Raw genomic sequence first — 68,358 nt, 5'->3', positions numbered from 1 at the left:
TACCTATTATTTATTTATAAAGAGTTTTGCAAGGGTACTCAAGGAGACATAAGAAAAAATAGAGATTGTTTGATCCCCTCAAAATTCATTTCAGGAAACCTTTTTAATAGCTGTGACTGAGGCTATTGGTTTTGGTTTTGCGTTTTAACTTACTGAAGTTTAGACTTCCCAAATTGTAGAATTTCAGAGCTTGAAGGGACTTTGGAGATCATTTATTTAGCTTGGTGGTTCTTAAACTTGATTGGGCATCAGAATCCCCTGCAGGACTTGTTTTAAACACAGGTGGCCAGCCCCCACTCCTCAGTTTCTGATTCTGTAGGTACGAGGTGGGGCCTGAGGATTTGCATTTTTAATGAGTCCCTAAGTGATGCTGATGCTGCTGGTTTTATGAACCCATGGAGAACCATTGCGATGCAGCTCAATCCCTTTTTCTCTTGCCTGTATTTTTGCAAATAAAATTTACACTAAATGGAACGTGACTTCTTTGCCCAAACTGGTTAGTGACATGGCCAAATCAGAATCCATACCTTGAGGTGCCTTATTCACACTGGAAAAGTGGAGTGCTTTTCCTATTGTGCATTTGTTTTCTTTATAGTAGTTGCCTCCAAATGATTCCTTCCAAGTTTTTTCTTAACATTTGGATTTTCTTGATACTGGTCAATCTTTATCTCCCTAGATTGGGAGTTCCTAAATTGGAGTCGGGATTAAAATTGCTGGCAATTCTGGGGCGCCTGGGTGGCTCAGTCGGTTAAGCATCCAACTTCAGCTCAGGTCATGATCTCCCAGTTTGTGAGTTTGAGCCCCACGTCGAGCTCTTTGCTGACAGCCAATGTATTTTTCTGAGGAGGGCTCCATATCTTTTATTAAGTTCTCAGATGACTTTTCTTCCCTTTAATGGCTAAGATTCTGTCCTTTTAGGGCAATTTTGGTTTTTGGCAATAACCAAGGGTCATTTGGGAAGCTGTCTGGTGGTTAATGTGCATGAGAAACCTGGAAATTGCTACATTTGGTCAATGAAGTATGATTTTAAAAGTAATAAGACTGGTTTTCTCATGTGGTAAAAACTGGCTTTAATGTATATTAAAGAAAAGAGTTCTAGAAATATTTTGGGCAGTGACAGCATTATTGGATTAGGTGTATGGTGATGACTTGGAATGGGGATGTTACTAATTTGGATGTAAAATAGTCATTTCTTTATAATCATAACTTTTATTCTAGAGCAAAATTCTCCAGTAATGTTTTAGAAATGTTGGGTTAGACTTCATAGATTTGTTCATCAGATCTGAGATAACAGAACTAGATGGTAATCTGAAAACTTGAAACAGATACAGACTTTCTGATATAATGGTCATTAAAACAGTCTATTTTTCAAGTGAGAGAAATGAAGTGATTCATTCAGGTCCTATATGATGACATATTAAGGACTAGAATCCAAGGCTCTTGAGTGCTTTTCCCACTTTATCACACTGCTTTATATCATGCTACTACTTTTCACAGTGTTTTGGGGAAAACACCTTAGGATTTTGGTATAGAGCAGTGGTTAAAGTGTGGACCCCACTTTGCTGGACACCAGCAAAATAAGTATCACCTGAGAACTTGTAAGAGGTGCAAATCTTTAGGCCCTACCCCAGAACTAGGGAATCAGAAACTGGGGGGAGGGAGGGTAAAGCCCAGTAATCTGTGTTTTAGCAAGCCTCCCAGAGGATTCTGATGCACACTCAAATTTGAGAACCACTAGTATAGAGTAATGATTCTCTACTCTGGCCAAACATCACAATTATCTGTGGGAAACTTAAAAAACACCATACCACCTTCCCTACTCACCCAGACAAATCAATCTCAGAGGTGACACCTGGGCATCTATTGTTTTGTAATAAACATTATATTTTGGAATAATTTTATGTTTATAGAAAAATTGTGAAGACAGTATAGAGAGTTCTTGTGTACCTGTTGCTCAATCCTCTAGTGTTAAAATTAGTTTTAAAAACTAAGAAATTAACATTGGCACATTACTGTTAACTACAGGTTTATTCAGATTTCCTTATTTATTCTTAATTCAGATTTCACTAATTTTACCATTAATGTTCTTTTTCTATTCCAAAATCCAATCCAGGATTCCTCATTGTGTTTAATCATCATGTGTCCTTATTAGCCTCCTCTGGTTTGTGACAATTTCTCAGTCTCTCCTTGTTTTTCATGATCTTGACAAATATAAGGAGAATTGGTCCTTTATTTTGTGGAATGTCATCCTCAATTTGGGCTTGCCCAATGTTTTTCTCACAGTTAGACTGGGGTTTGGGGATGACTCACGATCAACATGACTCAACCCTAGTTACATTAACTTTGATCACCTGGCTAGTGTTCACCAGGCTCTTCACTGCAAAGCTACTATTTTTCCCTTTCAATACTCTGTTTTTTGGGAGTAAGTCATGCAGTCCAGCTCACACTCAAGGAGGAGAGAGAAAATAGGCTCTGCCTCCTGGAGAGAGAAGGATCTATACATATGTTTTGGGGATTTCTCTTTGGGAGATTTGCCTCTTCTCTGTATTTATCTACTTGATCACTGATATCAGTATGGATTCATGGATATTTATTTTATACGCTGGCCTATAACCTAATAGTAAGTTATTTTATAGCTCAAAAATTTCCAGATTTGGACATTGGGAACTCTTAAAGGTTGCTTCTAGTGCCCCTTCAACCTACCCATATCCTTTTGTACTTTGAGTGCTTTATTTTCTGGCACTACACAATGCTTTAGCCCTAGAATCAGCATTTAATCAAGGAACTAGACACCTTTTTTTCCTTCAAATTTTAATTTAAATTACAGTGTAATTTTTGGAAGTGTTTTGGACACTTCTTTTTTAAAAGCTTCTCAGGTGTGGGGCACCTGGGTGGCTCATTCGGTTGAACATCCAACTTTGGCTCAGGTCATAATCTCATGGTCATAAGTTCAAGCCCAGCTTTCTGGCTGACTGGGATCCTCTGCCCCCACCCTCTCTTTGCCCCTCCCCCACTCACGCTCTCTCTCAAAAATAAATAAACGTTTTAAAAACTCTTCAGGTGATTCTAGTGCAAAATAAGTGTGGGAACCACTGATATTGAGGGTGAACCACATTCTTCTGTAAATCTAATGCTATGATCAGTACAGATCCTATCTTCCATCCTCATAAAGCATAGTCATCTTTGATTCATTCCTCCTCCTTTTCTTTTCATGTCCACTGTTCACTAAAGCTGTTTTCTCCTCAGCAACCAGAACAGCACTATTTAAACTTTATATAAGATCTTGTTAAAATGCAGATTCTTGGGGGCGCTTGGGTAGTTCAGTCGGTTAAGCATCCGACTTTGGCTCAGGTCATGCTCTCATGGTTCAGGAGTTCGAGCCCTGTTTCAGGCTCTGAGAGCCTGGAGCCTACTTCAGATTCTGTATCTCCATCTCTCTCTGCCCCTCCCCCACGTGTGCTCTGTCTCTCTGTCTCCCTCAAAAATAAATAAACATTAAAAACAATTTTTAATGCAGATTCTGATTCAATTGGTCTGGGGTAGAGGCTCGAATTTTTGTATTTCTAGTAGGTATCTAGGTGATATAAATCCTTCTCATCCATGAACTACATTTTGAGTAGTGAATGTCAGAACAAAATCCAGATAACTTAGAACATTTCGAGAGCCTCCATGGTTTGCCTGACCCCAGTGTGCTTTTCAGCTTGATCTTCCGTGCATTTTTACACTCAAACCAACCAGTCTACTCAGTATTTGTAGTATTCACCTTCTGACATGGCCCCAAAGATTGTGGCGATTCATTTCTTTGTTTAATTCCTTTTCCTTGGGTGTAGGCTGGACCTAGTGACTTAGTTCTGATAGCATACAGCAAAACTGATGGGATGTCACTTCTGTGCTTAGGTTACAAAAGATTGTGACTTCTGTCTCACTTGTACTCTTGTTGGTTGCTTACTCTGGTGAAGCAAGCTGCCAGGCTGTGACATGCTTTGTGAAGAGGCCCACATGGCAAGGAACAGAGGGACTGAGTCCTTAGTATGTAACAGCCCATGAGGAACTGAATTCTGCCAGCAATTGTGAGTTAGTTGGGAAGTGTATCTTTTCCAGTGGAGCCTTGAGATGACTGCAACCTTGTGACAGACCCAAGGCTGAGCTTAAGTATCCATCTAAGTCATGTCCAGGTTCCTGCCCACAGAAACTGTGAAATAATAGACGTGTTGTTTTAAGCTGATAATTTTTGGGATAATTTGTTGAGCAGCAATAGATAACTAATACATTATGTATATAATATGGAATGAAATGACTTCCTGTTGCACCCTTCTTATCCTCAGATGCTCCTGCCTCCATTTATTCAGCAATATTTGCCGGATGCTATTATATGCTAGGCACTGTGTTAAGCACTAGGGGATAAGTGGTAAATAAGCAGACACAGTGTCTGCCCTTACATTGCTTGTATTCTTTTGTATTGATTTTTGGAGTCTCACAAAAGAGGAAACCAAGATACATTTTGTTAAAGCAACGCTATTTTTAATGCCAAGAAAGTAGGAAGGAAATAACCTAAAGGAGCTTCATGAAAAACTTTCTTACAGTGTCATTTTTGTCATTTTGCTATAGAACAGTTAATACTTCATTATGGAATAGTATGGGCTGCATTTAGGCGAAGTCCTGGTTCTAGTGCATTTTAAGTCAACCCTAATTCCTCCCAAGTTGGGTGTATTACTTTTTCTAAGCATCATTAAATATTTATTGTACCCTTATTTTGCTTGTATGCTATTCTGCCTTACAATTAGGTTTATTTGTTTTCTCTACTAGTCCTCATTTTCATTTGTACAACTCCATGGTTGTTTGCACATGTGCAAAGAGCTTTGTTAATTTAATATTAATAATAGCTTTGTTAACCTGAGATTAATGGAGTTTTCAATTCAAACAGTTATTTTAAAATTCCAAGCGCCATTTTTCTTCATTTTCTTCTTTTTAAAAAAATGTTTATTTTCGAGAGAGAGAACAAATGGGGCAGGGGCAGAGAGAGAGGGAGACACAGAATCCAAAGCAGGCTCCAGGCTCTGAGCTGTCAGCACAGAGCCTGACGTAGGGCTCGAACTCACAAGCTGTGAGATCATGACCTGAGCCAAAGTTGGATTGCTTAACCAACTGAGCCACCCAGGCGCCTCTCTTTTTCTCCTGTTTTAAGAGAGTATTTATTGAAAGCACAAATATATCATCACTTGTAGCAAAAGAGTTTGACACCTAATTTTTCCCAAATTTTTGAAAGAAATATGTTTTTCAGTTAAAAATTCCAAATTCCCCTTCTATCCTTCCCCATGTTAATGCATATATTTGTTTAAAAATTTGATGTTATACTTTTAGAATTATCTACCAGTTTTATCTGATATCTGATCTTTTGTTTAAATTTTGTTGGCTTTTTCCAAAAGCAAAACATATCGGTAAATCTAAAATATTAACAATATAAGATTAGACTGATATAGTCTACTTTGGGGTTAAAAATAGCAAAAACTCAAATAGATTAAAAATAGCATATATGCAATGGTGGGTGAGACAGTGGAAGAGCCAGAACTCTGTAAAACTGTTTGGTAGTATCTAATACAGCTGAAGGTATACATTCCTTAAACCTCAGCAATTTCATTCTCAGATATGTATTCTATGGAAGATGTATATTTGCCAAAAGATGTACTGGAATATTTACAGCAACACTATAATATCCCCAAACTGGAAACTACCCAAATGACCAATAGGTGAGTGCATAAATAAAATGAGGTATATTCACGCAATGAAATACTATGCAATCTTAATCATGAATATGGTTGAATATTGGATGAATATGGATGAATCTCACAAACATAATGCTAAGCAAAATAAACCAAATACAAAGGAATATGTATTTTAAAAAATACAGGGGAAACTAATCTATGTTACTAGGATTAGGATAGTCTGGGGTGCCTGTAATGACTAGAAAGGTATTTGAGGGGGCCATCTGAGGCACTGGTAATATTCTATTTCTTGACATGGCTAGTGGTTGGTTAAATAATGTGTTCAGTTTATAGAAATTCAGTGAGCTGTTCACTAATGTGCAATGTTTTAGGTATGTTAAATTTCAACAAAATGCTTTAAAATTAGCACTTAAGCCATCAGGAGATGAATGGAGTCAAAATATTCTAAGAAAGCTTTATAGAATATAAATTTGAACTTCAAGGATAAATCCTAAAAACATAGAGGCTGTAACTTACAAGTCTGTAAAGGGAGAAATGGTGTAAGAACAAAGAATCTTTCATTCAAAACAAGGCAAGGAGAAAGAAACAGGACAATTGGAAAGCACAGAATGGCTGAAAGAAATCTAAATATATTTTTAAAAATTAAAACAAATGTAAAACAACTACGGTTAAAAGATGAACAAATGTATGACTAGGTGTTTTGGGTTTTTTTTTTTTTGAGTCAAATGCCCTGTACCAAAAACACCTCTATGACATGAAGACCCAACACTAACCAAAAGAAAGATGGCATAGATGTATTAATATTAAACAAAATATAATGGAGGGCAAATGTCATTATTACAAATAAAGAATGTTGTCACTATGTAAATGATACAAGTTTCAAGCTACCAGAAGAATAATACAATTCTAAACTTGAATATGTCTAACATAGCTTCAAAGTGTATAAGGCAGCGGCGCCTGGGTGGCTCAGTTGGTTAAGCATCCAACTTCAGCTCACATCATTTTCTCACGGCTCGTGAGTTCCAGCCCCATGTTGGGCTCTGTGCTGACAGCTCAAGCCCGAGGCCTGCTTCAGATTCTGTGTGTGTCTCTCTGCCCCTCCCCTGCTCACACTCTGTATCTCTCTCTCAAAAATAGACATTAAAAAAATTACAAAACAAAGATAATGAAAATTCTATGTATTGAAACTATGGCATGCAGCTAAATATTGCTCATTGGAAATTTATATCTTTACAAGCTTATATTAAAAAGGAAGAGGGGCAAAGATGGTGGCGCAGGAGAAAACTGGGCTCACCTTGTCCTGCTGATTGCTTAGATTCCACCCACATCAGCCTAAATAACCCAGAAAACTGCCAGAAGACTGGCAGAATGGACTCTGGAGCCAAACAGACAAAAGGCCCACGGAAGAGGGTAGGAATGGTGGGGAGGTGGTGCGAGCTACAAGGACTGGCGGACTGGTGGGAGGGAGCCAGGGTGGTGGATGGGCAGCCCGCCAGGCAAGGCAGAGCCCCCGAAGTCTGGCTTGAAAAAGCTGGACTGTGAAAGTTCTGACAGCCAGTGGGCCTTAACATCTGGAATGTTAAAAGTCAACAGCTTTGCTCTTGGAGAACGGGGAGGGCCAGAAGATGCTGGGAGGGAGAGTTGTTGAGTCCAGGAATGACAGAGCTCGGTGGGGGAAACAAAGGCGCAGGCAAGTGCCATTTCCCTCTCCCATCCCCCAGCTGAAATTCCAAAGGGAACCAGTTCCCCTCACCAAACTTGCTTGCACTGTGGAAATGCCCAATGCTGTGTTTCTGTGGATCCATCCCTCCAAGGGGCCTGCCTCCCTCCTGGTGCTGCAGGGCCCCTCCCACAGGGGACCACCCACTGCAAAGCCAGCTGAGCCTGCCCCTCCCACCCCTGTGCACCTTGTGGATCCACCCCAGCTAATATGCCAGATCCCGTCAAAGCAGCACCACAAGCCTGGCAGTGTGCAAGTAGCCCAGACAGGGACCACGAAAGTTGGCAGGCCAGAAAAGAATGGCAGGAAATCTTCAATGTGATGAACAGAAAAAATATGCAGCTGAGAAACCTTTATCCAGCAAGTCTGTCATTCAGAATAGAAGGGGAGATAAAGGTTTTCCCAAACAAAAACTAGAGGAATTCATCACCACTAAACCAGCCCTACAAGAGATCCTAAGGGGGATTCTGTGAGTGAAATTTTGCAAGGACCACAAGTCCCAGAGACATCACTACAAGCATGAAACCTACAGACATCACAATGACTCTAAACCCATATCTTTCCATAATAACACTGAATGTAAATGGACTAAATGCTCCAACCAAAAAACATAAGGTATCAGAATGGATAAAAAAACAAGACCCATCTATTTGCTGTCTACAAAAGACTCATCTTAGACCTGAGAACACCTTCAGATTGAAAGTGAGGGGATGGAGAACTATCTATCATGCTACTGGAAGTCGCAAGAAAGCTGGAGTAGCCACACTTATATCAGACAAACTAGACTTTACCTTATTGATAAGAATTTGGTAACTGCAGGGGACTTTAATACCCTACTTACAGTGATGAATAGATCATCTAGACACAGTATCAATAAAGAAACAGGGGCCCTGAATGATACATTGGATCAGATATATTTAGAACTCTGCATCCAAGTGACAACATATACGTTCTTCTCAAGTGCACACGGAACATTCTCCAAGATAGATCACATACTGGGTCACCAAACAACCCTTCATAAGTATAAAAGAATTTAGTTCATGCCATGCACACTTTCAGGCCACAATGCTATGAAACTTTAAATCAACCACAGGAAAAAGTCTAGAAAACCTCCAAAAGCATGGAGGTTAAAGAACACCCAACTAAAGAATGAATGGGTCAACCAGGCAATTAGACAAGAAATTAAGAAATATATGGAAACAAGTGAAAATGAAAATGCCAGAATCCAAATGCTTTGGAATGCAGCAAAGGCAGTCTTGAGAGGAAAATGCATTGTGATCCAGGCCTATCTCAAGAAACAAGAAAAATCCCAAATACAAAATCTAACAGCACACGTAAAGGGAATAGAAACAGAACAGCAAAGACACCCCAAACCCAGAAGAAGAAGATAAATAATAAAGATCAGAGCAGAAATAAACAATATAGAATCTAAAAAAACTGTAGAGCAGATCAACGAAACCAAGAGTTGGTTTTTTGAAAAAAATAAACAAACTTGATAAAACTCTAGCCAGGCTTCTCAAAAGGAAAAAGATGACCCAAATAGATAAAATCATGAATGAAATTGGAATTATTACAACCAATCCCTCAGAAATACAAGCAGTTATCAGGGAATGCTATGAAAAATTATGTGCCAACAAACTGGACACTGGAAGAAATGGACAAATTCCTAAACATTCACACACTTCCAAAACTCAAACAGGAAGAAATAGAAAATTTGAACAGATCCATAACCAGCGAAGAAATTGAACCAGTTGTCAAAAATCTCCCAACAAATAAGACTCCAGGAGCAGATGGCTTCCCAAGAGAATTCTACCAGACGTTTAAAGCAGAGATAATACCTATCCTTCTCAAGCTGTTCCAAAAAATGGAAAGGGAAGGAGAACTTCCAGACTCATTCTATGAAGCCAGCATTACTTTGATTCCCAAACCAGACAGAGACGCAGAAAAAAGAGAGAGAGAGAGAGAGAGAGAGAGAGAGAGAGAGATAACTACAGGCCAATATCCCTGATGAATATGGATGCAAAAATTCTCAACAAGATACTAGCAAACCTAATTTGGCAGCATATAAAAAGAATTATTCACCAAGATCAAGTGGGATTCATTCCTGGTTCAATGCAGGGCTGGTTCAACATTCACAAATCAATCAATGTGATATATCACATTAATAAAAGAAAAGAAAAGAACCATATGATCCTGTAATGGATGCAGAAAAAGCATTTGACAAAATTCAGCATTCTTTCTTAAAAAAAATCCTCGAGAAAGTTGGGATAGAAGGAACATACTTAAACATCATAAAAGCCATTTATGAAAAGCCCACAGCTAATATCATCCTCAAAGGGGAAAAACTGAGAGCTTTCCCCTGAGATCAGGAACACGACAGGGATGCCCACTCTGACCACTATTGTTTAACATAGTGTTGGAAGTTCTAGCATCAGCAATCAGACAACAAAAGGAAATCAAAGGCATCAAAATTGGCAAAGATGAAGTCAAGCTTTCACTTTTTGCAGATGACATGATTCTATACATGGAAAACCATGTATCATTGTACATGTACAATTTCATTGTAGTCATTTCAAGGTCAAAATTATCTGAACATAATTACCCATGGCTATCTACAAAGAGGGGACAAGGAACAACCAACGGAATGGGAAAAGATATTTGCAAATGACATATGGGACAAAGGGCTAGTATCCAAAATCTATAAAGAGCTCACCAAACTCCACACCCGAAAAACAATCCAGTAAAGAAATGGGCAGGAGAGGTTCCGGAAGATGGCGGCGTAGGAGGACGCGGGGCTCACAACGCGTCCTGCCGATCACTTAGATTCCACCTACACCTGCCTAAAGAACCCAGAAAACCACCAGAGGATTAGCAGAAGGGAGTCTCTGGAGTCAAGCGCAGACTAGAGGCCCACGGAAGAGGGTAGGAAGGGCGGCGAGGCGGTGCGCGCTCCACGGACTGGCGGGAGGGAGCCGGGGCGGAGGGGCGGCTCGCCGGCCAAGCAGAGCCCCCGAGTCTGGCTGGCAAAAGCGGAGGGGCCGGACAGACTGTGTTCCGACAGCAAGCGCGACTTAGCGTCTGGGAGGTCATAAGTTAACAGCTCTGCTCGGAAAGCGGGAAGGCTGGAGGACAAAGGGAGGGAGAGCTGCTGAGCCCCCGGACGGCAGAGCTCAGCTTGGCGGGGAACAAAGGCGCCAGCGCCATCTCCCCCGCCCATCCCCCAGCCAAAATCCCAAAGGGAACCAGTTCCTGCCAGGGAACTTGCTCGCTCCGCGCAAACACCCAACTCTGTGCTTCTGCGGAGCCAAACCTCCGGCAGCGGATCTGACTCCCTCCCGCTGCCACAGGGCTCCTCCTGAAGTGGATCACCTAAGGAGAAGTGAGCTAAGCCTGCCCCTCCACCCCCCGTGCACCTTGCCTACCCACCCCAGCTAATACGCCAGATCCCCAGCAACACAAGCCTGGCAGTGTGCAAGTAGCCCAGACGGGACACGCCACCCCACAGTGAATCCCGCCCCTAGGAGAGGGGAAGAGAAGGCACACACCAGTCTGACTGTGGCCCCAGCAGTGGGCTGGGGGCAGACATCGGGTCGGACTGCGGCCCCGCCCACCAACTCCAGTTATACACCACAGCACAGGGGAAGTGCCCTGCAGGTCCTCACCACGCAAGGGACTCTCCAAAATGACCAAACGGAAGGATTCCCCTCAGAAGAATCTCCAGGAAATAACAACAGCTAATGAACTGATCAAAAAGGATTTAAATAATATAACAGAAAGTGAATTTAGAATAATAGTCATAAAATTAATCGCTGGGCTTGAAAACAGTATACAGGACAGCAGAGAATCTCTTGCCATAAAGATCGAGGGACTAAGGAACAGTCACGAGGAGTTGAAAAACGCTTTAAACGAAATGCAAAACAAAATGGAATCCACGATGGCTCGGCTTGAAGAGGCAGAGGAGAGAATAGGTGAACTAGAAGATAAAGTTATGGAGAAAGAGGAAGCTGAAAGAAAGAGAGATAAAAAAATCCAGGAGTATGAGGGGAAAATTAGAGAACTAAGTGATACACTAAAAAAAAAATAATATACGCATAATTGGTATCCCAGAGGAGGAAGAGAGAGGGAAGGGTGCTGAAGGGGTACTTGAAGAAATTATAGCTGAGAACTTCCCTGAACTGGGGAAGGAAAAAGGCATTGAAATCCAAGAGGCACAGAGAACTCCCTTCAGACGTAACTTGAATCGATCTTCTGCACGACATATCATAGTGAAACTGGCAAAATACAAGGATAAAGAGAAAATTCTGAAAGCAGCAAGGGATAAATGTGCCCTCACATATAAAGGGAGACCTATAAGACTCGTGACTGATCTCTCCTTTGAAACTTGGCAGGCCAGAAAGGCTTGGCACGATATCTACAGTGTGCTAAACAGGAAAAATATGCAGCCGAGAATCCTTTATCCAGCAAGTCTGTCATTTAGAATAGAAGGAGAGATAAAGGTCTTCCCAAACAAACAAAAACTGAAGGAATTTGTCACCACGAAACCAGCCCTACAAGAGATCCTAAGGGGGATCCTGTGAGACAAAGTACCAGAGACATCACTACAAGCATAAAACATACAGACATCACAATGACTCTAAACCCATATCTTTCTATAATAACACTGAATGTAAATGGATTAAATGCACCAACTAAAAGACATAGGGTATCAGAATGGATAAAAAAACAAGACCCATCTATTTGCTGTCTACAAGAGACTCATTTTAGATCTGAGGACACCTTTAGATTGAGAGTGAGGGGATGGAGAACTATTTATCATGCTCCTGGAAGCCAAAAGAAAGCTGGAGTAGCCATACTTATATCAGACAAACTAGACTTTAAATTAAAGGCTGTAACAAGAGATGAAGAAGGGCATTATATAATAATCACAGGGTCTATCCACCAGGAAGAGCTAACTATTATAAATGTCTATGCGCCAAATACCCGAGCCCCCAGATATATAAAACAATTACTCATAAACATAAGCAACCTTATTGATAAGAATGTGGTCATTGCAGGGGACTTTAACACCCCACTTACAGAAATGGATAGATCATCTAGACACACAGTCAATAAAGAAACAAGGGCCCTGAATGATACATTGGATCAGATGGGCTTGACAGATATATTTAGAACTCCGCATCCCAAAGCAACAGAATATACTTTCTTCTCGAGTGCACATGGAACATTCTCCAAGATAGATCATATACTGGGTCACAAAACAGCCCTTCATAAGTTTACAAGAATTGAAATTATACCATGCATACTTTCAGACCACAATGCTATGAAGCTTGAAATCAACCACAGGAAAAAGTCTGGAAAACCTCCAAAACCATGGAGGTTAAAGAACACCCTACTAACGAATGAGTGGGTCAACCAGGCAATTAGAGAAGAAATTAAAATATACATGGAAACAAACGAAAATGAAAATACAACAATCCAAACGCTTTGGGATGCAGCGAAGGCAGTCCTGAGAGGAAAATACATTGCAATCCAGGCCTATCTCAAGAAACAAGAAAAATCCCAAATACAAAATCTAACAGCACACCTAAAGGAAATAGAAGCAGAACAGCAAAGGCAGCCTAAACCCAGCAGAAGAAGAGAAATAATAAAGATCAGAGCAGAAATAAACAATATAGAATCTAAAAAAACTGTAGAGCAGATCAACGAAACCAAGAGTTGGTTTTTTGAAAAAATAAACAAAATTGACAAACCTCTAGCCAGGCTTCTCAAAAAGAAAAGGGAGATGACCCAAATAGATAAAATCATGAATGAAAATGGAATGATTACAACCAATCCCTCAGAGATACAAACAATTATCAGGGAATACTATGAAAAATTATATGCCAGCAAATTGGACAACCTGGAAGAAATGGACAAATTTCTAAACACCCACACTCTTCCAAAACTCAATCAGGAGGAAATAGAAAGCTTGAACAGACCCATAACCAGCGAAGAAATTGAATCGGTTATCAAAAATCTCCCAACAAATAAGAGTCCAGGACCAGATGGCTTCCCAGGGGAGTTCTACCAGACATTTAAAGCAGAGATAATACCTATCCTTCTCAAGCTATTCCAAGAAATAGAAAGGGAAGGAAAACTTCCAGACTCATTCTATGAAGCCAGTATTACTTTGATTCCTAAACCAGACAGAGACCCAGTAAAAAAAGAGAACTACAGGACAATATCCCTGATGAATATGGATGCAAAAATTCTTAATAAGATACTAGCAAATCGAATTCAACAGCATATAAAAAGAATTATTCACCATGATCAAGTGGGATTCATTCCTGGGATGCAGGGCTGGTTCAACATTCGCAAATCGATCAACGTGATACATCACATTAACAAAAAAAAAGAGAAGAACCATATGATCCTGTCAATCGATGCAGAAAAGGCCTTTGACAAAATCCAGCACCCTTTCTTAATAAAAACCCTTGAGAAAGTCGGGATAGAAGGAACATACTTAAAGATCATAAAAGCCATTTATGAAAAGCCCACAGCTAACATCATCCTCAACGGGGAAAAACTGAGAGCTTTTTCCCTGAGATCAGGAACACGACAGGGATGCCCACTGTCACCGCTGTTGTTTAATATAGTGCTGGAAGTTCTAGCATCAGCAATCAGACAACAAAAGGAAATCAAAGGCATCAAAATTGGCAAAGATGAAGTCAAGCTTTCGCTTTTTGCAGATGACATGATATTATACATGGAAAATCCGATAGACTCCACCAAAAGTCTGCTAGAACTGATACATGAATTCAGCAAAGTTGCAGGATACAAAATCAATGTGCAGAAATCAGTTGCATTCTTATACACTAACAATGAAGCAACAGAAAGACAAATGAAGAAACTGATCCCATTCAAAATTGCACCAAGAAGCATAAAATACCTAGGAATAAATCTAACCAAAGATGTAAAAGATCTGTATGCTGAAAACTATAGAAAGCTTATGCAGATAATTGAAGAAGATATAAAGAAATGGAAAGACATTCCCTGCTCATGGATTGGAAGAATAAATATTGTCAAAATGTCAATACTACCCAAAGCTATCTACACATTCAATGCAATCCCAATCAAAATTGCACCAGCATTCTTCTGGAAACTAGAACAAGCAATCCTAAAATTCATATGGAACCACAAAAGGCCCCGAATAGCCAAAGTAATTTTGAAGAAGAAGACCAAAGCAGGAGGCATCACAATCCCAGACTTTAGCCTCTACTACAAAGCTGTCATCATCAAGACAGCATGGTATTGGCATAAAAACAGACACATAGACCAATGGAATAGAATAGAAACCCCAGAACTAGACCCACAAACGTATGGCCAACTCATCTTTGACAAAGCAGGAAAGAACATCCAATGGAAAAAAGACAGTCTCTTTAACAAATGGTGCTGGGAGAACTGGACAGCAACATGCAGAAGGTTGAAACTAGACCACTTTCTCACACCATTCACAAAAATAAACTCAAAATGGATAAAGGACCTGAATGTGAGACAGGAAACCATCAAAACCTTAGAGGAGAAAGCAGGAAAAGACCTCTCTGACCTCAGCCGTAGCAATCTCTTACTCAGCACATCCCCAAAGGCAAGGGAATTAAAAGCAAAAGTGAATTACTGGGACCTTATGAAGATAAAAAGCTTCTGTACAGCAAAGGAAACAACCAACAAAACTAAAAGGCAACCAACGGAATGGGAAAAGATATTTGCAAATGACACTTCGGACAAAGGGCTAGTATCCAAAATCTATAAAGAGCTCATCAAACTCCACACCCGAAAAACAAATAACCCAGTGAAGAAATGGGCAGAAAACATGAATAGACACTTCTCTAAAGAAGACATCCGGATGGCCAACAAGCACATGAAAAGATGTTCAACGTCGCTCCTTATCAGGGAAATACAAATCAAAACCACACTCAGATATCACCTCACGCCAGTCAGAGTGGCCAAAATGAAGAAATCAGGAGACTATAGATGCTGGAGAGGATGTGGAGAAACAGGAACCCTCTTACACTGTTGGTGGGAATGCAAATTGGTGCAGCCACTCTGGAAAGCAGTGTGGAGGTTCCTCAGAAAATTAAAAATAGACCTACCCTATGACCCAGCAATAGCACTGCTAGGAATTTATCCAAGGGATACAGGAGTACTGATGCATAGGAGCACCTGTACCCCAATGTTTATAGCGGCACTCTCAACAATAGCCAAATTATGGAAAGAGCCTAAATGTCCATCAACTGATGAATGGATAAAGAAATTGTGGTTTATATACACAATGGAATACTACGTGGCAATGAGAAAAAATGAAATATGGCCTTTTGTAGCAACATGGATGGAACTGGAGAGTGTGATGCTAAGTGAAATAAGCCATACAGAGAAAGACAGATACCATATGGTTTCACTCTTATGTGGATCCTGAGAAACATAACAGAAACCCATGGGGGAGGGGAAGGGAAAAAAAAAAAAAAAAGAGGTTAGAGTGGGAGAGAGCCAAAGCATAAGAGACTGTTAAAAACTGAGAACAAACTGAGGGTTGATGGGGGGTGGGAGGGAGGGCAGGGTGGGTGATGGGTATTGAGGAGGGCACCTTTTGGGATGAGCACTGGGTGTTGTATGGAAACCAATTAGACAGTAAATTTCATATATTAAAAAATAAAAAAAAAATAAATGGGCAGAAAACATGAATAGACAGTTCTCTAAAGAAGGCATCCAGATGACCAACAGGCACATGAAAAGATGCCCAATGTCACTCCTCATCAGGGAAATACAAATCAAAACCAAACTGTGATATCACCTCACACCAGTCAGAGTGGCTAAAATGAACAAATCAGGAGACTATAGATGCTGGAGAGGATGTGGAGAAATGGGAACCCTCTTGCACTGTTGGTGGGAATGCAAACTGGTGCAGACGCTCTAGAAGACAGTGTGGAGGTTCCTCAAAAAACTAAAAATAGATCTACCCTATGACCCAGCAATAGCACTGCTAGGAATTTACCCAAGGGATACAGGAGTACTGATGCATAGGGGCACTTGTACCTCAATGATTATAGCAGCACTTTCAACAATAGCTAAATTATGGAATGAGCCTAAATGTCCATCAACTGATGAATGGATAAAGTTGTGGTTTATATACACAATGGAATACTATGTGGCAATGACAAACAATGAAATATGGCCTTCTGTAGCCATGTGGGTGCAACTGAAGAGTGCTATGCTAAGTGAAATAAATCATGCAGAGAAAGACAGATACCATATGTTTTCACTCTTATGTGGATCCTGAGAAACTTAACAGAAGACCATAGGGGAGGGGAAGGGGAAAAAAAAAGTTAGAGAGGGAAGGAGGCAAAACATAAGAGACTCTTAAAAACTGAGAATAAACTGAGGATTGATGGGGGTGGGAGGGAGGGGAAAGTGAGTGATGGGCATTGAGGAGGGCACCTGCTGGGATGAGCACTGGGTATTGTATGGAAACCAATTTGACAATAAATTTCATATTAAAAAAATAAAAAATAAAAATAAACAAAATAAAAATGAAGAAATGCTTAAAAATTAATTCATTAAGGGTATAAGTTAAGAATTCAGAAACATAACTTTTTGTCTTTTTTTCCGCTGTTTTGTTTCTTAAATTCCACATATGAGTGAAATCATATGGTATTTGCCTTTCTCTGACTTATTTCACTTAGCATTATAACCTGTAGGTCCATCCATGTTGTTGCAAATGGCAAGATTTCATTCTTACTTATGGTGGAGTAATATTCCATTGTGTGTGTGTATGTATATATATATCCATTCACCCATAAATGGATACTTGGGTTGCTTCAATATCTTGGCTATTGTAAATAATAGTGTAAGAAACATAGGGGTACATGTATCTTTTTGAATTAGTGTATTTGTTTCCTTTGGGTAAATACCCAGTAGTGGAATTACTGGGTCATATGGTAATTCTATTTTTAATTTTTCAAAGAATTTCCATACTGTTTTCCATAGTGGCTGTACCATTTGCAATCCTACCAACAGCGCATAGAGTTCCTTTTTCTCCACATCCTTGCCAACACCTGTTATTTCTTGTTTTTATTTTAGCCATTCTGACAGGTGTTAAGGTGATATCTCATTGTGGTTTAGATTTGCATTTACTTGATGGTTAGTGATGTTGAGCATCTTTTATGTGTCGTTAGGCCATCTGTTATGTCTTCATTGGAAAAACATCTATTCAGTTTCTCTGCCCATTTTAATTACATTAGTTTTTGGTGTTGAGTTGTATAAATTCTTTATATATTTTTGATATTAACTCCTTATTGGATATATAATTTGCAAACATCTTCTCCCATTCAGTAGTTGCCTTTTTGTTTTGTTGATGGTTTCCATCACTGTGTAAAAGTTTTGAGGGAGGTGAGTGGGGGGATGGGTGAAATACATAAAGGGGATCAAGAGTACACTTATCTTAATGAGCACTGAGTAATGTACAGAATTGTTGAATAATTATATTGTACACCTGAAACTATTATAACACTGTATATTTTACTTAAATAAAAAAAGAGAATAAAAAAGAATTCATAGCCAGAACAACAGAATAAAGCTAAAGAGAATAGAAGGCAAGTAATAAAAATAGCAGAAGTGGATGAACTAGAAAACAAAGATATACTAGACAGAATTATCTACGGTATCATACCTGAAACCTTTCTTTAGCTCACAACTTATACTCAATCTATGCATGAACCCTGTTGTCTCTACCTGCAAAATATTTTCAGAAACTGACCACTTCTCACCACCACCATTACTACTACTGAGGCCAACGCTGCCATCACATCACTTGTCTTTAAACTATCATGCAGGTCTGACACCTGTGGAAGAAAAGAGGGAAGGAAAGAAGATTGGGGAGGAAGAGTTTCAGATTGCAGTGCAGCTTTGAAAAAAATCTTGGCCAGCTGGATGTGCAGTTCTGCAAAGATTATCCTGTGCTGGCCGTAACATGCTCAGTCATAGGCTGAAAGCTGCCTGGGAAGCACATGGCCTCAACTCAGAAACAGCAGGTCCTATAGGAGCCTGCAACTGGAAGCTGTCAGATAATTGCACTCCTTGAGGCAGGTTCTCTGGAATCTGGAAGTGGAATCTGGAATCTCTGGAAGTGAGATCTGAATGGTGTCCTTTCATGTCTACCACAGTATCCATTTCTCTTTGATGTTGTCAGGATGAGATTTAGGACACAGTACAGGGCTCAGCAAACTATGACCCAGGGGCCAAACTGAGCCTGCCACCTGGTTTTGTAAATAAAGTTTTATCGGTCCTTAACCACACACATTTATTTCTTGTTCATGGCTGCTTTTAGGCTACAATGGCAGAGATGAGTAGTTATGATAAGACTATATTGCTTATAAAGCCTAACAAATAGCCCTTTACAGGAAAAGTTTGCAAACCCCTGACTTAGTATATATTTAGTAAGATGCAAGGCACAATGGAGTCTTTGAAGTTTTTTTTTTTTAAATGTTGATTTATTTATATATTTTGATCAAGAGAGAGTATGCACACAGGGAGGGGAAAGAGAGAGGAGAGAGTCTTTGAAGTTTTATATGTTGGCCATCTTTTAGGAAGAGTAAGACATGCACAAATACTTGTGATGTCTCACAATTTCTATTCCTCATACTACATGTAAAATCTTTGGGCGTATAAAAGAAGGAGGGATTTAAGAAAAGCAGTTCTGTGTTCTTATTTAGGCTTTTAAAGGCTTATTCTGGCTGCTCTGTGTGGACTGTATTATAGAAACACAAAGATAAAAGCAGGGATACCTGTCAGGAAGCAACTGGTCTAGTCTAGGCAAGAAACAATAGTAGTTTGGGTTAAGATGATGGTTATAGAAAGGGAAAGAACATTTTCTGAGATGAAAACTGTAGAGGGATTGAGTAGTATGACAATCAACGTTTTGTTTTTGGCATGTTGAATTTGAGGTATCTAAGTGGAAATATCAAATAAAATGTTAAGATATATGAAGCTAAAGTTCAGAAATGGTCAGGTTGATGATGTAAATTTGGGAAATAGTATATAAGTGGTACTCCAAGCTAGGACTAGATGGAATCATATAGGGAAAGAATATAGATAAAGAGGTGTTTCTTACAATGAATATTTGAGACGCCAACTTTCAGATATTGGGGAGGGGGAAAGAAGCCAGAAGAGGAGTCTAGTATAGTGTCTCCACAAACAGGCAGTGGACAACAATGTGGAATGCTGCTGAGACGAAGATGAGGTAGGAAAATGGTCCATTGAATTTGGCAACATGGAGATACTGGTGACCTAAAAACTAAGCGGGATTTTTTTTTTTAATGTTCAGGAGCAGAAGCTAGAGCGAAATGGGTATAAGAGAATGGGAAGTAAGGAAATGAAGATAAGGTAGAGGTAACTGTTTTGAGACACTTTACTGTGAAAGGGAGCAGAGAAACTGGGGTTAGTTGGAGGAGCTGTGGGGTCTAAAAAAAATACCAGAGCCTGTCTGAAGGTTTTAAAGCAGGGTAGTGACCCCATTAGTGCTTTAGGAAGACTGATCCTCCTTATCTTCCGTTGCAGAGTAGAAATTACAGGGAGAGATCCAGATGAGAGACAATTAGTCTCAACTAAGGTAACGGTAATGAGAATGGAAAGTGGGAGGCAAATGCATTCCTCACTGTGTAGAATTTTTACCTCAGCTTATTTCTTCAGAAGTTTATATGTATTAGCCACCCTTATCTTGATATATTTCTTTCTGAAATGTATAACTCAAAGAGATTTTTGTCTTTTCCTATAATACTTGAATTAGCACTAAATGTTTAGAGATGGAATGATTAATAAAAATAATTAGCTCTAATCCCGTGCCATGCAGGCTGCTATATTGCCCTTTGTCTTGTTACTTATAGGTTGGAATCAGAGAGACTGGGCTACCATTGTTCTCTCTCCTAATTTTTAGCTGTGTGATGCTGAGAAAACCATCTGGATTATTGTGAGGAATATTTGAGGTAATATTTAAAAAAAATGTTTCAAGCAGGATTTCCACTCTGGCAATGGTGAATTAGAACAATCCTCCCATTGAGGAAAATTATGAAAAGTGTGTGTGTGTGTGTGTGTGTGTGTGTGTGTGTGTGTGTAATTATTCATTGCTTCAAAGCAATCAAGAGTTTTGGAAGTCAAGATCCAAAGGGCCAAGAAAGGCAGAAACTCAGAAAGGTAAGTAGGGCATTTGGGGGCAACTTTTCCTATAAGGCTTTTGTTGATTCCAGAATATACTGCTGAATGACTGAGAAGCCAAGCAGTGCTTTAATAGCTTCAAGGGACAAGGGGGTACAAAATCTGCAGACTAGAGATCGCCAAGGAGAAGAGGGCCTGGAAAGTCCACCCAAAACTCTTAGGTGGCACTTCAAAAAGGCTACATCATAGTAATAATGGAAAACTGGAAATAGACTGATGTTTACAAGATTTGAAGCCCAGCTTCCAAAAATCTCAGTCTCTGAAGTTGGATTAAGATAATACTATATGGCTAGGGACTCTAGCCACTTGCAAGAAGGCTCTCTTGGCTGAGCAACTTCATTCTAGGCCTCAAATTATGTTTTGTAGTTGTTCATGTACAGTGTTTACCATTCAAAAATAACCATGTATAAGAGAAAATGAAATGTGAACAAAAACCAAGAAAAACAACAGACAAGAGAAACAGAAACATTTCATATATGTATATTTCATATAATGGAGTTAACAAGCAAAGATTTTGCAATAACTATCCTTGGGGCACCTGGCTAGCTCAATTGGTGGAGCATGTGACTCTTGATCTAGGAGTTGTAAGTTCAAGCCCTATGTTGGCTATGGAGATTACATAAAAATAAAATCTTTAAAAAATAACTATCCTTAGTATGTTAAAGAAGATACATGGCAAGATTCAGAATTTAGAAAAAAGACTTGGAATTGAAGAAGATTCTTGAACAGGTGCTCCACAAGATCTCCACATGGCCAGTGAGCATATAAAAAGGTGTTCTACATCATTTGTAAATAGGAAAATGTAAATTAAAATGATGAGATACTACTATGTACTCTTCCAAATAGGTAAAATTAAAAAGACTGACAGAGGCACCTGGGTGGCTCAGTGGCTTAAGCATCTGATTCTTTTTTAGTTTTTATTTATTTTTTTTAATTTACATTCAAGTCAGTGAATGTAACATTCAAGAATGATTTCGGGGGTAGATTCCTTGATGGCCCTTACCCATTTAGCCCATCCCCCCTCCCACAACCCCTCCAGTAACCCTCAGTTTGTTCTCCATATTTAAAAGTCTCTTATGTTTTGTCCCCCCATATGTCCTCATATGAGTGAAGTCATATATTTGCGTTTCTCTGACTGACTAATTTTGGTTAGCACAACACCCTCTAGTTCCATCCACATAGTTGCAAATGGCAAGATTTCATTCTTTTTGATTGCCAAGTAATACTCCATTGTATATATGTACCACATCTTCTTTATTCATTCATCCACTGATGGACATTTGGGCTCTTACCATACTTTGGAAAGCTGATAGTGCTGCTATAAACGTTGGGGTGCATGTGCCCCTTCAAAAGAGGATACCTGTATCCCTTGGATAAATACCTAGGGCCAGATGGCTTTCCAGGGGAATTTTCCCAAACATTTAAGGAAGAGTTAACACCTATTCTTTTGAAGGTGTTCCAAAAATAGAAATGGAAGGAAAACTTCCAAACTCTTTCTATGAAGCCAGCATTACTTTGATTCCAAAACCGTACAAAGACCCCACTAAAAAGGAGAACTATAGACCAATTTCCCTGATGAACATGGATGCAAAAATCCTCAACAAGATATTAGCCAACCGGATCCAACAATACATTAAAAAAATTATTCACCACAAACAAGTGGGATTTATACCTGGGATGCAGGACTGGTTCAATATCCGCAAAACAATCAATGTGATTCATCACATCAATAAAAGAAAGAACAAGAACCATATGATCCTGTCAATAGATGCAGAGAAAGCATTTGACAAAATACAGCATCCTTTCTTGATAAAAAGCCCTCAAGAAAGTAGGGATAGAAGGATCATACCTCAAGATCATAAAAGTCATATATGAAAGACCCAATGTTAATATCATCCTCAATGGGGAAAAACTAACAGCTTTCCCCCTAAGGTCAAGAACAAGACAGGGACGTCCACTCCCGCCACTGTTATTCAACATAGCATTGGAAGTCTTAGCCTCAGCAATCAGACAACACAAAGAAATAAAAGGCATCCAGATCAGCCGGGAGGAGGTCAAACTTTCACTCTTCGCAGATGACATGATACTCTATATGGAAAACCCAAAAGACTCCACCAAAAAACTGCTAGAACTTATCCATGAATTCAGCAAAGTCGCAGGATATAAAATCAATGCACAGAAATCGGTTGCATTCCTATACACCAACAATGAAGCAACAGAAAGAGAAATCAAGGAATCAATCTCATTTACAATTGCATCACAAACCATAAAATACCTAGGAATAAACCTAAACAAAGAGGTGAAAAATCTATACACTGAAAACTATACAAAGCTTATGAAAGAAATTGAAGAAGACACAAAATATGGAAAAAGATTCCATGCTCTTGGATAAGAAGAACAAATATTGTTAAAATGTCAATACTACCCAAAGCAATCTACATATTCAATGCAATCTCTATCAACATAACACCAGCATTCTTCACAGAGCTAGAACAAACAATCCTAAAATTTGTATGGAACCAGAAAAGACCCCGAACATCCAAACAATCTTGAAAAAGAAAACCAAAGCTGGAGGTATCACAATCGCAGACTTCAAGCTGTGTTACAAAGCTGTAATCATCAAGACAGTATGGTACTGGCACAAGAACAGACACTCAGGTCAATGGAAAACAATAGAGAACCCAGAAATGGATGCACAAACGTATGGCCAACTAATCTTTGACAAAGCAGGAAAGAATATTCAGTGGAATAAAGACAGTCTCTTTAGCAAGTGGTGCTGGGAAAACTGGACAGTGACATGCAGAAACATGAACCTGGACCACTTTCTTACACCATACACAAAAATAAACTCAAAATGGATGAAAGACCTCAATGTAAGACAGGAAGCCATCAAAATCCTGGAGGAGAAAACAGGCAAGATCTTTGATCTTGGCCACAGCAACTTCTTACTCAACACGTCTCCGGAGGCAAGGGAAACAAAAGCAAAAATGTACTACTGGGACCTCATCAAAATAAAAGCTGCACAGCGAAGGAAACAATCAGCAAAACTAAAAGGCAACTGATGGAATAGAAGATATTTTCAAAGGACATATCAGATAAAAGGTTAGTATCCAAAATGTATAAAAACTTATCAAACTCAACACCCAAACACAAATAATCCAGTGAATAAATGGGCAAAAGACATGAATAGACACTTCTCCAAAGAAGACATCCAGATGGCCAACCGACACATGAAAAAAATGCTCAACATCACTCATCATCAGGGAAATACAAATCAAAACTATAATGAGATACCACCTCACACCTGTCTCAATGGCTAAAATTAACAACTCAGGCAACAACAGATGTTGGCAAGGATGCTGAGAAAGAGGATCTCTTTTGGACTTCTGGTGGGAATGCAAACTGATGCAGCCAGTATGGAAAACAATATGGAGGTTCCTCAAACAATTAAAAATAGAACTACCCTACAACCCAGTAATTGCACTACTAGGTATTTATCCAAGCGTCTGACTCTTGATTTCAGCTCAGGTCATGATCTCAGGTTTTGGGCTCTGTGCTGACATTGAGGAGCCTGCCCAGGATTCCCTCTCTCTCTCTCTCTCTCTCTCTCTCTGTCCCTCCCCCAATTTCTCTCTCTCTCTCTCTCTCAATAAATAAATAAAATAAAATAATAAAATAAAAAACTGCTAATACCAAGTATTGGTGAAGTATGTGGAGCAATAGGAACTCCCACACGCTGTTTGTGAAACTGTATTTTGCGCAACCATTTTAGAGAAGGGCTTGGCATTATCTACTAAGGGTGAAAACATACATGCCCTGTGGCACAGCAACTTTACCTGTAGGTATATACCGACAGATATGTATGCCTATGTGTACCAAGAATCTTCAGAACCACATTATTTGCAACATCCCCAATTGAACACAGTCCAAATCTCCATTAGTGGCATAATGGAAAAATTAAAAATGTGTTCTCTTCAAATAATAATATACTATACCATGCAGTATGTACACAGCTACATGGATCAATCTCACATTTACGATGTGGAAGAAAAGAATCAATCACACAAGCACTTTATCGTATGGTTCCCTTTACATGAAGTTCAAAACCAGGCAAAACTAATCTCTGGTGTTAAAAGTGAAGGTGGTGGGGGCGCCTAGGTGGCTCAGTTGGTTGTTCGACTTAGGCACGGGTCATGATCTCGGGGTTCATGGGTTTGAGCCCCGTGTCAGGCTCTGTGTTGACAGCTCGGCGTCTGGAGCCTGCTTCGGATTCTATGTCTCCCTCTCTCTCTGCCTCTCTGCTGTTCGTGCTCGGTCTCTCTGTCTCTCAAGAAAAAATAAACATTAATTTTTTTTTTTTTTAAGTGAAAGTGTTGGTAGCCTTTGGAGAAGAAGAAAATAATAATAGGGAGTGGGCATAGAGGAGCAACTGAGTGCTGGTGAAATGCTATTTCTTCACTTCAGTCGTAGTTATACATTTATAGTGACTTTGTGAAATTACATTGAGTTGTACATTTACTCCCTGTGTGTGTTTCTGTGTTATACTTTATAATGAAATTAAATCCCTATACATCATTTTCCATTTCTAATCTTTCACTCACTATTCTTTTTGACACTCTAGAACATATCCAATTCAGATCTCTGTCCTTGCTTAGCTCCTCTATGAAGCGTTTCCTAACCCCTCCACATAGAATTGTAGACTCTTTTCTTTGGGTCCATATTGTAACATAATACTTGTAATAATATATTATTCTTATGTGTTTGTTGTCTCCTATTACGAAGTTGTAAATCTCCTAAGGGCAAAGATTATTCATCTTTTTATCTCCAAACTGAGTAGAGCGCCTAGTACCACAGGCATTTAATACATATTTGTTGGAAGAATGAGTTGTAAATATCTTTTCCATTTTACACACATGGAAACCAGTACTCAGAAAGGTGAAGTATTCTGCCCAAGGTCACACAGTTACTAGATTGGTGGACTAGGTTTGTACCCAGATCTATCTTATTCTAAAGCTGGTGCTTCTGTTTTCTGCACTGCCAGATCACCTGTGTTAGCTTACTTAATCTTTACCACATCCCCATGACCTCAGTACTAGTATCATCCCCATCTTATATATGAGGCAGCTGAGGCTCAGAGGGGCTCAGCAACCTGTTCAGGATCACACCCTTCGGAAGTAATCAAGCTGCGATTCAAATTTAGGTGTCCCCAAGTTTCAAAGCCCTTGCTTTTAACACTATATCATAATATATTTGTGATGTACCTCATAATACATTTAGAGTACACAGTACTTCATAACCATGTAGATTACCTCCTGTCAGAGCAGAGTATAAATACAGCATTGTCATTTCAGGGTTTGGTGTCCAAAAAGGTCTTATTCTAATATTATTCTGCTTTTTTAAGGGGGTTTCTTTTCCCAATAAGTATACACATGGAATTTTTTTATCCTTAAAACCTCTGTGTTACAGATGGTGGTTAGAACTCTGGACAAGATCTGAGTTTGAATTTGGGCTAATTATGTAATCTCCTCTCCAAAACTGTATTTATTCATCTCTAAAAGGGGGTATTAATAGTACTTACCTTGGGGCACCTGGGTGGCTTAGTCGGTTAGGCATCTGACTCTTGATTTCGGCTCAGGTCATGATCTCAAGGTTCATAGGCTTGAGCCCCATGTTGGGCTCTGTGCTGACAGCTCAGAGCCTGGAGCCTGCTTCAGATTCTGTCTCTCGCTCTCTCTCTCAAAAGTAAATAAATAAAATTAAAAAAAATACACACCTGGATTCAAAGAGTTAGCATGAAAGAAGAATATAAAATATCTCAATATTTCTATATTGTTACATGTTGAAATGCTAATATTTTGATATGAATTAAACTATATGATTATAATTAATTTTACTTGTGTTTTTTACTTTTTAAATATGGCTCTTAGAGAATAAAAATCATTCATGTGGTTCACATTGTATTTTCATTGCAAAGACCTGCTCTGGTGGCTGCATGCTAAACCATGACTTTTGTTTGAACCAGAGATTAAGCCGATGTTTAACACTGGCAAGAAGCTTGCAGTTTGAGTAAGGAGGATGTAAGAATCAAATATTTCTTTCTAAAAGTATATTGTAATTAATTGCTATGAAAGAGAATGGAGACTTTCTAGTGTGTTCTGTAGCAAGGGGAACATTTAAACTGGTCCTGAGAAGGGTTAGTAGTGAAGGTGAGAAAAGGGGAAAACATGGGTACATTTGGAAAAAGGCTAGTAGTCTAGTTTGGGGACTATGATAACAGCAAGGAGAGTAGAAGTGGCTGAATAATTAAGTGAAGACCAATTCTAACAGGCCTTGTCCTGGGCCAAGGAGTTGGGACTCCATGTTGTTAATTCTAGGGAGCTATTGACAGGTTTCAAGGAAAGATGTAATAAGATGACTTGGTTTTAGGAATGTTAGCCTTCCAGCTATATGGAATGGAGTGGAGGTTGGAGAGGGAATGAGGGTGGAGACAGAAAAACAGACTTAGGAGGCTTGTGTCAATAATTCAGGTGACAGGCAATGAGCACCTGAGCTTGATTGGTGGCAGTAGGAATTAGGAAGGCATGTGTTCAGTTTGGTAAATACTGGTGAAGTAGAACTACTAGATTTGGCCGTAGGTTGGTGCAAGTGCTGGAGAATGAGTCAAGTATGATTCAGTGAATGCAAGCAAGTGGAGTTCCCCAGTTTTAGGGACTGATAAAGCAGGTCAAATGGGTCAGGGTTTCGAGGTTGTAGACATAACATGACTTAAATGGCTAACCTTAGAGTCCAGGCTGGCCCAGAGGCAAGTGAAGGCCAGTGGGAAGAGGAAGAGAGGGAAGAAGAAAGGCAAGGCTTGAATCTTTGGCACCTGGGGAAGCGACTTGCCTTTTTGGCTTCAATTTTCCTATCTGGAAAGGGGAGATTGAACCAGATGATCCTTAAGTGTCTTTCCAAGGTCAATATTCATTCTAAGGTCTATGTTTATAGTAGAGACATAGTATGCCCTATATCAATAGGGCATAATAAAATTACCCTAGGTACCATTCCTATTTTGTTCTTGAGATCTGTTTCTATTAGCTGCCTTTCTCCCCCTTGAACTTGTGATCAACTCTCTACTAAGTTTTCTATCATGATAAATTTATAGATTCTAAATTTGATGAAAGAGAGGGGAAGGAAGGGAAAACTTGTGGACTATTTAAAGATCATTTAAATATTTAGTTGCCTGAAAAGGTACAGTGACTAACATACAAGGGAAAAATATATAACTTAACTATAAGGAATTAATGAACCAAAAGTGGTTAGCATCAGCTTAAAGCTTTGAGGCCTTTCCTTCTTATTGATTCCAAACAGAATAAATCTATAAATGATAATAGTGCCTGATTTATTTTTTTAAACTTTTTTAATGTTTACTTATTTTTTAAAAATTTTTTAAATGTTTATTTATTTTTGAGAGAGACAGAGACAAAGTGTGAGTGGGGGAGGGGCAGAGAGAGAGGGAGACAGAATCCGAAGCAGGCTCCAGTCTCCGAGCCATCAGCACAGAGCCCGATGCGGGGCTTGAACTCACAGAGCTGTGAGACCATTAACTGAGCCTAAGTCAGACGCTCAACCAACTGAGCCACCCAGGTGCCCCTATTTTTTATTTTCTTAAAGATATTTTAAATGTTCATTTATTTTTGAGAGAGAGAGAGAGTGAGAGAGAGAGAGAGAGCAAGGGAGAGGCAGGGAGAGGGGGAGACACAGAATCCAAAGCAGGTTCCAGTCTCTGAGCTGTCAGCACAAAGCCCGATGCAGGGCTCGAACTCACGAACCGTGAGATCATGACCTGAGCTGAGGTTGGATGCTTAACCAACTAAACCACCCAGGTGCCCCAATAACGCTCAATTTAAATTACTTCCAGCAAGTGCCACTTTTCAGGGCCTATCAGACATGCTGCTCTCTCAACTGCACTTTGCAGTGTACAGAGCAAATCAATGTGGATAGAAACAGTTGCAATTTATGACAATTTGCCATTGTATCTTTTCACTGCATAGAATTGCTTTTGACTGAAATGATATTAATTACATGTATAACGTGGTCTACGGTTTTCTACACAGATTTCCCTGCTGGAAAAAAAAAAAAGAAAGAAGATGATCCCAACAGTAGGTCCCACTCTGTCAGACTCCTTCAGAAGTTGAGGAGAGGAGGTACAGGCCAAGAAAGTGAAGCAGAAGCAAAAAAGATTTCAGCAGGGAGTGATCCACAAAATGTCTTTTCCTCTGGGAATTTCACAGGTCTCAATAGAGAACAAGTCCTTGTCAAAATTGTCAAGTGGGCAGCCAGATAAAGGGGAGGAAGCATAGAATAGAGTGTTGTCTTTGAGGCGGGGGCAGAGACAGTTTGAACAGTGTGTCTTTGTGGCCCAGGATGTTATAAACAAATGACCCTGAACCTGAAGCACTAGGAGACAGCATAGTCATCCAGTGCCCTTACAGAAAAATTAGGTTGCCACACTCATGATGTCTTATAACCCTTACTGCAGTATTTATCCAATGGAATCTAGGAACCACCGGTGTCAGTATCAGAGGTTGGGGAAAATTTTTTTCAAAACATGGATTCTCTGACTCGAAGGCTCCACTCCATATCTACTGAATTAGAATTTTTGGAGATGGGGCCTAAGGATGCACTTTAATAAGCTCCAAGGTGACTTGCATGCATACCAAAGTTTGAGAACTATTGCCTCATTACAGCAAAATCCTTAAGGTACATATCATGTTATGTGTAGTGCTTGGCACAGTGATGGTGAATGAATTATTACAGACTAAGCAATGCTAATGCGTGATTGGCTTTTACATTACTGGTCCAAAGCCAGGTTTTCTTTTCCTTCTTTGTTAATTCTTCAATATCCCTGAACAATATCAGAGTGATAGGCTGAGAAGACTGGGCATAGGCAGAGAACATTACCTCCTTCACAGAAAAAACTGAAACAATATGTCCAACTCCCTCAACTTCCTTCTTGCCTCGTTCCCATTCTTTTTTTTTTATTTAGCTTTTTTTTTTTTATTTTTAACTAATCTCTACACTCAACATGGGGCTTGAACTCACAACCCTAAGAGCAAGCGTCACTTGCTTTACCAATTGAGCCAGCCAGGCACCCCACCTTGTTCCCATTCTTAAGTGGAAGGCATTCAGTTTATTACCATTGTGATATTAGCTGCAGATTTTTCATGGCTATTCTTTAAAAGATTAATGAAATTTCTTTTTTTAATGTTTATTTTTGAGAGAGAGATAGACAGAGCATGAGTAGGAGAGTGGCAGAGAGAGAGGGAGACACAGAATGAGAAGCAAGCTCCAGGCTCTGAGCTGTCAGCTCAGAGTCAGACACAGGGCTCGAACCCATGGACAGCCGACCACAGAATCATGACCTGAGCTGAAGCTGAACACCCAGGTGCTCCGTAGATTAATTAAATTTCTATTCCTAGATTACTAAGAGTTTTTTTTTTTTAATTCAATAATGGAGGTTGAGTTTTGTCAAATGCTTTTGCTGCATCTATTGAAATGATAGAATGATTTTTCTTTTTTAGTCTATTAATATGGTAATTACACTGATTTTTTAATGCTTAAACTTTGTGTTTCAGAAACTCTTGAAAAATTCCAAAAGAGACAATGGCCTTGCTCTGGACCTAACTTATTTGCTGAGATCATCTCAAAAGTTAAAGATTTGTTTGTTCTGTTGTTGGTGGTGATTGTTTTTTCTTAAGTTTATTTAGTTTGAGAGAGAGAGAGAACTCACACAAGCAGGGAAGGAACAGAGAGAGGTGGAGAGGGAGAATCCCGAGCAGACTCCTCACTGTCAGCACAGAGCCCGATGTGGGGCTCCATCCCATGAGCCTTGAGATCATGACCTGGGCTGAAATCAAGTTGGATGCTTAACTGATTGAGCCACTCAGGCACCCCTGTGGTGATTGTTTTTTAAAGAGTAACATTCCTGGTATTAATAGACTGAAAAGCTAACAGGATTTGGGGCAGTATAAAAACATAAGTGTTTTGTGGAACTGTTTATCATATATCTTGTAATGTGTGTTTATTGTACTTCTATTTTGTTAATTCTATTGCAAGAGTGATACTGTCATGCCTGTTTTGTGTTAGTCACTTTATTTGTCTGCTACAGGAGGCAGGTGATCTTAGGACCAAAAGAAATTATTTTAGTAAATTAATCCACTAGTAAATTCTAAGTACCATCTCCATTTACTATCTGAGTATCTAAGGAGATAACATTGCAATTTATTTATTTGCTCTATCCTGTGCTTGTAGGTAACATCCAGCTCTTAGCTGAAGAGGTGACAAAGTGATAGACATGTCAGATTGGCTGCTGTTAGAAAGTTTACTTTATGTAGTAGGTGTCCTGCTGTATAGTAGCTGATGTCAGTTTGCCCACTCTATTTAATGGTTCCTCTTTTTCATAGTTTGCCGGGCCTCAATTTTAGGCTAACAAGTAAAGTTAGCAGTAAAGATGGCTTTAGAGTGGCTCCTTCCACTGAAGAAGATTTCATTGGTGAACTTATTTTTTAAATTTACCTGGCTTGCGTCTCTTATTATTCTCCATCCCTCTCCTCAGGTCTCCTGTTTACTCAGTGCATGTTCCAAGGGGAGGATATTTGGCAACGACTTGCTATAAATACCCAGCATTACTGGATATGAAAGTCATATTCAAAATTTTTAACTGTTTGTAGTTTCCTGGATTGGTGAAAACATCCCGGAACACTTAGTAGTAAGGACCAAAGGAAGAAAAGTAACATTGTTCTCAGCTGGGACAATTTTTCTTTTTGGTGGGGTAGGAGTGCTCAGTCACAAGGGTGAATGGGTATAAAGAAGACATAATTAAGTACTAATAGTATTATATGAAGATAGAATACTACTGTATATTCAGATGACTTAAAATTTTCTATTATCGAATTAGTTTTATTCTTCAGGAACTTCTTAAAAGGAAGTAGTAGCAATGTAGTAATAAGTGTGGGGTGAGATAATTTGAAAAGTACCTAGAGAGCTGTCAGAAAATATTCTAAGGGTAGAGGGTATGTACCTGTTTTATTTTTGGAGGCAGAAAGGAGGCAGGAGGTAAAGAAAGATGTTACTATGTGTAATTAATAATGTCACCTATTTGCTGAGTAACAATAAGCCCAAAATTTCAGTGGGGCAGAATAATAAGTATTTATTTCTTATATGTCAATTAGGGGTTGTCTAATCTGGGCAGATGGGTTAGGAGGCTATGCCTCAAGCCATAGGTCTGACTGGGGTTGGCTCATTGCTGCTGGTTGACTCTTAACTGGTCCAAGTGTTTTCATTCTGGGTGTACTGGATACCCAGGGCAAGCTGTTCTCCTGGCCATGGCAGAGGCACAAGAGTTAAGTGTACAAAGAATCTATATAGACATTTCCCAAAGACGTTATACAAATCATCCATAAGGTCATGAAAAGTTGCTTAACATCATGAGTTATCAGGGAAATGCAAATCAAAACCACAGTGAGATGCGGCCTCACACACAATAGAATGGCCAAAATCAAAAAGATTATAGGAAGTGTTGGTGAAGATATGGAAAAACAGTACATTGCTGGTGGGAATGTAGAATGGTGTATCCACTTTATAAAGCATTTGACGGCCTCCTGCGTGGCTCAGTTGGTTAAGTGTCTGACTTTGGCTCAGGTCATGATCTCATGGTTTGTGAGTTTGAGCTCTGCATTGGGCTCTGTGCTGACAGCTTGGAGCCTGGAGCTTGCTTCAGATTCTGTGTCTCCCTCTCTCTCTGCCCCTACCCTGATCATGCTCTGTCTCTCTCTCAAAAATAAACATTAAAAAAATAAAGCATTTGAGGAAATTGTTAAACACAGTTACTATATGATCCAGTAATTCCATTCCAAGAATTGATATGGTGATCATTGCACAACTGTGTTTTACCAAACATCATTAAATTAATTAAACTGTATATTTTACATGGGTTAATTGTACACTATGTGAATTATTTCTCAATAAAAAGTGTATACATGTACACACACATGTAAAAACATGCATTGCCTTTTTAAAGTTATTTTTAAGTTTTATTTATTTATTTTGAGAGAGAGAGAGAGAGCAAACGTGTGTGAGTAGGGGAAGGGCAGAAAGAGAGTGAGAGAGAATCCCAAGCAGCCTTGGCACTGTCAGCGCAGAGCCTGGTGTGTGGCTCAAACTCATGAACCGTGAGATCATGACCTGAGTGAAATCAAGAGTGAGATCAACCAGCTGAGCCATCCAGGTGCTCCAACAAGCATTGCCTTTTAAAGTCCCGGCTTTTGGGCGCCTGGGTGGCTCAGTCGGTTGAGCGTCCGACTTCAGCTCAGGTCATGATCTCACAGTTTGTGAGTTCGGTTTGTGAGTTCGAGCCCTGCGTTGGGCTCTTTGCTGACAGCTCAGAACCTGGAGCCTGCTTCTGATTCTGTCTCCCTCTCTCTCTGCCCCTCCCCTGCTCATGCTCTGTCTCTCTCTGTCTCTCAAAAATAAATAAATGTAAAAAAAAGCATTTAAAATTTAGGCTTAGAACTGGCACACTATCACTTCTATATATCTTCCATTAGCCAAGGCAAGTCATATGGCTGAGCCCAAATTCAAAGGGTAAGGAAATACACTTGGCCTTAATAGGAGGAACTGCAAATTCACGTGGCAGTGGGTATGGATGCAATGTGGAGTAAAGAATTTGTGTCAATAATTTAATCTAATACACTTCCCTGACCTTTCCTCCTTTTCTTATTATTCATATTTATTCATATTCTAGGGCTAATTCAGACTAGAACAACTGGTCATTACCCTATTGTGATATTCAATTCAGATACCTGAAAACAACACTTAGATAACTTTACATGTTTTCCCTTTCCTTTTAAAGATTGCATAAAGATCTATGTTCCTTTAAATTTTTTTAGACATTATTTTCTTATACTTGACTTTTCTCTGCAACATTTTTATTTTATAAAGAATCATGTTCTCAAGACATATCCTCCAGTACAATACCAGTTTTCAGGAAATAAAAACAGGTGGAATCTACCTGTTATACAATATTTAGGACAACTGGATTGTAGTATTTCTCACTGTAATAATTCAACTGAGATTTTTAACTGATATTTCAAATAAAGAATGTAAACATTCTTGTTGGACAGCAAGAGTAGATTTCAGATAAAAGGAGCCTGGGTAGCTTGGCTGGTTAAGTGTCTGACTCTTGATTTCAGCTCAGGTCACCATCTCGTAGTACATGAGTTCAAGGCCCACATTGGGCTCTGTGCTGGCAACATGGAGCCTGCTTGGGATTCTCTATCTCCTCTCTCTCTGCCCCTCCCCACTAGTTCTCTCTCTCTCACTCTCTCTCTCTCAAAAATAAATAAATTTTAAATAATAAAAAACACCTGCTAAAAAAAGAAGAGTAGATTTCAGGGAAACGCAAACTCTTTGGTTGCAATGAGATTGAAATAAGTGTATGAGACTGAAAAGCATCTCATGAAAGTTTATTTTTACTTAATAAAACATATACACTTTGTTTTTGTCATAGTTAGCTATTGTTAAAACATTAGATGAATCCATTTTATACTAGTTAATTTGTATTTTTCTCTACAGTACCATCAAGAGCCTCTCGTGATAACAAAGAAGAGATGCTTCAGAAATAAAAAGTAATAAAGGTTAATTCTGAATCTGGTAATATATTGGAAGCTTTTGAAATGTGCATATCTTCCGATCCTGTAATTCTGCTTCTAGAAATTTATCCAAATGAATAATCAGAGTTTGGCATAGACCCATTGTGTTGTATGTATTATGTTGACTAATATGAAATTGCCAATATTTGACCATTTGGACCTATAACGACAGGCATTATATATGTTTCAATGTGATATAAAGATGTTGATCACAGTATTAATTATGATGAAGATCACTTGGGGTAATTGAAATGTCCAACAATAAGATACTGGTTAAATAAATTATGGCAACACATATACTAGAATTCTATGAAGTCTTTAAAATTATAATGATTTAGGGGCGCCTGGGTGGCTCAGTCAGTTAAGCGTCCGACTTCGGCTCAGGTCACAATCTCACGGTCCGTGGGTTCGAGCCCCGCGTCGGGCTCTGGGCTGATGATGGCCCAGAGCCTGGAGCCTGCTTCTGATTCTGTGTCTCCCTCTCTCTCTGACCCTCCCCCGTTCATGCTCTGTCTCTCTCTGTCTCAAAAATAAATAAACGTTAAAAAAAAATTAAAAATAAAATAAAATAAAATAAAATAAAATTATAATGATTTAAATGTATTTTTATTGTTACCAAATGAGTATGTTCATGATATATTATTAAGAAAAAATGATATTACAAAACAGAACTTATAATATGATTCAATTTTATTAAAATTATATATATTTACATATATATCTATATTTAGATGAAATGACTAGAATAATATACACCAAAATTTTCATAGTTATTCTCTCTAGGACTGTATTTTTAATTTTTACAGTCTTTATTTGGATTATCTGTATTTTTTAACTTTTGATTTTAGAGCATAATTTTAAGTTATGTAAAAATCAATTCTATAAGAAAATCATAAGTTATGATCATTTGTGGTAGGAAGACACAAACAATTTTGTAACCTATTTGTTCAAACCCAGTTTGTTTGCTTGCTTGTTGGCTTCCTTCCTTCCTTCCTTTCTTTTTTTTCCTTCCTTTCTTTCTTTTCTAATTATAGCAACTTGATTTGAGGTTTTGTTTTATAAAGGTCAACACAGAAGCCAACCTCAGTCACATAGGTGGTAAGGGAGGGATACACTGTGGGTGGCACACAAGACCGACATTCTGTCTTCCTGAAAGCAAATGCCATGAACACCAACTACGGAGGATGTGATGGAGAACAGGCACACCCATGGAATATGACTATGCATCCCAGGACTGGGCTCCTTCAGCCAGCAGTGTGCCATGAGCACATGGCACCCTGAACAGGCCCTGGGGACAGGGAGCTGAAACCTTGCATTATTTTAAAGCATCATGTACAATAAAAAACTTGCATTTAGGAATCCCTATTTCCAGCTTGTAGCACTCAAAACAAGTGATGGTGCATATACAGATTTTATGAGGTATCCCTGAGCTACTTTGCCTGATAAGGTGAAAATATATTTGCTATTATTTTTACAACTTTTGCATTATAGCATAAAGATTAGACAGCAATTCATTCACAGCATACTCCATTTTGAGGGAAAATATCACATAGATAATCGATCCAATAAATAAACTAAAACTTTCCATTTACTACCCATTATACTCACTCACACCCCTCATAATTAAAGAAAGTAACTAACTTTCTTATCAAGAACTATTATATTTTTAATGTTTAAATTAGTTCATACATTTGGGAAGGTTTTTTTAACTGAACTTAATATTATGTTGGCTAATGTCACAATAGAAAAAATATTTTAAACATATTAATTAGCGTTTGACTTATACTTCTTCAATTACAAAAGAAAAATATTTATTAAGTTAATTGAACATTGATCTTAACACAATTTGAACTGAATTTGACTTGTGAAATCCAAGAAGACCTGAAAAATACAAAATGGATTCATCATTATCACTAATGACATGTAACAAATTTTTAATCACAGGGGAAAGTTTGTCAACATAAACAAGATAATAAATGCATTTGCTAATTTTTCCTATACAATCAGCATTCACCACGGTATTGGTTTTAGGTGCATATGTCTGTGTGTATATGTGTATATATAAATCTGTATGTTTATATGTGTGTAAATACCTACATTTAGATCTATCTATCTGCCTATATGTTTGTGTAGGTTGTGTGTGCATGTATACCTATGTATATGATTGCATGTAGATGTGTATTCAAGCATGTGCATTTAATATAAAATGTCATGTTTATATGTATATGTTGTGTACATATGCATATCAGCCCAAGATGGAGAATGCTTTAGGACCATTCAAAACCAACTTAAATGTCAATATACTCAGAAAGAGTCCTATTAGTAATGGAAACATAAAGTTATTTCTGATTTTTGATAAGCAGGATAAAAAAATAATGAGCCCATTATACTTACAGTATACTTCTGAGGTATTTAAGCTTTTAAACTTGCTTTGATCACCTTGCTAGACAGAGAAAAGTAAAATTAGTTCCTGTTTAAACTGAAGTGTGTTTATTCTTCATATCTTACATTAGAACTACTAGCTCTAATAGATTTGGGGGCCCTAGGTGTTTTTCCATCTTCCTTTGAGCAGAACCAAGCCAGCCATCTACAGATGGACTTGTCAATCAACAGGTGGATTTCATGTGTTAAGGCTGCAACATAAACATGAATGAAAATAATAATCCGACACTAAGTAGGTACATGTTGGCTGGATATCTTTCAGTACCAACAACAAATTGCCAAAAAAGAAGACCATAAGTGACCTTCCTGAAGCCTAGGGCTAACAGGAATCTGGGGATATTGTACTGCACGTTCATGGGGCTCTGGTGAGACTATACTACCTTTCAGGTTAATTTCCTCTCCCAGCTTCTTACATTGAAGGTGGTTGGGCAGGGCCCTGGAGGAATGCCCAACCTTTTATCCCAGACATTGACTTACCATAGGAGTCAACAATTACTCCAATGTAGGAAATGTTATTGTCTCTCAAGAAACAGCAAATTGTAAGGGTTTTTCAAACCTAGACTCCCAACCCTTAGGTGAGCTTAATACGTTTAGGCTAAAACTTGGAGACAGTCAAGTTCTGTACTACAAGATGCCATCTTTGAAAGGAAAGAGAGCCAGTGGTTCTATTGTGCCTGACTGGTCTGGAGAGCTGGGAGAACAGAGTCATGGGTCTGGTGGGAGGAGCCCTCTAGGCCTGCTGGCCACATGTGAACTTGTTGGCTCCTCTCAGGTATGCTGGGTAGGATGCTCCTATCTTTGGTTCCTTTGGGAGTTGGTTTCCTCAATATCAGCTCCCTTCCCTCCTCCAGAATGACTGTGTTGGTTCAGCTCAATTGTTGGAAGAGACTGGCTTCAGTTTTCCAGTATTTTTCTCAGCATTTGCTATACTCTGATATCATTGGACTCATTGCCCATTTTACATTCCAAGAATCCTAGAATTGGGAGAAGCCCCTCTGAGATCATCTAATCGAATCTCCCAGCCAGGGCAGATGTCCACGTGAAAAGTCAGGCAGATTATTCTTTTTTGTGACACAGGGTAAAATAATATTCTCATTCTCTCTCCAGTGTTGCTGTCCTCCCTCCCCCTCCCCAGTACTGTCACTTGTACAGAAAAGACTGTGTTCTGCCATTGTATTTCATTATTTGGATATTTATTTATTTTTGAGAGACAGAGCACAAGTAGGGGAGGAGCAGAGAGAGAGAGAGAGAGAGAGAGAGAGAGAACTGAAGCAGGCTCCAGGCTCCGAGCTGTCAGCACAGAGCCTGACGTGGAGCTTGAACTCACAGAGCATGGGATCCTGACCCGAGCCAAAGTCAGAAGCTCAACTGACGGAGCCACCCAGGCATCCTGTATTTCATTATTTGGAAACCACCACCCTCTACTTCCCCAAATTGGACCATCGTAAGCAGTCACAAAAAGTATCCTTTTCCCCCAAGATGTCATTAGATCTAGACCTCCTTTGGGTAAGTTCTATTCCTTATTGCTAGCCAACGAGTCTAGGCACTGTTATACTGCTAGAAAAGCCCTGAGGGTGTGGCCTCCGTCCCTGACCATACTGTTGCCAGACAGAGTTTCCCAAAACATGGGTCTCTTCTACTCAAAAGCCTTCAATAACTCTCCATTACCAACAGAATGAAGACAACACGTCTTAGCTAGGCACTCAAGGCCTCCCCAAAGTTGTTTTGTATAATAGTGTTATTTCTCAAATACTGTTCCCAACCCCAACTTTGCTCCCCTTTCTTCCCACACATAATTTGAACTGACTTGCCTCTTTTTTTTTTTTTCCAAGCTGCTCCCACTGCTAGAAATTCTCTGCCCACCATCTTTGTCAGTTGAAATCCCATTTATCCTTCAAGGTTCAAGTAATTGTCCCCTCTTCTCTGAAGCATCCCCCAATCTCTCCATTCAAAATAATCACTTTCTCCCCAGGACCTTCCAACAACATTCTTTAGCAACCCTGGTGGTACTTGCCTAATATCTTACTGGCTATTGTCTGCTACTGCAGGGCAAGGACTAAGTCTGCATTGTGTCTGTAGCCTCCATGGTGTCCGTCATGGTGTCATGCAACACTGGGCTCTCCATTTGGGGCTTGACAAGGCTCTACATGATCTGGCTTTTGCCTGATACCTTATCCATATCTCCAGCCACTTTCCTCCTTTCTGCAGCTTCACTGGCCTTATGTCAATGCTTCAAAAATGCTAAGTGCTTTCCTACCTTGGGGCTTTTGACCACACAGTCCTCCCTGCCTGAAATGCTTTTCCATCTATTCTTCATCTGGTTAACTCCTGCTCATCCTTCTCACCTCAGCTTAAAACATTAGTTCTCAAGGAAGCCCGCCCTGAACTCTCAGAAAAAAAACAAAAAAACAAAAAAACAAAAAACAACTATACATTTATCACCCCACCAGGCATCTCATAAGCTTGTAGTCATAGAAGAAGAAGTGAATGATGGAGAGTAGAAGTCTCAAAACAGACCCACCTTTTCCTTCCACCCCATGACTAGGAAATGCATAGTAACTGCCTGTCCCGTGGGCTGTCAGTCAGAAGTGACTATCTTGGATTTAAAGGATAGACAAGACCTGCTCCTTCACTAGGATGCCCAGCCATTCCCAGACTAATTCCTTGCCCCTTTGAGCACAATGTTTCTTAAGACTCTCCCAAGTTACCTGCTTATCATTGAGAAGAGGAGCAAAATGTGTCAGAAAGAAGGGTCTGGCCAGATGGAGCCTAAAGCTTCATTTGTTATTGCAAGGCTTCTTGTCTTGGAACTTCATGATGTCTTAGTCCTCAGTGGTCACCGATTTGAGATCAGAATTATGCAATAAGAGTAAAAGATAAAGTTAGAGAAACTCAGGTGGGGGCCGGAGGGTGGAAAACAAAGCATATATAGGAGCAGTATCTACAATGAGGCAGATCAAGGCAGAGTTATGGCATTCTAATTTTATCAATTCTGGAAGGGCTTTCCATCACTTTCTAGTGCTTCTGAGTTGTGAAAATTGCCTAAAATTAGCCTTCTAGGCAAAGGTTACAAATTGGCAGTTGTAGGCTGAATCTGGTTCTCAGACTTGTTTTAGTTGGCCACCACAGTGTTGATAAAATATATTTGAATTAGTTTCCAACATTTAAGGATTGGAATATTCCATATACTTTTTTTTTAGTTTTGGATTCTCTTGAAAAACTGGAGAATCTGGCAGCCCAGCCCCACATTTCCATCCAGCAACAGTCAGCTGGAGCTAAGTGTGGCCATCCCCTCTGGATGAGACTTATTCTTCCTTGGTTCTTCACAGTCCCCATCTGGTTTGCTTCCCTCATTTTTTACCTGCCTTGCTCAGTAGGCATTTGAGTTTGCAACCCTTGATATTTTTTTGAAGTTTTATTATAGGAAATATTAAACACATATAAAAGCAGAGAGAATCATATGAGGAACCCCAAGCACTCATCACCCAGTTTGAATAACTGTCATTCATAGCCAATATTATTACATCAATGCCCTCACCCATTATCCGATACTCCTATCCCCCACCCCTGGATTATTTTGAAGCAAATCCAGACATCATATCAGACATCATACCATTTTATCACTAAATATCTCAATATGTATCTCTAAAAGACAGACTTTTTTTTATAAACAGAACCATAGTTTCATTATCACAGCCAAAATATTATCAATTCTTTATTATAATCAAATATCCACTGTGCTAACTTTTTTTTTTTTTTTAATGTTTTATTTATTTTTGAGACAGAGAGAGACAGAGCATGAACGGGGGAGGAGCAGAGAGAGAGGGAGACACAGAATCGAAAGCAGGCTCCAGGCTCTGAGCTATCAGCCCAGAACCCGACGCGGGGCTCGAACTCACGGACCGCGAGATCGTGACCTGAGCCGAAGTCGGACGTTTAACCGACTGAGCCACCCAGGCGCCCCTGTGCTAACTTTTAAAAACCGTTTATTTATTTGAGAGAGAGAGAGAGCGAGCACACATGTGTGGGGGTGGGGAGGGGCAGAGAAAGAGGGGGACTCTTGGCTTTTCATCCTAAGAGCTAACTTATCATATACTCAAAAACAAGTGCCTAGTGAGGCCAGGAAATATTTTCTGGACTTTAAGGGAGCAGCACATGTTTGAGAGTATCAAAACAGGCTCTGTGCTGACAGCAGAGAACCCGATGCAGAGCTCAAACTCACAAAACCATGAGCTCATGGCCTGAGCCGAAGTTGGACGCTTAACCTACTGCACCACCCAGGCACCCCCACTCTGTTAACTTTTTAATTATTTTCCATGTTATTCACCTCATCTGATTTCCTTTCTCTTTCTTTGGGGGAGAAATAAGAATGGGAAGCGTTGGTCTAGGAAAGGGGGATGGGAATAGAAATATGAATATTATATTCTGATCTCTAGAAAGTAATAGATGGAATGATTCCTTATGACTACATAACACATTTATCTCTTTATATGGGTTCTGCTGTCATAATTTTGTACGAGACAACATAGATACAGAAGGTTAAGTAGCTTGTTCAATTACAGACATAGTAAAAGAGCTGTGACAAGAACTCAGACCACCTGACTCCCAGGTGGGAGTTGTGCCATATAGGAAAGGTGACATGACAGGTTATATTGTGATGATAGAAGACAGTATGGAGTAATAGCAGTGAAGATTTTCTGAGTGCTTACTCTGTGGCTAGGAGTTGTGTGAGGTACCTAAGTTATATTAGTATTATTTATCCTTCTTATCAGTTCTCTATTCTTCCAGTCTTATAGAGAAAGATGCTAAATACATAGACATTAAGTAACTTTCCCAGGAACAAACACTTAGAACAAACAATTGGCAGAACTAGAATTGGAAGCCAGATCACTCTAACCCTAGCATCCCAGTGCTTTACCACTGTATTAAACTTGACATGGCAAGGGCTTTGGAGTTGGACAAACGTGGCTCTGAATCCTAGCTTTTATTCACTTTGTGACTGTGGGTAACAACTTCCTCATCTTCAAGTAAGGATAATAGTACCTAACTCTTAAGGTTAATGTGATGATGAAACAAAATCATCCATTTAAAATTATTTAGCACATCACTTTGCACAGAGTAAAGGCTCAATAAATGAAAGCTACCAAGAGGGGGTGGTTTATAGTACTATCTTGACCAATGTGTCCAAGAAAAAGGAAATTTTATTCCTTCTCTGACCAGCCCCTTAGGCTAGTCCCATTTTATGTAATCCCAGCAATATGTGGTTCATGATTCATGTTTTTATACATTTTTTGTATGTGAAATACAATTAAATTATATTTTATACTTCAAAATGAAAGTGCATTCTCATAACTAAAGATTTTAATTGTCAGAGACACAATAGGTTTGATGTGGAAATTCCAAATTCAGTCTGCCACAAGCTGGATGGACTCTTGGCTTTTCATCCTAAGAGCTAACCTATCATATACTCAAAAACTAGTGCCTAGTGCGGCCAGAAAATATTTTCTGGAATTTAAGGGAGCAGTGCATGTTTGAGAAAGTCTTGGGATGGTGTGAAAATTTTACAGATCTGATAGACCTGAAGCAAGGCTATAATGGGAGTGTGATTTCAAGCTCCCCTGTCCCCTTTCCCCCATCTCTGAGTACCTACAGATTCCCCAGTGTTTTAAGGATGAAGGCAGAAGCACAAAAAGTGGGCAAGCAGGAATAAACAAAGTGGTACAGAATGTACCAAGCAGAAGCAACTCATTTCTAGAAAGATGTCTCCAATGTTCTGGGACACAGGAAAGGCAGGGGCCAAGGCTAGGCCTGCTAATGTTTGCTGGCCTCAGGAAAAGAAGGTTAAGGGCAGAGAGCACCAGGATCAGTGTAAGGGGACTCCCTTGCACAGCTTTCACTTGGCTAATGTTTTAGATTCCTATGGCTGCTGTAATGTATTATCACAAACTGGCTTAGAACACATCTTTATTATCTTATAGCTCTGTAGGTTAGAAGTCCAGTATGAGTCTCCCTAGGCTCAAGTCAAGGTGTCAACAGAGCTGTGTGTTCCCTTGTGGAGGCTCTGGGAACTAATATGCTTCCTTGTTGTTTCCAGCCTACGTTCTTTGACTCATGACCCCTTTCTTCCATCTTCAAAGCCAGCGATGGCCATTTGAGTCCTTTTCACATCTCATAGCTCTGACCTACTCTTCTGTGTTCTTCTTTTACTTTTAAGGATACCTGTACTTACATTGGGCCCACCCGGATAAACCAGATCATCTTCCTATTTTATTTTATTTTAAATTTTTAAAATGTTTATTTATTTTTTATTTTTGAAAGAGAGACAGAGCACGAGCAGGTGAGGGGCAGAGAGAGGGAGACACAGATTCCAAAGCAGGCTCCAGGCTCCAAGCTGTCAGCACAGAGCTCCATGTGGAGCTCGAATTCACCAACCATGAGGTCATGACCTGAGCTGAAGTCAGCTGCTTAACCGACTGAGCCACCCAGGCACCCCAATCATCTTCCTATTTTAAAGTCAGCTGATTAACAACCTTAATTATATCTTCTACTTTTATTCTCCATTGCCATGAACATAACATATTCACTATTCTGGGGAATAAGGCATGGACATCCTTGGGAGGAGGTTATTACTCTGCTTACCACAGCTACCAAATGTCATAGAAAGAATTGGCCTCTGTTATTGAAGACAAAATAGATTAGGGGTGCCTGAGTGGCTTAGTAGGTTAAGCACCCGATTCTTGGTGTCAGCGCAGGTCATAATCTCACAGTTTGTGGGTTCGAGCCCCACGTAGGGTTCTGCACTGGCAGTGCAGAGCCTGCTTGGGATTATCTCTCTGTCTCTCTCTCTCTCTTTCTCTTGCTCTCTCTCTCTCTCTCTCTCTCAAAAAAAAATAAATAAATGAATTTAAAGAAACAGAATACATTAGGGGCAGGTGTGAGTTTTCAGCAATACTGACAAAATATTTAAGATTCAGGTGTTATTTATAAAATGGCCCACTATGGATCTGTTCTTAAATGGAAAGACAGCATACTTGTAAATATGACAATTTGCTCCCAATGATTTTCTAAATTTAACACAATTTCAGTTAAAAAGGAAAAATACGGGGGCACCTGGGTGGCTCAGTCAGTTGAGCATCCGACTCTTGATTTTGGCTCAGGTCATGATCTCGCGGTTTGTGAGTTCAAGCCCCATGTTAGACTCTGTGCTGAACTTGAAGCCTGCTTAAGATTCTTTCTCTCCCTCCCTCTGTCCCTCTCCCTTGCTCTCACATGCACACTCAGTCTCTCTAAAAAAAAAAAGGAAAAATATGCAAGAAAACAAAAAGACTAGTCTAAAGAGTAAGAAATGAAGATTCATCTCATCACACATTAGAACAAGCTATAAAGCAGTAATCTTTAAGACTGTGTTGTTGGCTCATAAGTGAAATATTTATCAGCGGAACAGAGGAGAGAGATTGGAAATAGCTTTTACAACAGATAATATGAACAGATGTCAAATAGGCACCATAAAACAATGACCAAAATATTGTATATTTAATAAGTGCTTTGAAACAACTGGATAGTGATGGGAAAAGCTAATTTAGAATTATGCATCTTCCACTACCTGGCACAAATGATCTCATCTGGGATTTTAACTGAGTTAAAATCAAGTAAAATCAGATCTAAAGAATAGAATAGACTATCCTTCATGAGCACAACTATTTGATAACACAGAATCCTGACTGTGGGGAAGAAAACAATTTGCAGAACAAAAGGCACACAGAATAAGTCAACACTTGTAAAAAATGTAAATCTCATTATGCGACAAGGAAGTATAAATACAAGAAAGTACCATTTTATACCCATTTAATCCACCAAAACATTGTTTTGAAAGATAAAATCCCAATATTCGTGAGGCTGTGGGTAAATACGTGTGTTGGCAGTGGTGATCATAGTAACACAGTAGCCAACATTTATTGTGCCCATCTTCCCCATAATATTTCTGTGCAGAAGTAATATTATTTCCCCCATCTCATAATTGAGGCAACTGTGATTTAGGGAAGTGGAGTAACTAGTCTATCCCCACATAGCTAGTATAGGCAGAACCAGCCTAACAACGTTTTATTGAAGTCCAAACCCTGTGTTCTTAACTAAAAGCCTGTGTACACTGCCTTCCATGGCAATATGTAGCTAGAGCAATGAAGAAATCCTTAGCCTCTGACTATTGTATTCCCGACCCCAGAACTTTGGCCTGAGAAAAAAATTTCAAAGAAAAAAAGATAATATATATATATATATATATATATATATATATACACACACACATCTGTCTCTGCCCACAAAGATGTTTAGTAATTCAACAAATAGCTGCTGATTGATCATCATCAGAAAAAAACATAAATGAATGATAGTATATGAATGCAAACATGAAAATGATCAATGTGAAGACTATGATAAAATGTAGAAAATATTTATGAAATACTGTTAAATAAAAAATGGAGCACACTATTGGCTATCCTCCATGTAGAAACAAACAGTTGGTCATAGGGTGAGATTAAGAGATAAATGTTGTCAGATTATGAGATTTGGGATGGGAACTGGGGGGAAACTTTCAGTAGGAACGTTTGCAGTGGGGACACCTACTGCTTGACTTTTGCGAAACCAGACTGCACATTTTTGTATTGATTCTCTATAGAAGACAACTTTGCAAAAATGGTCTGTGTGCCCCAAGGTTGGTGGGTAAACGCTTTAATCTCTGAGAGAACACCCCCTTCCCCCCGCTCGCCCTCCGCCCTAGAGTGGCCTTGGCCGATGCTGCTCTTACCCGGTTTCCAGGGAGCAGCCTGTGCTTCTCAATGGGAAGTTAGGAGACGAAGGGACGCGCAGGCAAGTAGGTGCTCGGGCGTTCAGTGGCTTTGCGCTTGCGAAGGGCAGCTCCTGTGATAGCTCAGCTCAGCCCAACCCAGAGGAAGGAATAATTTTCAGTTTCACGTCACTACACTGATCCTTTTTATGACGGAGTTAAATCCTGTGTCGTGGGCTACGGGGGCATTCATATTACATTCACTATCCACTTTCCATATTACATTACTATCCACTATCCACAAAGCCGGCAGGCAGAGCAGAACAGGAGTCAGGGTTCTGGAAAGGTGGGGGGTGGGACTGGAAGAGGAGGCGGTTGGAGCGGCTGGGGTGGGGACCTTTTTTATAGTTTGTGTCCATTTGAATTTGTAGGTCCTTGCCAGTTATGGCATTGTTTAAGAGATTGAAAAGACTAAAATGATTTTTTAATCACTAATTTGTTTTTGAAAAGATTTAAAAAAATTAATTTCTTCCTGAATATTTCTTAGTCAATACAGAGTTGGGTCCTGACACCTTCCTGGGGCACCGGCTTTGTTGGTGTAACACCTGGATCACCAGGCTTTCTTCTCTGATGATGAATTGCTCTTGCTTTTTATAGGAAGGAGTTTCATGAAACTATTAGCCCGCTAGATTAATCAAATATTTTCCTAACCCCTCAACCAATTTTAATTCCACATTGGAAAAATTCTGCCATAAGTGGACAATTGACCTCACTGGGAGCGACTCAACAGCTGGTGGAGATGTTCTTTTTTTTTCTTCCAAGATTTTATTTAAATTCAAGTTAGTTACCATATACTGTGGTATTGGTCCCAGGAGTAGAATTTAGTGATTCATCACTTACATACAACACCCAATGCTCATCACAAGTGCCCTCCTTAATGCACAATAAGCTATTTAGTGCATCTTCCCACTCCCCTCCCCTCCAACGCCCCTCAATTCATTCTTTATCATTAAGAGTCCCTTATGGTTTACTTCCTTCTCTGTTTTTATCTTATTTTATTTTTCATTCCCTTCCCCTATAATCATCTGTTTTGTTTGTTAAATTCAACATATGAGTGAAATCATATGGTATTTGTCTTTCTCTGACTTATGTCGCTTAGCACAATACGTTCTAGTTCCATCCATGTTGTTGCAAATGGCAAGATTTCACTCTTCTTGATGGCTGGGTAATATTCCATTGTATAGATACACATTTCCTTATTCATTCATCAATGGGCATTTATACAATTCATAATCTGGCTATTGTTAATAGTAACATTGCCAACTGTAAACATTGGGGTGCATGTGCCCCTTCCAATAGTATTTTTTTTTTTTATCTTTTGGATAAATACCTAGTAGTGCAATTGCTGGATCCTAAGGTAGTTCTGTTTTTAACTTTTTGAGGAACCTCCATACTGTTTTTCAGAGTGGCTGCACCAGTTTGCATTCTGGTGGGGACATTCTAATGTCCAAAAGAAGCACCCAATGAAATGGACTGATGTGACCATTTCAGGATATTTTCAATCTAAAGATCTCATGTGCACATGTGTGCAAGAGAGAAAGAGAGAGAGAGAGAAGAGCCAGTGAATGACCTGGATAAAGCATTTCTGTGAGTGCTCTGCTGCATACCAGGCCCCTAAGGGAAGAGGTTATTTAGGTTTTTGATCTATTCTGACATATTTTTGCATATTGTGTAAGGTGAGGGTATCTTTCATTCTTTTGCATGTGGATATACAGTTTAACTAGCACCATTTATTGAAAAGACTGCCCTTTTCCTATTGATTGGTCTTGGAACCCCCGTTGACAACAATTTGACTATGTAGTATACGTGATGCATGGACTACTTTTATAACTATTGTCAGATAAACTACACTAATAAACTTTTAAAAACACACTAAAATAAGCACAATTTGAAAACATTGGATTGAAAGGAGGAGTTAGCCACATTCATGCTCTGATCTTGCCTTGCTTATTTAAAGTATGACACTTCCAGATTCCAATGATATTGTGTGTTCACAGACTGCTTATCATTCACCCAGAGAAAGGGAAATTCCCTTTCTCTTTTTTTTAAAGTTTATTTATTTTGAGAGAGAAAGAGAGAGAACCCAAAGGAGGCTCCGAAAGGCCACTGTGAGCCCGATGCAGGGCTTAAACTCACAAACTGTGAAATCATGACCTGAGCCAAAGCTGGACACTTAACCAACTGAGCCACCCAGGCGCCCCCCTTTCTCTTTTAAAAAGGAGAGCTTAAAACAGAGAAAAGGGAACCCATTTAAATGATGAGTTGGAGAGCAAATTAAAAAAAAAAAACAGGTTGATACCTAATAAATTTGTCTGGTTAATATTTGTCCAGAAATATTGCATGATGATATATTGAAATAAATCCTTAAAGCATCAGAATGCTCAAGAAATGGGATTCTTCTTCTTCTTTTTAAAAAATTTTTAATGTTTATTTTGAGAGACAGAGAGAGAGAAAGAGAGTGCAAGAGGGGGAGGGGCAGAGAGAGAGGGAAACACAGAATCCAAAGCAGGCTGTCAGCTCAGAGCCCGAGCGGGGCTCGAACCCACAAACCCCATAAACTGTGAGATCATGACCTGAGCCGAAGTCAGACACTTAACCACCTGAGCCACCCAGGTGACCCATGGGGTTATTCTTCTTAATGGAACTTACTGATGAATTGAAATTTAATAGGAGATTCATGTTTTTTGTGTATTTCTGTTGAACAAAATGTGAAACCATTAGTCTGTTTTCCTCTCAAATTTGAACAGGAATTCAATGAATTCAATGTTCGATTCAATGATTATGTATACATCAAAATGACAAAAGACTTTTGGTTTGAAGTCTATCATAGTCACTTTTCAGCTGTGTCATTTTGGGCAGGTTATTTATTTAAAATTTTTTTAAGTTTTTTTTTTTTAAATTCCAGTTAGTAAACATACAGTGTAATGTCAGTTTCAGTTGTACAATATAGTGATTCAACCCTTCCATACATTACCCAGTGATCATCATAAGTGCACTCCTTAATCCCCATCACCTTTTTCACCCATTCCCCCACCCACTTGCCCTCTGGTAACCAACAGTTTGTCCTCTAGAGTTAAGAGTCTGTCTCTTGGTTTGGGGTAGGTTATTTAAACTCTTTGTGTCTTAGTTTCCTCATTTGCAGAATGCAATAGTTGTCATTCATGCATATTGCTCAACACAGTATTTGGCACATTGTAAACCCTCAGAAAAATTTAGCTGTTACCATTATCACCATTTATTATTGTTTAAATGTAAAGCACTAGAGTGGGTGCAATGAGGCATCCAGAAAATAGAGGAGACCCAGCTGGAAGCTTCAGGCACTAGTGTTCAGGTAAAGGAATCAAGAATTGCATCCACCAATGGTTAAGTTTCAGCGGAATGCCATAAATTATGAAGGCTCTGGTCAAATGAGTGATCTATGCCTCAGGCCTATAGAGATTCAGGGAGAGGATGTAATAGCTAGGTAGGCAGGATTGAGAAAGAGGGGAATGAAGAAAGGAGGAGTAAAAGGCAACAGAGAAGTGGTCAAGCACTGAATGACCCAGCTAGATGAGGAAGGGGCACACAGGCATGGCACAAGCAGAGGTGTAGGGTCAGAAATGAGCATGGCATGGGGCAGTTGGTTGATTCAGTCGGTTAAACATCTGACTCTTGATTTTGCTTCAGGTTATGATCTCATGGCTCCTGGGATCGAGCCCTATGTTGGACTGACAGCACAAAGCCTGCTTGGGATTCTCTCTCTCCCTCTCTCTCTCTGCCCCTCCCCCGCTTGTGCTCCCCCCCACCCTCAAAGTAAATAAATAAACTTAAAAAAAAAAAGAGATGAGCATGACAGTTTCTGTGTTTCTGCTGTGTGAGGTTGTAGTGTCTCAGTGTTATTCCGGAGATCAAAATTCCTTACTCGGATGTGAGTAGGCAATTATACTGAGTGTGTGCCGATCCCTGGGACTTTCTTTAAATGGTTATACAAAGTACAGCACAATGAAAACAACAGGAAAAAAAAACCCTAAAATAAAAAAAAAAAGACTTTAAAAAAGGGAAAGAGGAGGGGCTGCTGGATGCCTCAGTCGGTTAAGTGTCTGACTTCGGCTCAGGTGATGATCTCACAGTTCGTGGGTTTGACCCACGCCTCAGGTTCTGTGCTGACAGCTCAGAGCCTGAATCCTACTTCGGATTCTGTGTCTCCCTCTCTCTCTGTCTTTCCCCTGGTTGCGCTCTGTCTCTCTGAAAAATAAACATTTTTTTAAAATTTAAAAGAAGGGAAAGAGGAAAAAAAGACTTTCCCGGAAACCTGCTTTTTCCTGCAATAAATATACAATCCTGATAAACTGAAACTCCCTGCAGGCATCGTTTTATTTAATTGAGATATGGGTGTATAACATTATGAAACTTATCAGTTATGTGGGAGGATGAGCTACACTTATGCAGCAGTCCCTGAAGTGTTGTGGAGAAGTTATTAATAGTTATTAAAAATATCATTTGAATTTTGCCTGTGGATTGAAGCTTTCTCATGGTTCCCAGGGGAGGGGATGATAAGGAGGAGTATGGTGAGGTAAGGGGACCTTGATTTCTGGCCTTGGATTTGCTTGTTACTCTTGGGCAGTGACCTCATAACTTGTAAAGATGACTTCCTCATCTTCATCCCACATGTTTACTAGGATCTTGTATCCAGTCTCCTTACTTTCTGTTTGGAGTGAATGGATTAACCACTCTCTGAAACAGAGTGTTAAGCAGAGTCATAAAGCTATAGAATATGTTCATCTGTGGAAGAACAGACTTGGCCATGGGATGTCTCAAGTCTAAACCTCTGTGTTAAATAAATAGAGGAACCAGTTTAGCACCCTGCAGTATCTTTCTGACTCCCTGCTGGAGTTGAGGTTTTGAAATGGTATGTGAGCCCATGGAATTCACTGGACATCCTTGAAAATTCCTTCTGGTTAAAATGAAGAAATAAAATCCTTAGTGTTTTTTGAGGTGTTGGGGCTGGGGACCTGGGTCAGAGGAAATCACATAGTAGAACCCAGTCTCTCTCCTGACATTCCCTTATGCCTCATGAATATTTCAATCCTGGTGATACCCCTTAAGGTGATCATTTAAGGGGAAGTAGAGATGAAAAGATAAGAGAGAGAGCAGTCCCATTGCTTTACCTTGAGATGGGGACTATGGAAGGGGACTTATTTGCATATTAACCTGAGTTCTGTTTTTCCTTTCTTCTTTTTTGTAAAGCCCAGCTGGCCAGGGCCACCACCTTGTGCCCCACTGGCTACCTCCCAGGGACACTACCCAGTTGCCACTCACTACCTAGCTTCCTACCCTACAGCGACATCTTGGGGCCCAGCCATGGACATGGGTCTCTTTCTCCCTTGGGTACCCACAGCCTCCTTTTCCACCCCTGACTTTACAACATTTTTTGCTTCATCTTTTTTTCTCCCTTGTTCATGGAGAACTGGTCAGAGACTATTCTTTGGTCCCTACCCCACCTCTTGTTTTTTTTTTCCCCTACACCAAGAATCTTGGGCCAAAAATAGAAAAACTGTGCTCCAACTCTGTAGTTCTCAGAGGCCCTACTTTTGTCTGGGAGCTGTGCTTCAGAAGGATCCAGGTGTATCAATTATGCTGCCCATGCCTGTATGCCGCCTCTTCCATCACTTGTGTCCCCTTGTTAGTGAAACACAACAGAGTGTGCTTTCAGAAGGAGTCTTTTGTATTCCTAGAGTCTAAAAATATTTGCATGTAAATGTTGGGAATCCAGACAGTCTCCTTAAGATCTACACTTTGCATGGGGAGGCATACAGACCATTGGGGTGCATTCGAAAACTAAATTTACACCATTGCACCTTGTGTCCCTGCCTCATAGCATTGTGGTGACATCTGAGAAGGAGAGAGTGTGACATTGATTAAGCTAAAGCATAAATAACCACATTTCAAAATGAATACTAATTGCATAATGACAGTTTCTAAACTATTAGCCTACTTTACAAAAAAAGTTAATTCAACACAAGCCCAGAGCTGGCCGTTTCTTATGTGTTATGCTGCCAGTTGGCAGGCACAGCTTTGCAAGGGGATTGGGGGAAATGAGGGTTATTGTAGTGGAAGCACACTCGGACTTTTGTGAGGAGGGTACAAACTGCATCACTCTCTCAAGCCCCTGCTGTTCAGCGTTCAAGAGTGGACACCAGGATATTGCATGCCTTCAGGGGAAGTTGCTTACTTTTCCTAGAGGTAAAATGGCCCAGTGCCAAGACTTGGGGAGGGCCCTTGAGTTTGTAGCCCCTTGAAGGAAAGAGTTCTGGGGAGACGGAGGTGAACAGCACTGAGGAGCAGCCCTTAGCTGGGAAATCTTAGGCCTAGGGGAGGGCATGGCCATACAGAGCCTGGCCTTCTCCAGGATGAACTGTGCACACTACCTCAGGCAGGCCATTCCACCTCTTATGAGGGCCTGTGTTCCCTCATCTGTAGGATTAAGGGGATGGGCTGGATTACTGTGAAAGCCTCCTCCAGTTCCAGTAGAATACCAGGGTCTCTTCCTTTAAGCTGAGTGTCCCTCAGAAGAAAGGCACTTTGCTTGGAAAAGTGGCATGAATGATGGGACTGGTCCCCTGTCCCATCCTTTTACTGCAAGAATTAAGAATGTCTGTGTCATTTGCCAAATTGACGTGATCTTGTGTGAAAATACTTTGAAGGAAAATGAAAAAGTACCTGCTAAGAAGAGGAGCTGTCTGAGGCAAGGACTCATTCTCTTTGGGACATCCTATCACCTTGACTAAGTGGGAGGGAACATCAGAAAAGCTACCAATAAGAATAATTTTGATCATCATTCTTAGAAAGAAGAGTGTGTGATAAGGGTTGTTTTATGATATCATCTGCCTCCAGCAGGTGTCCATTCAAGGTCTGAGAACCCCAGTTTATGGCTATGGGATTCCAATTAGACAAAGTTGAATTTACCAAACAAAAGATTCAGGGAATAACTCTATTATTGTACACCATTATTTTATTTTCATATTTTCATCAATTCCTAGAATCACACCAGCACTGAACTGGGTGGGAAGACACGTATATCCATATGTTCTCAGAGCATGTCCAATTTTAGGTATAAAACCCCATGATCTGAATTCAGGCAAATGTCTGATTATTCTTTCGAAAACAACTTTGATCAAACTCTATTCCTTTATTTTTTTACGTTTTTTTTTAATTTAACAATGTTTATTTATTATTGAGAGACAGAGCATGAGCATGGGAGGGGCACAGAGAGGAGGAGAGGTGGAATCTGAAGCAGGCTCCAGGCTCTCTGAGCTGTCAGCACAGAGCCCGATGCAGGGCTCGTACTCACAAATGGCGAGATCATGACCTGAGCCGAAGTCGGATGCTTAACAGACTGAGCCACCCAGGCTCCCCTATTTTTTTATGTTTTTATAGTAGTTCTTCTCTTTGTTTAAAAAGTCACTTCTCACACCCATTTCAAGGGAGAATCCTTGTATGCTCAGCTAAAGAATTATTTCTAGTCCTTTCCTTCCTTGCCTTTTTCCCCTACTTGTCTTACCAGTGATGGCTGGGATTTTGATTCTCAGGCACCTCCCAGTTAGATCTCCAAGGTTCTGACTATATTTGTTTGAAACAAGATCCAGGTTATATAAGTTTAGTTTTAATCAAAAAGGCTTTATTGCCAGGGACCTTGGGTGGCTCAGTTGGTTGAGCAATCAACTCTTGATTTCAGCTCACGTTGTGATCCTGGGGTTGTGAGATACAGCTCTGCCTGAAGCATGGAGCCTGTTTGGGATTCTCTCTCTCCCTCTGCCCCTCCCCTCCATTCATGTGCGTGCTCTCTCTCAAATTAAAAAAAAAGACTTTACCCCAAATACTTCATATCTTGTTCTATTCGACCATGAAAGTTACTCTTGTGAAAGCTCCCTGTCATGTAGTCTTCAATACGAAACAACTTTAGAAAAAGCATATCCATAATTATTACTGTAAAATGCTGAACCTCCTGTACTCCCCTGAAATTGTGATTTTTACAGTTCAGTCCAAATTGCAATCTATAAAGACCATCTATCTCAGATAAACCTATTTGCTAATGGCCAGTTTCTAAAGATTTTTTACCAAAATAATTTCCTTATATTAGAATAAATTAATTTATCTATGCTTTAGGGATATTTGAAATGCACTTTCAAAGAGTAATGTTCTTTGTGGGATTATTTTAAAAGGCCTCTCCCTTTTAAAGCCTAGACCAGGGGAACCTATTATCTGCAGAAATGTTTTGCCTATTTCCTCTGTTCACATCCCACCTCCCTTCCTTAAACCATCTGGCACTTGAAAGAAGTAGATATAATTTTCAAAATAGTATATATTACTCTTGAATATCCCACCTTATGGGAAAGGATGTTCACCTTCTCAGGCAACCTGAGTCAAAAAAAAAAAAACATTCTAGGTTTGTGTGGGTCAGACTGCATATGAGAGTTAACTGCAGGATTTGTGTTCTGGGTAGTGTTTGACTTTGAATCTTAGGATGGCATGGCTGGATGGGGTCCTTGAACTTTTATTTGTATAGACCTGTATTTCCAAGACTTACAACATTCAGGGACCTGATGTTTTAACAAGAAGGAAAGTGGTCAATGATGGGAGATAAGAATGGTTGTGTTTCAAAATTACCTGGTGAAGCATGCAGATGCATTCCTGGATGTTCTTCCTTCCTAATCACCTCCTCCTCACTGCTGAGGTCCTTTATTAGATACAACTGCTTTGCTGACCTTTGCCATCTGTGCATGTGAAGGGAGGGAAGGAATGAACACTGGACAGGACAACACTGCAAAAATCATGTTTTCACATGAAAATAAAGCCTCACTTCAAGCTAGGAATGTGCAACTGCTGCAAAACCTGTCTTTGGGACCTCCTCTCACCCCACTCCACCTCCCATGAAATTCTGGTGTCACTGTGATACACTTATCTGAAGTCACTAGAATCATTTCATGACTGTGGTCATAAAATGACCATATACTGATAGGGATTGATGAAAAGCCAAAGTTCTACTGAAAAGAAAGTGATGTTTTAGGAATAGTGGGCCTAGCCTCCTCCTCCCTTCCATTTTGGTTTTTATTTTCTCCCCTGGCAGTTTTGCATGAAGTAAGCATGAACAAAGCTAAGGTGTGCTTCTTTTCAGTGAGTGCTAATTCCAGAGCATTGTTCGGGGGTCCATTTCTTGGATGTTGAAGGTGACAAAATATAGTTCAAGGTGTGACTGCTTCTGAGCTGAGGAAACTATAATAGGCTCTCTTAGGCTGGGGATGGGGATAAGAAAACAGAGAACAGCCCCTTTTTGACCTTAGCCGAACTCCTTCTTGTGTCTGTGAACCAGAATGATTCATATTTCCCTATGACTTCCACAAAATGGAAAGCAGTGAACAGAATTTGGGGTTTGGCTGCCACAGTCCCTTACAGCCCTGAGTAGCCTCTTAGGAAGATTCCCTTAGAGTCCATGGCTGTTGAACTTCCTGGCATGAATGGAACATGGCCCTGCCTGGAAACACACTGTTCTCTCACTAGAGACGCATCCCTTCTCATCTTGCACAGAGATGTGCTCCAAACAGGGCAGAGTGGGGCTGAGGATTGTTGGGGAGGGGACAGATGTGGAAGGAGAACATGTGGTCAGTGTAAAGAAGCATGGGCACTTGGAAAATTGTGATGTGCATGGCCTATTGATGGTAACTCAGGGCTATTATGTTATGAAGGAGACCTATTTGACATTCTGTTTGAATGCTATTTCCTTATAATTTGCAGGAATACCCTACTTATCTCATTTGGCACTCAAAACCAATATATTACTTATTTGAAACTTTATTGAAAATGCTTTATTGAAAAGGTACTCTACAAGAGCAACAGGCACTGACTTTGTTCAGTTATTCAATTCATTTAACATGTATTTGAAGAATTAGTCAATATTGCACTATGCACGATTTATATCTGGCAGAAAAAAACACTTTGGAAAAATTGTCACAAAGACCATACTTTAGAAAATGGGACCTGTGAAATAACCATTGATGACATGGGCCCATGCCACCCCTACGGGGGCCAGTACAAAGGGAGGCACAGGTGGCAGGGGTTGCATAGGTATCATGGGTGGCCCTGGTGGCAGAGGTGGCCCAGGAGGCCCAGGGTGTAGGGGTGGCCCAGGAGGCATAAGGCCCCGAGGCACCAGAGGAACACATCTCCATGCCGGGTCCAGAACAGGGATTGCATGATAGGGCCCATCAAAGATTACTCCCACAGGAGGCCCCAAGGCAACAGGGGCCACATTTCTGAGCATCATTGCCCTCTGGTGTCTTCTCCACTTGGCCCTTCTGTTTTGAAACCAAACCTTCAATCAGAGGGAAAAAAAGGGATTGGTTTAGTACACTGGATAGTTAATGTCTTAATAGAAAATACGACAACATGCAATGCTGCCACTGAACTTGTAAACTGCAGTGGGAGAACCTATTTCCTTATTGCTAAAGTATCTTGGGAAAGTAAACTGCATACCTCCTCTCAGCTAACCCCATGGCTAGTCCAGACTTGGGCACATTGATTTGTCTCTCTTCTAATTTTTAGTATTCTTTCATGTTTTCCCCCCAGGTCTCAGATGCAGATCTAACTGATAAATTGCACTGGTTCTCCAACATTAATGCACATGCCTGGCAATGGGGTAAAGGGACATTCGACCATCAGCTGTCTGGTTGCTTCACCCCCTCCTCACCAGGGGTAGTGTCATCCTGGTTATGGGGGAAGCTGAGCATGGTATAAAGGAGGACCTGATTAAAATTATATGGACAGGAATGACCCCCTTTTCAAAAAACCCATCTGCAGTCTAAAGTAACTAATCCACTAGGAGGACATTGCAGTTTTAGCCAGAAAAGTTTCCTGTAGTGATATTTAAGGGATCATTCTCCTAAACCTCCTAAGAATTAAACATGTGGTATATCCAAAGAGGCCTGATCATGGGGTCTCAGGGACTGCTGGGATAGGAGAGTCGCTGAAGCCCCGGACGCTGCCTTGGTAGTTTAGCTTTTAGTGTTAAGGAAAGTTTAACCTAATTGAATCCAAATTCACTAAACTCAAAATCCTTTTCCCCAGATAAGAGATTGGGCATCCCATTGTCACTACTGTCAACTTTGCACGCTCTCATCTGCCTTACCCTCCAGACCTTCCTGGGCTCAGGAGAAGGTCAGGTCATTCAGCCCTAGCTATAGTTTTAGGATCCTGGACAGAAGCTGCTGTTTCTCAGAGGGGTGAGGCACGTTTGGCCCTGCCAGCTCCATTCCTTAAGTAGGAGACTCCAATCCCATCACTCATTCCTAAGGCAGGAAGGTCCAATTATGCATTTTAGGAAAATGTTCAACAGCAATGTGGGGGTAGGGGTCACAAAAGAGGCTCCTCCCTGAGTGTTTGCTAAATATTAACAAACCAACAGACAAAAAAAGCTGTCACTTAGACTTTACTGTTCTCTTGGTATACTAGTTAATAGGGTTTTTATTGTATTTAATCCTTTCGGAAGTTCCCAAACTGCAATATTATTTAATTGAGACAAAGGGCCTTTTCTCTCTGTCTGCTGTCACCTTTTCTCTTTCCCATCTTAGGATTTGGGGTCCTTCTGCTGCATGAATATATAGTCTGAAGAAGGCCAGTATAGTAGAGTTCATTTTGGAGGGATTCAAATATATCAGTGGTCAAATCTCCCTAAATGTAACCCAAATCTGGCAAATTTTGGTATGGGCCAATATTAGATCCATATTCCCAATACTGGTTTCATAAAGAGGTCTACTATATTTGCAAAAGGTGAGGGGAAGCATCTATTTAGTTTCTTGGGGGAAATTCATGCTGCAGAGTTTGAAAATATATGAGAACATAGTGTTTTTCCTTTTTTGGGTTTTCTGGCTCATTTCCCCTTCAGAAATCCAAAAAGAAGGCAACCAGGGAGGGGGAAAAGCTACTTAGCAAACTTTGTTTTTCTTTTCCTCTGAGATTACCTTGAGGGGGCACATACTTCTTTGATGTAACTATGATTTTCTATGACCTCAAACAGTCACCATTTGATCCCGTGACCAACAAATTAATAATCATTTCCTGAAAAGTATTTAAATTTACACATGTAAGAATCTGGTCTGAAGTGAGAGCACCCTGAAAATCAAATTCCAGAAAACCCCACCTTTTCAAAATAATGTCACCAAAAGGAAAGAAAAATTATTAGATGTTAAAAGTTCCTCAAGAGAATATACATTTACACATTTGGTAGTTTCATATAGTTGAATTTGTGAGGCATCTGCAATGCATATATTTGAATGTATACAATACTCCCCTAAACTTTCACCCCTTCTTAGGTCAGAGGAACTTTATTAAAAATTGTTGTCTTTTTTGGTTCAATTCTTTAAGACAATTTTCCAAAGTTTGCAAACTTTTCCCCATTACTAACAAAATCCCAACATTTTAGCCATGTTTTGGGGCTGATATCAAAGTCTTCCAAAAAAAGTAAAATTTAAGGCTTTCATTTTCCATGCTGCTTTACAAAACACTTAAAAATGGCAGAAGGACCAGGCACTTGGAAGTTTAAGCTACCCTCCCACTCCAGTTTCAGTTTAACTAAACATGCTACTCATGCACTGTGTTCTGTGTGTGAATTACTCCTTCACCCCAATGTCTGAATACTTATAAATTCACTCATTTAGCCAAGAGCTTATGCCTGGTTTTAAATATTTCAAATAATTTAGTACTGTTGAACCTTCTTATAATCTAGGTCTTCAGTGCATTAATTTGTATACTTCCCAGGTAGGATTAAGCCCCAACATGATTATACATAGAAATATTCCTTTAGGGAAGACTAACATTCTTCCTGGAAGATACCAGTGTAAAAGGAGGTGAACTTTATTGGGAAAAAAGTGTGTGTGGGGTGGCGGTGGGGAGAAGTGTGCTCTATTTTTTTTTCCTTTAGGAAATCATATTTCCTCTGGAATGGGCAATTTCCAGAAGCTTACTTATCCCATTTCCCATCCCCAAGGCACTCAATGTTCAAAACTTATTTATTAAACATGGAAAGACAACTAACACACCAACTTCAGAATATCCAGGACAAAATCTCAACTATGTTTTAAATGGCTACCCTGCCATGTGCTCTTTTAAGATTTACTGACCTGCACTTTGGCTTCAGTCAAATTTAGACGTCCTGCGATCTCTTCTCTGAGGGAGGAAAATTGCAAATGTTCAGTATTTAAAATAAATATATCACACACATTATTTCTATCTCCCCTCCCAGTGCAGTTTTCCATAACACAGCTTGAGGCTTGCTTTAGGGACTTTTCCCACGGACAACTTACCTGTACTAAATAAGATAGAAAAGGGAATATATATGAAAGTCCCTGGTAGTGTGTCTGTTAGTTAAATATGTCTCCACCGATTTTTCTGTTTGTGGAACAGCAGAGAATAATCCTGGAAATCTTTCCCTGGGAAAGGAATCTTTCCCCCGTGAAAATATATAAAACGCCAAAGCCTTTAAAGCGGAGTTTTGAACCAGAGTATTTCTACAGTTTATTGTAAACGCAGAGGGGAACTCTCAAGGAGGAACTCCAAACCATCGGCTCAAGGGAAATTCTTTCTGTGCTCTTTGGCGGGAGAAGGCTGAATGCAGCAGAACCAGAAGGAAGGCCCCTAAACCGCACACCGACTCATCCTGGTCCCCCATTCCTGCCGGCCCCGAATAGGCCTGCCCCTTCATACACTACCGGGATCGGGACCACAAGGGCTCCCCGGAAGGCAAGTTGAAGGGAAAACCTCGCTGGCTTTTAAACGCTCGAAACTGTGAAGCCTTAGCACAGCGCTCCACGTGGCAGGACAGAGACTAGGGTGAGGAAAGCGAGGTGCTCGCCTGGTGCGCAAAACTTAAAGTGCTTGAAAAAAATTGAGCAATCACGATAAATATTTTAATGCAATATTTAAAATATAAAAATTAATGCAAAAGACTCATGAAAAAATTATCCAAATTTTAAATAAAAGCACGATCAATTCGACCCTCTCTTACTCGCTTCACCCTAGCAAGCTCTCTGGAAGCACTGACCCAACCCCTGAGATCAAGGACGGACCCTGGCGCCCTCAACCCCCCTAAGCGGCTTTTGGCTTGGGAGAGGAAGAATAGGGTCCTGGGAAAGAGCCTAAGACTCCCGGGGATGGGCCCGAGCGCCCTGGAGAACTGCGCGCTAGCGTAACAAACCACTTACCGCGTGAACACGTCGGGGTATTGAACGCGATGGAAAATGTCCTCCAGTTCCTGCAGCTGCAACTGGGTGAACGCGGTGCGGTAGCGGCGCTGCTTCCTCTCAGCGATCAGTGGCCCCACCGCAGCCGGGGGGGGCGGCTCCTCCAGCTGCTGCGGGGGCGCCAAGCCGCCGCCAAAGCCGCCCTCCAGGTTTTCGTCGTCGAAGGGGTTCGGCTCTCTCATGCCAACGTAGTTTACTGCTGCCGCTCCGCACTTAGGTTCGGACGCTGTATTCTCCTCTCTTCCACTTAAAAGCAACGAGGCCAAGGTAGGCTTCGTCTCTGGGAAAGGACGAAAGCAAAAGAGAGACCGTGGGGTAGGGGCCCACCGTACGTGAGCTGGAGGGGCCGTGGGGTCACGATGAAAGATAGTGGCGACAGCCTCGCAGCGTCCCGCGCACCCACCCCTCCCAGGGAAAGTTCCTCCCCTGGAGTTTGCCAAAGCACCTGTCCCCGTCTAGGCACTGACCATTCTGTTCTTCCTCCTCCCTACCGACCCCCAGGCTGCGGAAGCCCACGTCGTAGTGGCTGCACCCGAAATTACGCTCCATGTCCGAAGTACTGTCGATGAAGCCTAGCGCATACATAGACTTTTTCCTGGGGTCCGCGGCGAACCCTGGGTGGCGGCAGGAGCTAGGACGAACTGCCCGGTGGGGTGTACTTCTGGCTCCGGGACCTCTTCAGGCGCCGAGTCTGAGGCTGGCGCGCCTTATATAGGGGGTATGTTGCCCCCAGCAGGTTCAAAGTGTATGCGCTCGAGTCAGTTAGAGGTCCTCTATTAGCGTTAACGTTACCTCTAGTTGGTGTCAGTGGGACCTGATGGGGGTGCGCTCGCTGCCAGGGCGTGTTAGTAAAATAGGGCGAGTGTTTGTCAGAGTGGTGCTGGTAGTGGGCATGCTTGTGTGGGGAGCAGTGACTCCAACTTGCAGTTTAACTGACTACTCCCAACTCGGACGAAATATCTGATTGGAGGATGGGGCTGTGCTGTATCGAGAACGCAGTTTTTGGTGGCGAGAGGCAAAACTTGACTCTCGGTCCAGGAGTTCGCGGCGAAATATTTGTAACATATTCCTCCCCTCAACCTTCGATGTTCCCCAGACTGCAGAGGACGCAGTGTGCCTTGCTTCCTCAGGGGAAAAGACAGAGAGATAGGGGTGGTTGGGAAAGCGCGGAGCCCTCAGCAGCCCAAGCACACTGAAGCGAAGTTGTTAGTCTATCCTGCGTTGGGCTCTGAGAGCGGCATACCCCTCCTAGAACTTGGTGAATGATGGATAGGACTGTCTGGTTCCGTTCCATTCACACCCAAAGCCTGCGTATCTGGCTAGTGATTAAGACGAAACGATTAGCTTGGAGGCTGCTTGCACTGGGTTTTTGCGATCAGATCCCACCGTGCATTCTGGAGGGAGCGGTAGTTAGGTTTGCAGAGCAGTCCGGGTGCTCAGATGCACATTGCAAGAAATCCAACCTGCCTCTTGAAAAATCTCCAAGGACTTCAGATATTTAGTAATGAACCCACGTCAGAGTGCAAGTGTATAAACCTGTCAAGTGCTTAGTGCATCCAAGAATGCCTAGGGTGCACGGGCTCCTTCCTTCAGTTCTTGGCACACGCATTTGCTTTGCTTCTTATAGCACCCTGCTCTGCAAGGCGCTGAGAGCGCGCCTTATTCCAGGACCAGTATTGCAGGCCTCGGAAGAGTTCCCACCTTCCTCACTACTTCTCCACCCCTTTCCTTTAATACAATTATCTTTCTGAGCTGGTTTTCTCTACTAATGTGCCAAATAAAAAAGGATCAGGCCATGACTGAAGGCTCGTGGTTCCTCCAAACAGTGTTTGCAGGTGCTCCAGGATATGTTAATGTCCTTAATATCTAAGAATAACTTTTAATAATGGGCCCTCTGCTTGGCACTGTACACAATTTATCCTACTTTTACCTTTACAACCACCATTTTTACCATCTCCATTTTTTACACAGAACACTGAGCCCTAGGGCAGCCAGGCAATGCACCCAAACATGGTCATACCAGAAAGCTTGACTACAAATTCTGTGTACTTTTCACCATATTACTGCCATGTTGTTTCAAAAGAGTAAATAATGGTGAGGTTCCAAGGCAGAAGTGAAGGAGGGGGAAGGAGAACATTGGGCAGAGTCTTAAAAAAAATCGGAGTGCCCGGGATCTCCTCCTCCTCCCCATCTCTTCACTTTTGTTCAACACTAAGGGGACACTAACAGGACCAGGGTACTACATGCATTGGCTGTTGAGCTGGTTCCTTTTTTTTAAAGTTTATTTATCTTGAGAGAGAGTGAGAGACAGAGAGAGAGAGAGAGAGAGAGAGAGATACAGAGAGAGAGATAGTGCAGAGGAGGGGCAGAGAGAGAGAGAGAGAGAGAGAGAGAGAGAGAGAAAATCCCAAGCAGGCTACCTGCTGTCAGCATGGAGCCCAATGCAGGCTAGAACTTATGAACCTAGAGGTCATGACCTGAGCTGAAATCAAGAGTTGGATGCTTAACCGACTGAGCTGGTTCTTTGAAGACACAGGAGGTAGAGGTGAGATGATCCGCCCTCATGTCAGGGCCACATTAGGACTTTTGTGGACCCTAGGCATTTTTGCCTTCTTTGGCACCTTCCTCCATAAATTTTTTTTAATGTTTATTTATTTATTTTGTGAGGGGGAGAGGGACAGAAAAATAGAGAGAGAGAGAGAGAGAGAGAGAGAGAGAGAGAGAGAGAATCCCAAGCAGGCTCTGCATTGTCATCTCTGATCCCTACAGGGGTGTGTGTGTGTGTGGGGGGGGGGGGGTGGTGGTTGATCTCAGGAGCAGTGAGATAATGACCTGAGTGGAAATCAAGAGTCCAAAGCTTAACCACCCAGGCACCCCTTCTCCATAAAATTTTTTAAGACGATACTTTACAACTATATTGGTATAAAGATAAATATAATTTGGCTTGGATTACATTAATTTTTTCTTTTGATTTCAAAAGAAATTAAAGCATTTTCCTAGGTTCCTAAAAGGGTGGTGGGCCATGGATATCATGATTACTGTGACTAATGGAGAAATTCCCCTGCCTCACATTCCCAGAGATGGGAGGTAGGAAACCAGCTAATAAGATGGTTGACTGACCAATTCATTTTCCAAAAGAGGTCAAGGGATGACAACTCCACAGCCCCTCTCTGACTTTAATCAAGATATTTCTTCCTCAGGCTTGCTCTTGCTGAGTTCTGCTGGCCTCCCTCTCTTTGGGCTAGATACCTGGTGAATAATTTTGGCCTGGGATGAGTTATTATACAAGATATCCATATATGTTTTAATTATGGTGTGCAGTAGCTTACCTAGTATATTGGTAACAGCTCAGGTGTGTTTTCTCGCATGGTAGATTTCCATAGTTTACTCCAGTGTTTTCTAAACCTCATTCATGTGCCCCTTGCTTGTTTTGCCAGACCTGGGTACCAGCCATGGTAGTATTTAATTAATGTGTTTACCTAAATTGATTCACATTTTGAAAACCTTAAATACCCAATTGAACCCCATGCTAAGCAAAAATAGCTATGACTTCAAGGGTTTGATATGCCAGATTTATGGGAGGTAGAATCTGACAGTAGTTGAGAGCAAAGGCCCTGAAGCCAGAACGCTGGTGTCAGAATCCTAGTTTTGATCGCTACTTGCTAGCTGGATAACCTAGTGAGTTGCTTATTCCTGTGCCTTCATTTTTCTCATCTGTAAAATGGGAATGATTAATACCTACTTCCGGGGGTTGTTGTGAGGATTAGTTGAAGTGATTACAATAGCTAACGCTTAGCTAATTCTTGTTGTATAGCAAGCACTATTTGAATTGCTTTCTATATATTAACACATTTAATTCTCAAAGCAACCCTATCAAGGTAGATACTGCTATTATCCTTATTTCACAGATAATATTATTGAGGCACAGAGAGATTAAGTAACTTGTCTAAGGGCATCCAGCTGGTAAGTGTTGGACCTTGGATTTGAACTTTCTTAAAATGATGCTTTATAGAAAGAACATATTCAATAATGGTACTATTATGATTTTTAAAAAATAAAATATAATAGTCATTTCTAGCATTTTGGTGTTGTACAACTGTTACCATTATCTAATTATAGAACATTTTCATCACTCTATAAAGAAAGTTGGTACTGATTAGCAGTCACTTCCCAGTCCTTACCTCCCTGCAGCCACTGGTGAACAATAATGTACCTTCTATCCCAGTGAATTTTCCTATTCTGGATATTTTGTACAAATGGAATCACGCTATAGGTGACAATTTGTGTCTACCTTCTTTCATTTGGCATCATGTTTTTGAGGTTCATGCATTTGTAGCATATATCAGCACCTCATTCCTTTTTATGGCTGAGTAATATTCCATTGTATAGATATACTACATTTTGTTTATCCATTCATCAGTTGATAGACATTTTCACCATTTGGTGATTATGAATAGTGCTGTTACGATTTCTGTGAACATTTGTGTACAAGTTTTGTTTGAATATGAGTTTTTAGGGTTTTTTGGATATATATTTAGGAGTGGAGTTACTGGGTAATATGGTAATTCTATGTTTAACTTTTTGAGGAGCCACCAAAGTGTTTTCTGCAGCAGCTGTAACCATATTACATTCCCACCAGTAGTGTAGGAGGGTTCTAATTTATCTACATTCTTGCCAATTCTTGTCATGTTCTGCTTTTTTTCAATACCCAAGCAGAGATCAAGAGTTGGATGCTTAACCAAGTGAGCCTCCTGGGTGCCTCTGCTTTATTATTATTATTATTATTATTATTGTTATTATTATAGCCATCCTTGTAGGTGTGCAGTGGTATTATTGTGGCTTTGATTTGCATTTTTACTCTTTAAAATTTTTATTTATTTTGAGAGAGAGAGAGGGAAGGAGAGACAGAGCATCAGCAAGGGAGGGGCAGAGAGAGGCAGAGAGAGAGAGAGAGAGGGAGAGAGAGAGAATCCCAAGCAGGGTCCACACTGTCAGTGAAGATCCCGACGTGAGGCTTGAACTCCAGAACTGTGAGATCATGACCTGAGCCAAAATCAGGAGTCAGATACTTAACCGACTGAGCCACCCAGGCACCTCTGGTTTGCATTTTTCTAATGACTACTGATGTTGAGCATCTTTTCTTGTGCTTGTTAGCCATTCATATATCTTCTTTAGAGAAATGTCAGTTCAAATCTTTTGCCCCTTTATTAATTGAGCATTTGTCTTTTTTGCTGTAGAGTTGTAAGGGTCTTTATATATTCTGAACACTAGACTCCTATGATATGATTCTTTAAGTTTCCTTTTCAGTTTCTTGATAGTGTTCCTTGATGTTTCCAGTCACAAGCCTGCCCTCATGTGGCTTTGGAGTTTAAATGAACACTATGAGCACAGTCTAATTCACTCCTGGTAGCAAATCCAGACATGTGTGAGGCAAAAGCAAATCTGATTTTTCTTTTTCTGGAGGAGTCTACCCTTAACTGAAGCTTTAACAAGATTCTCACAGACAACACCCAAACATATATTCTTTTTTCAAAAGCCACCACTGGGGTACCTCGGTGGCTCAGTTGGTTAAGCAGCTGACTTTGGCTCGGGTCATGATCACGGTTTGTGAGTTTGAGCCCTGCGTCCGGCTCTCTGCTGTCAGCTTGGAGCCCACTCCAGATCCTCTGTCTCCCTATCTCTATGCCCATTCCCTGCCTGATCTCTCTCTCTCTCTTTCTCTCTCTCCCCACTTCTCTCTTAAAAAAAAAATTAAAAAAATTAAAAAGCCACCATTAGCACAAATAAACCAAAGATGTAGATTGCCAAAGACTTATTATCAGGTGCAAACTATTTAAAAACATGATTATCATGTTTAAATAAATGAGAGGATATATAAACACAAGGGAGAAATAACCAAATATAAAAAAGAAACAAAAAGAATTTCTATAAAAGTAACTAAAAGATTAATATTTTTCTTTTTTATTGTGGTAAATACACATAATGTAAAATTTACCATCTTAACCATTTTGAAGTGTACAGTTCAGTGGCTTTTAGTACATTCACAACACTGTGAAGTCATCACCACTATCTAGTTCCAGAACATTTTCATCACTCCAAAAGGTAACCTGTACCCGTATATACTCACTCCCCATTCCCACTTCCCCCAGTTCTTGGCAATCATAAATCTACTTTCTGTCTCTATAGATTTGCCAATTTGGACATTTTATATAAAGGGAATCATACAATACGTAGCTTTTTGTGTCTGACTTCTTTCACTTTCCATAAGGTTGCCTGAGTTCATCCACATGGTGGCATGAATCAGTACTTCATTTTTCTTACTTGGAGGCATCAGATACTAGCCTCCAGAAGCTAAGTGCCAGGATTATCTGGAGCTGATGTCCCATTCAGAGGCTTGGGGTGCCCGAGTTGTGCCTAGCCACACCAAGATGTCACACTTATCTGCCTTCCCCTTGCTGAAGGGTGGCTGGCTGATGCAAGCTTATACTCCCCTGAGGAGTCCTTCTGCCAGGCAATAATCCCTTTGTGAAGGAGCTAATGATCCTTAAATAAAGACTAGAGATCTTTATTCTGGTCTGTAAACCAGATAGTTTTTAAAGACCTTTGCAGTCTGGATAGCTGTAATATTATGGAAGTTTCATGTTCATAGATTATGTTTCTGCTGCAGGTGAGGTCACCTGTCCAAGGTGTGGCTAGAGGCGAGGGTGGGATGGATGAGCTTTCTGTTTGTTAAGGCCTACAGGAGCCCATTCATAGCACTGTGTGGTTTCTAATTCTTACTTCTCCCTAAGAGGGGACTCTGTAGATAGGGCTTTAAAATTTTTTCAGTCTTTGACCAAAAGCCCTACTGTCCACTCCTGATAATCTACCACAGAAAGACTTGATAGGAAGAATGGGGTGGCTTTGACGAACACCCATGAAGTAATGTCTGTTTTTATTAAATATACATAAATTATTCATTCATGTCAGAAGCCAAAAGTTTGGAGTTTTTTTTAAAGGCATTATTTCTTAAAGATGTAAGGGTCATATGGAGGCTTCTCATATGTACCTTTGGTAGAACCACAGTTCTCTGTAATTTCTTCAGACTACTGAGACTGTCTCTACTCACAAAACGAGAGGAAAACTCACTGAGGCTATTTGCATATAGTCCTAGCCCTTAGAGAGGACAGGAGGGAAGGAAAAGGCAGCCTAGAGATATCTGTTACTGCTGGTGATTTTATGTGACAGTAAAATTGACTGAGTTTTGCATTTCCTATCCTGTCTTGGAACATCTGGGCCCTTCAGATTTCATTCATGAAACTGAATCATTTACATAAAAAATCCCAGTCCAGAGGCTGGGCTTTTTTGCTGTAACTAGGAGTCAAAGATGAGATTCCATGATTTTGCTTTAAATTCTGCCTAATTTCTTTGGCCATTGTGACCAGAAAGCTTGTAGAAATGACTGGCTACAAGCATTGATGCATGAATCGGACACCGTGCCTAAGGATTTCTTTACCTAGAGCACCCTGGGCTCAAGCCGCAAAAGGCCTGCTCCCAGAGCATTTGGGTGGCTCCATCGGTTAAGCATCTGTCTGACTCTTGATTTTGGCTCAGGTCACGATCTCACAATTCGTGGGATGTTGGCTCCGTGCTGAGCGGGGAGCCTGCTTGGGATTCTCTCTCTGTATCTTTCTCTCTCTGCCCCTCCTTCTCTTGCTCTCTCTCAAAAATAAATAAATAAACTAAAAACAAAAAACAAAAAACATAAAAACCCTGCTCCCTACCACTGCATTCTTTATAGGGATCCTTCAGAGGGAAGCCTTTCATGACCTTCTTGATCCTTGCTGTGATCTGGGAATGTAATTTGTGTTCAGTCTACCTTATGGTGAAAAAAAAAATACAGTGTGCTAATTACCATTGACTTTTAGCTCTTTGCATTTCTGGCTCAATTCCTATCTCTTGCGGAATGTCTTCCCATTCCACCCAGCCAACAGTGCTCTTGTCTTATGAGCTCTCACAGTCCTTGCAGTTTGAACTCTTACTTTTTAATTTTTTTAAAGTTTATTTTTGAGACAGAGAGAGAGAGAGAAAGAGAAAACAAGTGGTGGGGGAGGGGTAGAGAGAGAGAGAGATACAGAATCCGAAGCAGGCTCCAGGCTCTGAGCTGTCAGCACAGAGCCTCATGCAGTGCTTGAATCTACATGAACCATGAGATCATGATCTGACCTGAAGTTGGACACTTAACCTACTGACCCACCCAGGCGCCCCCAGTATGAACTCTGTATTTGAGTCTTATTACACACCACCTGGGTGTGAGTTACCTCTAAATGTATGCAGACATGAATGTAAGAATGTGTGGGTAAGTATGTATATTGATGTATGTTTTGATTTTTTGAACAACTTGTAAACTCTTTACACTTCATACATTTCTCAGTGTTCCCCAAGCAGT

The 68,358-nt window shown here is 40.4% G+C and overlaps 1 protein-coding gene and 1 long non-coding RNA gene across 2 annotated transcripts; both read right to left on the bottom strand.

Moving 5' to 3' along the window:
• Positions 1-35,143: 35,143 nt before the first annotated feature.
• LOC145713591 (uncharacterized) lies at positions 35,144-40,537 on the bottom strand. The gene is made up of 3 exons (XR_014136640.1): positions 39,527-40,537; positions 36,771-36,819; positions 35,144-36,257 (listed from the first exon to the last, which is right to left on the bottom strand). It is a non-coding gene; the product is annotated as an uncharacterized LOC145713591 (long non-coding RNA).
• Positions 40,538-55,472: 14,935 nt separating this feature from the next.
• ESX1 (ESX homeobox 1) lies at positions 55,473-60,795 on the bottom strand. Its single transcript, XM_081792423.1, has 4 exons — positions 60,398-60,795; positions 59,892-60,210; positions 58,812-58,857; positions 55,473-56,008 (listed from the first exon to the last, which is right to left on the bottom strand). The coding sequence occupies exons 1-4, from the start codon at positions 60,513-60,515 to the stop codon at positions 55,661-55,663; spliced, it is 831 nt and encodes a 276-aa protein (XP_081648549.1). The 5' UTR covers positions 60,516-60,795; the 3' UTR covers positions 55,473-55,660.
• Positions 60,796-68,358: the final 7,563 nt, after the last annotated feature.

This window comes from Panthera onca, chromosome X, assembly GCF_046562875.1.
Source record: "Panthera onca isolate mPanOnc1 chromosome X, mPanOnc1 haplotype 2, whole genome shotgun sequence".
In the NCBI taxonomy this organism is placed as follows: domain Eukaryota; kingdom Metazoa; phylum Chordata; class Mammalia; order Carnivora; family Felidae; genus Panthera; species Panthera onca.
Note: the sequence above shows the minus strand (reverse complement) of the source record. Positions and strands in the feature narration are given on the sequence as shown.

Coding starts and splice junctions, on each gene's coding strand:
- ESX1 (XM_081792423.1), bottom strand. CDS start 60,515: ATGTATGCGCTAGGCTTCATCGACAGTACTTCGGACATGGAGCGTAAT. Junction 60,211..60,397: donor GGAGGAGGAAGAACAGAATG/GTCAGTGCCTAG, acceptor GTCCTTTCCCAG/AGACGAAGCCTACCTTGGCC. Junction 58,858..59,891: donor TACCCCGACGTGTTCACGCG/GTAAGTGGTTTG, acceptor TTCCTCCCTCAG/AGAAGAGATCGCAGGACGTC.